At 40.8% G+C, this 60,976-nt stretch overlaps 2 protein-coding genes across 2 annotated transcripts; both read left to right on the plus strand.

Moving 5' to 3' along the window:
• Nucleotides 1-1,501: 1,501 nt before the first annotated feature.
• Nucleotides 1,502-44,668, plus strand: LOC111219378 (neuron navigator 1-like). Its single transcript, XM_022742024.1, has 30 exons — nucleotides 1,502-2,135; nucleotides 7,308-7,410; nucleotides 10,096-10,455; nucleotides 25,563-25,713; nucleotides 26,799-27,099; nucleotides 28,365-29,124; nucleotides 29,684-30,100; nucleotides 30,968-31,009; nucleotides 31,106-31,266; nucleotides 31,832-32,005; nucleotides 32,461-32,513; nucleotides 32,936-32,959; nucleotides 33,498-33,575; nucleotides 35,506-35,589; nucleotides 35,998-36,109; nucleotides 36,202-36,323; nucleotides 37,068-37,076; nucleotides 37,584-37,759; nucleotides 38,051-38,207; nucleotides 38,574-38,772; nucleotides 39,081-39,178; nucleotides 39,268-39,363; nucleotides 39,854-40,022; nucleotides 41,367-41,602; nucleotides 41,704-41,858; nucleotides 41,998-42,069; nucleotides 42,801-42,997; nucleotides 43,115-43,233; nucleotides 43,373-43,570; nucleotides 43,698-44,668. The coding sequence occupies exons 1-30, from the start codon at nucleotides 1,502-1,504 to the stop codon at nucleotides 43,779-43,781; spliced, it is 5,541 nt and encodes a 1,846-aa protein (XP_022597745.1). The 3' UTR covers nucleotides 43,782-44,668.
• A 3,156-nt stretch (nucleotides 44,669-47,824) lies between these two features.
• Nucleotides 47,825-57,127, plus strand: LOC111219466 (myosin-binding protein H-like). The gene is made up of 12 exons (XM_022742152.1): nucleotides 47,825-48,086; nucleotides 49,655-49,789; nucleotides 50,509-50,676; nucleotides 53,650-53,738; nucleotides 53,843-54,038; nucleotides 54,123-54,262; nucleotides 54,391-54,550; nucleotides 54,806-54,942; nucleotides 55,754-55,940; nucleotides 56,089-56,142; nucleotides 56,879-56,910; nucleotides 56,999-57,127. The coding sequence occupies exons 1-10, from the start codon at nucleotides 47,825-47,827 to the stop codon at nucleotides 56,118-56,120; spliced, it is 1,506 nt and encodes a 501-aa protein (XP_022597873.1). The 3' UTR covers nucleotides 56,121-56,142; nucleotides 56,879-56,910; nucleotides 56,999-57,127.
• Nucleotides 57,128-60,976: the final 3,849 nt, after the last annotated feature.

Here is a 60,976-nt window from a genome sequence, read left to right on the forward strand (position 1 = left end):
AATGTTCATGTTTCTTTGGCAGCTGTGTTTGCGCAGAGCGCTGAGGTCTGGTGCAGATGACATGCAGGCGATGAGAGAGGGTGGTTTCCATGGAGCAGCGCTGCATGTGAGCGATGCAGACCCTCCTCAATCCTCCTGAGACACGGCTGTGTGGAATATCTTAAAAAGATGATTACGCTCGTATGTCAGCAAAAGACCCTGCGCAAAAACGTTGCGACTGGATTCTCAATTTAACGCAGTCACGTGTGTGTGTGTGTGTGTGTATGTGCATGTGTATATGTCTTACACTGACTTGAAGATATATTTCCAAAGTGTGGTTTTGGGTGTGTTACTTGCTTACACTGGCACATCTTGTCGCTCGCTCAGTCTGCTGGAGAGTGAAGTCACCCATTTGGCCCGTGCACTTTTTTGTATCTTTAGCCAAGTTTTCTCTCTGTTTTTTTAAAGCAGTGGACAAGAAACTTCCCAATCATTTTCATTATTTCATCACTTTTCATTAACATCATTATATACATAACCCTACATGGAATCATAGTTGATATTATATGACAAAAATACAGTTATCCGTTTATAGCAGGACAACACACTGCTGATGTTGTAGCGTATGATTTATCCAGCTGTAAATCTGGAATTGATATCGTAAGGAAGCTCAGACAGGATCAAGAGATAATCTGGATGCTCCAGTGGTTGCAGTGACAGTGACAATAATTCATGCTATGGTCTGTAATTACATATCTAAATGTATATCCATTCACACATTAATAACCCTTCCACTAACATCACAAATCATGCATCATGTTGAGTGTATTGAACAGGGAACACTGGAGGTGAGGGAGGGGGAGGGGAAGAACAAAGGAATCAGAGGAGATGGTGGGAAAACATGGTGTGTTAGAGGAGAATGGTGCCTGGTTTTAAAAAGCCACAGATGATCGTCTCTCATCGCCCTCTTGCATTTCACATATTCTGCTGAGACACAGCAGAGCATCTCTAAAAGAAGGTAAAATGAGGGAAGGAGGAGGGAGGATGGGAGGGAAGTCGGAGGCGAGGGAGAGGCAGCAGAAAGCAGGGGGAGGAGGGAGCGTTGTTGCGTCTGCCGCCGCTGTCATTCTGCTGCTGCGCGGTTCAGCGGCAGGAGGGTGTGCGGAAGGGAGGAGAGTGGAAAAAACGGAGGAAAGGAGGACGGGAGGGAAGGAGAGAAAGGGAGCGCCTGGGCAGCACTGCAACAGCTGCAGCTGCAGCAGCCTGTTAGGACGAAAGAGGGAAGAAAGAGAAGGCTGCAGGATTGCCTTAAAGGAAGCATTTTATATGGGCTATTTTTTTTTTTTGCTCACAGGGAGAAGGGTTTGAGTAAGGAAGCCTGATTTCTCCCTGCTGATGTTTTTCTATATGGTCTCATGCAGGGGGCATGCTTGGAAATAGTGTGAGAGGCAGAGGAGATTTGAAAATGGAAAGGACGGATAGCACAAAGGCATACGGCCAAGCAGATGGCAAAGGAGTTGGTATGGCAGCTAAGAGGGCAAAGTCTGGAGTGCCCCAGAGCACGCAGCGGGGTGAACTGAAGGTTTACCGGGCGGGTAGCTCGGAGGGCAGGCTACCAGTGCCCTCCAATCTCCGCAAGCAGAGGTCTATGACAAACCTGGCTGTACTCACTGATGCTGAGAAGAAGTTGCATCTTTATGAGCCAAAGTGGTGTGATGACATGGCCAAGCCCGGGGCAGGGCAGACCAAGATGGGCAAGCCAAAGACGGCAGGAGGCGGCACCGGTGCCGGAGGAGGTGCCCCTCTCTCTCGAAACCTGTCCAAATCTGAGCATTCGCTGTTCCAGGGCAAACCCAAGCCCTTCAGCCCTCTGGCTGCTCCTTCTGCCCTGAGCAAGCAGAGCCGTATACCCCGTGGTCCTTACGCTGAGGTGAAGCCCCTGAGCAAAGCACCTGAGGATGGAAAGTCCGATGACGAGATCCTCTCCAGCAAAGCAAAGGCCAACGCTAAGAAACAGGGAGCTGGGGCTGGAGGGGAGTCCGGTTCCAAGGGCCAGGTGGAGGAAGGGGGAGACAAGCCCTTCCTGAAGGTGGATCCGGAGCTGGTGGTGACAGTGCTGGGCGACCTGGAGCAGCTACTCTTCAGTCAGATGTTAGGTGAGTACAGCACAGCAGTCTTGATACCTCTACCACCCCAGGGCCCTCTACAGTACGTTTGGCCACCATGTGCTACAAACCAAATGCCCCGCTTGTACGATTTCTCAGTGCCTCTCAAAGTCAGCATCACGCCCCCTTTGATACAGCCACTACACGGCACCTGCTCGCTGCTGCAGACCCACATTTCCCTGGAATGGATTTTATGCAGCTCGCTGACTGAGGGAGGGAAAAAAAAAAAAAAAAAACAGGAAGACGTCCTCATGGTGCTTGCAAAGCATGCTTTTCCTCTCATTATTTCATTGAATGCTATCCCAGCTTGGCGTTTCCACAGAAAGCTCAATAGTTAGTTGAATACCAAAGCTATAACGATGCTCTATTGTTCTTATTCCTCCAGCATGTCACTCAGGTGTCTGAGGCTTGGTGGCATTGATTATGTTAAACGTGCTCGCTTCCTATCATAACATAACCATCTAATTGCATGAAAAAGGCCTGAGGGGATGGAGATTATTACCAGCAGACTGATCTCCTTTCTAAAGCTCTCGTTTGCTGCAACATGTGCCGATGCACTCGAGGGGTCCGTCCGCTGCCTCCGTGCATGCTTCTAAAAACAAGAGATGGGGAAGACGGCATGCCATATTGAATTCATTTCAGGCAGACACACATTTAGCCACCTCCCAGCTCCATTCATCTGTAGAGCTCTGACAGATGGTTTACACCCTGTGTACTACAACGGTGCAAATGGCAGAGAAAATGGCTTTCCCTCTGGAGGTGGTAGGTCAGGTTTATCAGTAGGAAGGACTTCTATGAATAAACAGGGTGTTGATCAATAATGATATGATCCTGATGACTGCATCCTTTTTTGTATGTTTTGTTATTTTCTTTGTGCCTCTGTGTTAATTACAGGTGCAGCGTGTATCTAATTATGATCTGTGTTTTGTCTTTGGCAACTTTTAAATTCAGTGCTACCCACAGGATGCATTAAGCCTCAAGCCCAGCTTTCTTCTCAGATTTACCTGCAAAGTGCAACCTGCTGTTATTTTATATGTTCAATCTTAGTTTAAAAAAGAAAGGAAAAAAAAAAAGAATCTTTCAGGCTATTTAGATAACAACTGGGTTGGAGACTTATTCTTTGTAATACTAAAAACGAAGGGGTTAAATTGCAGACATCTTGCCCCTGGTCTCTGATGACACCCTCACAGAAGGTTTATAAATTAAAAAAACTGCAATATTAGAGTGCAAAATAAAAGCTAATTTACTGACACTTTGCGTTCATTCGCATTCCTAATATCCCGCTACTAGTTAACAAACATGGTGCAAGCATGTCATATACCAACAAGCATTTCATGTACAAATTCAATAATTCATTATTCCATTATTCATCAGGAGAGCATGTTCCCTGTTGCATCTTAACGAACACGTCTGTGGTGATTTGATCTGTTATCCATGCCTCATTAGCCTGTATGGATGTCTATCACTCATGTTCGTCACACTTAAAGCCTAGTATGAACTGTAAGCAATGCAGCATGCTGTGGATAGCAGCATGGCATCACAGGGTATATTTTGTGTGACTGAGTGTGGAACCACAACCAAACATTTCTAAGAACCCTGCAGATTTCTGCACCACACCCACCTTTGCTTTATCAACCTAATTGCATAAAATTTGCAGCAGAATGCCTCGGGCTGATACATCCTTTCTGCTCAATACATCGCATTGTCCTCCATGATGTTTCCAAATCAATTCAAAGTCATTATTTCTCAAAAAGGGGGTTTATCATCTTAATGAATAATGTATCATCATTTAAGATGATAATCCCATGTGGGCCTGTGACGCAAGTCAAGTGCTTTGTGCCCATGAAAGGAAGAACAGCCACCAAAAATGGAAAGATGGGAAACAATCGCAGCACTGATTATTGATATTCATATAGATGGAGGAAAATATCTTTAATTATTGTAATATTGATGTTATGTATTCAGGACAGCAGTATCTGAATACTCCTTTCTGCATGTTAGACTGGACCTTTTACCCCATGTCCTTACTGTACATGTACAGTACAGAGGACATGATTGTTACTTTAAATAGCTCTTTTCATTCATAGTCTGCAGTATATTTAAGGCCTGATTAATGCTTAATGCTGTGCTCTACTTCTGCAGTATATCTCATTATGAGCTCACTGAAAGGATGCTTTTATTTCTGAACATAGGTCTCTTTGTTTACCATTATGACATCAAGAATGGTCAACTTTGTTAAAAGACTCATTTATTAAACTCTCCATGTAAGTTTGTGCACCATGGCTTTCATACAACACGAGACTGTTGGATATACTGCAATAGCACTAAATGAAAGGAGACATAAATCTCAAATCACTTGCCTTTTTTTTTTTTTTTTAAATGATGAATTTACTATGACGAATATATCCCAGGTCATTAGGACGATAGATTCATATCCACAGAGAAAGCAGAAGATCAGAGTAGTACAGACAGCAGTAGCTACTCATGGAAGAGCTCTTCTCTAAACAACAACGAAATGAGAAAACCTCATTTCATCCTAATTGTGTATGATCTGTCATGCAAGATGTCCACAAGCGTAGCAATGGTCTACAGCTATGTAGACTCACACTGGAGAAGGTACAGGGTACCTTTTCAAGCCCAAAATATCAGTCAAGTCATTTTTGATGATGTATTATTTAAATATCAGAGATAAAATGGCAGACAGCCTGTGTTTTGAATTGTTAATTTCTCTCTGTCTGCCTCTTACACAATTTAGAAGTTGTGGGGATGATTGAATGGGAGTGTGTATTTTTGAAAACAACTGGGGGTGGTATCTGAAGCAAATCTACAGCAAAGCTGCTACATAACCCTGCTGTGATTCTTGGGCCAGAGAGCTGTTGGTTTTCTCTTCATTAAGAGCTAAAACTTTCAAATTTATTTAAAGGCTGATCATGTTAAATAATGAGTGATGGCTATTCACGGTGAGGGTTGTATGAGAAGTGCTGAATGTGCCCTTTTTTTTTATTCAAGCCAACAAGTTATTTTCCCATCGGCATTCACTCACAGTGACCACTCACCTGGCATTGTGAGAAACTCTGAAAAGCTCTTGGTCCATTTGAACTACAAGAAAAGCACCCTCTTCTTGTTTGGTGCCAAAGTAACAAGTTTTTTTTTTTCAGAAAAGTGACTCAGTGAAACGAACTTCAAAATGAACTGCTTATAAGGACTATTGGTTTTCCCATGATCATCATGTTTGTTTATAGGAAATTAGGCTAATGTCTCGATTTAACTGGTGCAGCATCAAGGACCTTTAATGTGGATTTAGTAGTGTTTCTAGGGTTAATTACTGAGGGCCTCTAACAATGTTTTAGAATCCCTTTTGCCACACTGTAATCTGCCTCTGCTCCATTTCAATATAGAGCACTTCCTGTGGTGTTGCATCATTCATAAGACTTTAGTGATTCAGATCTGCTTCAGTATTCTGTCCGAGTTTTCCCTCTCTGTACTGTAGGCATCACTGCAATGCAGGGTGCCAGAGGACCATCATTCACTGCATGGGAACACAGTGAATTTTGAATACAGTATATACTCAGAACAGATGTGATTCACGTGTGGGCTCTGTGTCCAGGATTCCTGATTGAGGATATTCCCAGAAATGAGCATTAAATTAGCAGCATCACAGGATGCTGCAAGAATGTGATGATGTGATGAAAGATTTATTCTTAGACCCACTCTTCTTTACTCTTCGCCAAATATCCAGTCTTGGAATACAAATGATGGTCGTGGGGACTATAGCATTATTAAACTTTTTTATGGTGATGTTAAGGTTAGCGAAAGAGTTTTGGTTTACTCTTTTTAAAAAAAAAAAGAAAAAGAAGTCCATGGTGACTTGAAACATGAGACAGAATGAGTGTACTTTATTAACATTTAACTGAAACCACAATCTTTTACTTTTCTGTGAACATGACTCATGCAGCGATTGTGTTCACCACCATAACAGAACTGGAAAAGAAATGTGGACTGTATAAACGTCATTTCTAGGAGACGGGGGGAGGTCACCAGTCTATAAACCAACTGTACAGACTCAGAATTCAAGAAAAGGAAGGATATTGATAATCTAACATTAGAACCAGATTCACGTCACATGTTGCATATTTATTGTTGTGTCCAAAACCATCATGTACTATCTATGTTCTGCTAATAATCCCACAATGCAATACTTAACATTTTATAGATGCAAACAGTCACGTGACATTTGTCAGTTATGATGCAAAATGATAGTGTGATCTTTAATCTTCCTGCTGGTATGGTTTTAAATGTGTAAATTGTGTATGTATGTTGTGTGTGAAAATTCACACCTTATAGACACCTGGCTGAATCAGTTCAACATCCAGTTATGATAACGCCACATTGTTTGACGTATGGTCCCCTGATGTCCTCGCCTCTTCTCCAGACTTTCCAGTCATTTCTCTCCCCACGGGATTTTGTCTAAACACGCCACAGTGGAAAACATCATCGCCTCTCCTTGTGTTTTTGAAACATTGAGGCTTCTGTCACTTGCTACAGCTAACACAACAACACTCTTAATTGTTCTGCGCTATTGATTTGACATGGTCATGACCCACTGTCTCGACACTTTACATTGCACGCAGCTTGATCTAAATAAGCTGATCTGAGGTGAAGTGCTTTTGGCTGCAGTTCAGCATATTGTTGGCTTCACGACTTCCGCTGAATGACTCTGAGAAAACACTCTACAGATCAGAAAACAGAAACTCTGGATAGAAAAAAAAACTCAGTGCCTTGAAAGAGATCCTGGTGTGGCACAAATGTCAGAATACATCCCCCTGGTGGGCGCTCTAAGTAACAGGCAACCTATCACATTTTCAGGATGTACCATGTCACTCCAGAGGGGGTACAGCTGGCGTTACCATGGTGAAGCAGCTCATGGAGTGAAATTTGTCTGCCTAATGATGTGAACATGCTTTGGCTGCGTGTTTACTAGGAAGACACCTGTCACATAAGTCCAGGAACAAATAATACGATTAAGGACATGCGTTAGTGTGTGTGACCTCTCTTAAAACACACTCACACACAGGCGCAACAGTGAAACAGCAGCTTGTATCTGAGTTTTACTTTGACTCTGTGAATGTTTTATAAACTTTTTTCTGCATGACTGACCCACAGACCCCGAGTCTCAGAGGAAACGGACTGTGCAGAATGTCCTTGACCTCCGCCAGAATTTGGAGGACACCATGTCAAGTCTGCGGGGCTCCCAGCTCAGCCATAGGTAAGTGTCCTCTATTAGCATTTTAGAATTTTGTATTGTTTCATAATGATGTCTCCTTTTCCACTGGCTAATGTCTTATATGAACAGAAGACAGCGCATTGTAAAATCATAGGATAAAATCATAAGACAAATTCTGTCCATGGTTTAATCTGAAAGGAAACACACTGTTATGTGAACTAGCTTGCTGGATCGATACATAACACAATCATGTATAAACAGTTGTGCTGTGGCCACTTGGAGAGTTGCCACCTGGTGAACATCTGGCTTCCATCCTTCTTAAATAGCCCGTCTCTTTTTCTTGGTCATGACTTCATTCTAGGCATCTCTCTGTTTGGCTCTCACAGGCAAAAGGCCCAGGCAATAATTTGTTGCAACAACCACAACATAACAAGACACTGGGGGAGAACAGCTCTTTATTTCATTTGGACATTATAGTTGGAATGTAATATCCTGTGTAACAAAAACCCAAAGATAAGGAACAACGACCTGCTTATATCTCTTCTATATTCTCTTATAAACTTCTATTAATGAGTATTTCTATATTAAAACCAAATCAATTATCTCTGTAATTTGAAATAGGCACTCATTGTGATGTTGCATAGGAGCCATATCTGAATCTCTGAAGCTTTTCAACCTCATTTAGCTCACATTTGCAGAATGGTTGTGCATAAGCTCCTCTCATCTGCCCGTAAGGGCAAACAAACATCAGCAAGCAATTTTTCCTAAACTGTAGCTGAAACACCAATAAAATACTTAACTATCAGATGCCCAGAAACACAGCCTCAAATAAATGCTAATATTGTTGTATAATTATGCAGTTGTTTGCTAAAATGTGAATAATAAAACCTTTATAAGCTAGTGATATGGTGGTGGTTATGTGTCTGCCAGCTTGTTTTGTTGTTTTTCTGCCACCTAGTGGCCAGAAATGAATTAAAGCAGCTTTAAATTCTTCTGTTTTACTATGTCTACTAGAGACAATTTTACCATCACATATATTTTGGCATCAGTGTATGTCAAAAATAGTTAGCAAAACATTACAATACAGACATGCCTAAGATATGTTTAAGTTCATTTAGAGAGAGTGTCACCAGAGAGCACTGTCAGTTTAGTTTTTAACTGCTATGTCCTGCTATCCTGCATTATTGGTCACTATAACCAAATGTAAGGGATTCTCACCAAAACTATTTAAATCTTGTCTTGATAATAATAATAATAATAATAATAATAATAATATTCCTTTTTAACTCTCAAATATCGATATGGGTACCAGCCTCAAAAATCCAGCATCTACAAAACAAGTTGTTATATGGACTTCAAGTCACATCATTTTAAGTGATACATGATAGGAGCTGTGAGTAAGTTTTGCTATGGCTACATAGCCACCGTTAGCATTAACAGCTGTTTACTTACTAGTCTTGTTAAGAGCTTCAGTCATTGTTGCATTTACAAGACAAGAGGTTATAATACGCCTACGAGCAGCGCTATTTCTTCAGGGCAGCCTGGACACTGTATCAGAACGTGACAAGATAGTCCGAACCGGGTCGGGACTTGCTGGTTAGTAAAACAAGGCATTGCTTTCCACCACTGGAGAGCTCTTAGTGAGGAAAGGAATGAAGTTTGATGCTGAACTTGTGAAGTTTCTTCTAGACTAGTAAATAAACAGCTGTAAATGCTAACACTGGCTATGTAGCGATAGCAAAATGAACAAATAGCTCCTTTAAATAACTTATATATTGAGGAATAACCAAAAAACAAAAGCGCTTTCAAATTAATTTATAATATCAGTAACAATATGCTTTTCATCCATCAGTCAGCTATCCATTATCTTAACTGTGAAATCTTGTGATTATACATACTTGACATTGACTAGCAATATTAATGAATGGTTGAGAAGAATTCTCACAGTAGTTATCTTGATAGACATTATTTGATCTCTGTTGTCAATGATTCAAATGTCTGTTAAACAACATACAATATCAGTCATTGTCAAAAGTAAAAATTCTCATTTTCAGTACTGGCATATGGCACCACTTAGCCTCCATATTGATAAATTATCCATCAACAATGGATAAAAATATCCCCATGGTCGTAGCCATTGCAATATTTATTTGGGTGAGCTGGTTCATCTAGTTATGTAATCAGCAGACACAGACGCTCGCAGCCATTTGGAGGACATTTCTAACACTGACCCACTTACAGCGGGTGAATAGGAATAGGAGTGAATAGGAAAACTATGATATACACTATAACGAGTAATGGTAAGAGGTGTATTGCCATTTGCGGCATTTCTTGGGTGTGGTCATGTGAAGCAAAGCTCCTTGGCAGGAGAATGATATTGTCTGCTGGTGAGTGTAAATATATATTACTCCAAGAGATAGATGCCATGTTAAGACAGAGATATCGGGTCATTCTCCTCTTTGCCTTTGGGTTGGGATGCCACATTTCTAGCTTTAGTCCCTGAAGACAATACAGTGCCACAGTGTATATGGCTCAGTAGTAACTCAATGCCACTGTAGGTTTCTTTTAAGGACTTCTGACAGAGAAAGAAAGATGTTTTGCTTCCTTCTTTGGTCTCATCCTTTGCAATATTGTTGATATAATGATTTTGTGAGTAATTCTAGACTGTAAATGGCTCAAATATATAAAGGTAACACACACTGACCCTTTCCCCATGTGTCTCTCCAGCTGTCTGGAAAGCAGTAATGTGGGCTATGACAGTGATGAGACCAACGCTCGCAGCATTTCTAGCCTCTCCAACCGCTCTTCACCTCTGTCCTGGCGCCACGGCCAGTCCAGCCCCCGTCTTCAGGCAGGTGACGCCCCATCTGCAACAGGCGGAGGATACCAGGGGAGTAAGACTGGCTCCCAGTATACCGCCCATACGATGCCAGCTCGCTGCTCCAGCCGCATCAGCAGCACGTCTCGCATTGAGCTCATCGAAGGGTTGGATGTGGATGACACCGATCTCAAGTCTGGTTACCTGAGTGACAGTGACCTTCTAGGAAAGAGCCTGCCGGATGACGATGACGACAACCTGGCTAACGGGTAAGAGTATCTGAAGACGTGCATTGCTTTGAACCTCTTGTTACCATGACAACATGAACCAATTAGTGACTGCAGCGACTGGATGCTGGTTTGTCCTTTGGGCCTCTACCTTATGACTTTGAAAAGGTCAGCTAGGAGATGTTGTCGAATTGCATTTGACTCCCAGGAATCAGGAAGCTGGTAGGCCTTCAGCTGTAATTGCTAGACATTGTTCCACGCCACATTTCACTATCTAATTGGGTTGCATAGACCATATACATTTTATCTTTCAACTGCAGTGCCAAAAACTTCTATGAGGGAAACTTTAAATGCCGACACGGTGGGTTTTTGCTGTGTGTTGATATCTGATGTTTTGCACTTGGCAGACCTATCAAAGAGCTTTCATCAGCAGCCTGTGCAGACACACTGTCTTTCTTTCTCAAAGTGCTCATGACATTGTCAGAGGCTGTTTTTGCTGACTCTGAGAGAGCGCTTTCTCAAGTTTTTTTACTGAGGACAAAACTCATCAGATATCGCTTTGGTTACACAATAAATGCTCTGGAATAAATTGCGCATGGTCTAAATGTTGTGAAGACTCAACAGGTACAGAGGCAACAAATAGTTTAAATCACACAATGTGACAATGCTTTCCTTGTTAACAGGAATGCCACATCTTACAATTACTCTACCTTTCTGTTTTTTTCTTCCTACTCTTTGCCTTCACCCTTGCTGTCCTCCTCTTACATCCTTTGTGTGTCTTTATCTAATTTCTTCTCTCAAGTTGACAACTGACAGTTAGAGTCAGAGAGAGACGGAGAGAGAGGGAGAAAGAATCCAGGACAGTTCTCTTGTGTGGTTGAGCAGCTTTATCGCTGTTGCACATGCAGTGGGATTTAAGCTCAATCTCTGGAGCGCTCGCTAGGCCCTGCATGCCAGGTCACGTTCTTACTACAGAGTGCAATGAGGAGAAGAAAGACATGACACATTTTAGATGAGTAGAAATTAGAGCAAAGAAGGAAAAGTGTAAAATTAACTGGGTCCGTTTAAATGAAGGGCTGTAAAATTTGGAGCTGAGGTGAATCAGGATGGCATGATACGACTGATAGTGAGAATGATAAAAACAAAACAAACAAAAAAACCAAGACGAGACATTCTATTAAATAAAAATGGATGACTAGCTCCATGTGAAAAGGTTTAGCATTTTGGGAGGAGAGAGGTGAAAAAGATCAGACAGCAGAATCCTGATAAGGTCAGGATTAAAAGGAGATTATGTCATATGGGTCCATTCCTCAGTAACATCCATGCACTCAAAATCCACTTAAATCTGACGTGTATTTTGCCCTGTCCTTTGCTGAACCGGCTCTGCTGTGGTGATTCAAATTTATGCGAGAGGTGAACTTGGGGGACTCGCCCCTGCTTATAACACCACGGGCACCAAAAATGCTAACTGTTTTTACATAACTGCTGTTTAGAAATGCCTCATCATGCTCAGTGTTTGGGCCCCCAATGTCAGCAGTCCCCAGAGATGCTTTCAAGGTGACTGTGAAAACAGCCTGATGAGTCCAACTGATCCCAACAGTAGATTATTACCATTTACACCAAGAGGATTATGGGCTTGTTTGCATACATGCTATGGAAATGTCTCTTTCTGTGGGTTATCTCGAGAGTCATAATAGGCTGGATGCCAAAATGCACCAAGATATGTATTCGCTTTGACCTTGAATAGGTTGCGTGCTTGTACTTGGAGGATATAACTGATTTCTTTGCTTTGCTGGTCTGTAGTTGCATTAGTCTCAGTGGAAACTATCCCTGATTCTCCTGCAGGAATACTGTATATCAAGAGTTAATCCTGCCCCCCTCATAAAGATACCAGCAGCCTTTGGTGTAGTTGACTAGCTAATCTAATTTTTGAAGCAGGCTCCACAGCACATGCTCTGATTTTCTTCTTATAGTATCCTCTTGCAAATTCTGTGATACATTTGTATTTGTACTGTACACCCCCTGTCACACACTCACAGTTCACCTCATTGAGAACCATGAGCTACCAGCTCTTGAAAATAGATCAGGCTCCTCCTGCGTAACCATGGAAACCATCTTGAAATAGACTGTAAGGAGAGGTGCAATTTGTGCTCGCTTTTACTAAAGCCAGTTTAACATTGCCGTACATTTGACTGATTTTGAATTAGCCTTAATATAATTTACTTTATCTGAATTGTAGAGTTTAAATTATAATGCTTGGATAATGTATAACCAATGTACATAATGCTTCAAACAATCCGGAAAGAGACATGTGAAATAATAAGACAAAAGACATGTTGTTGCTCAACCCTTTTTATATGAGACTGTATAATAAGGGAGCAAAATGGAACTGCAGCACATCACTGGATATCTAATGGATATTGATTAACCCACACCAGACAGCACTGGCTAGCTAAGGCTAAATGTATACACGCTGACAGTAATCACTGCTTCTGGGTGTCCGCCTCATCAATAATCTGGTACCAAATACATGCCAATCTCCTCATGGACTCCCATCTTTCAACCAGAGAGGAATAGTGACATCGCAAACAGTGACACACAGCTTCATGTTAATCTGCTTTGTCCCAGTTAAAGAAAAAATTATTCTGATGCTGTTTTATTAATCATTAATATATCCTTCCTGTTTGTTCCGAGGAAATAGGGAGTATTCATCTGTTGGCAGTTGCTATCATTGCAAATATTACTGTATGTCATCTCACAATAAACCATAAAGACCGACAATACCTGCTTAAACCTGCATTATCTGTTTTTGACCACCAGAGGATAGAAGAACTCAGAAAAAAAAAAAGCTGACATACACACAGCCCTGACATACTGAATAATGCCTTCTAAAGTTGTTGTTGCCTTCGCCATGGACGTTATGTTTTCACCCGTGTCTGTTTATTTGTCAGCAGGATTACGCAAAAAGTACCAATTTGCACCGAACATGGTGAAGGGACGAGCCGTTGACCAGGGAAGAACCCATAGAATTTTGGGGCAGATCCGGATCGTTTACTATGAATTTGAATTTTTCTCTCCTAAGTCTGGTGTATGTTGTTTGACTTTAGCCTGGTGGAGGTCTGCGCTCTCTGAGTGCCCTTCTATTTGACATTGGGTCACAGAGGCAGTGATTTAACTTTGTGGTAATGAGTGAGAGTGAGACTGTACTTTGTGATGTTGTTGTACTGGATCGCATTATTAGATCTCGTAACGGCTGATGTTTTTACAGTGGCTGCTATTTTTATGGTCAATCAGTGCATTGTCCAACTTGCAGTTGCTGATGTGGAAATATAGAGGAACTATTTACTTTTAGTCACAACTGAAATTGCCATACTTACGTCCAGTGTAATATTACAATTATTCATAATTTCCCATCTCCCTCAGTAGACTCTGTGTCTGCTTGAAATATTAGTTGCATTTAATAAAACAAGCTCATGCTCATTTCACTGAATATTTTTGAGACCACCGTACAGTGAGTGAGTGTTTCATGTCTCAGAGGAATGTTGAGACGGCTTCTTATTTAACCTTGACCACTTCTCACCACGTCCAAAGTCATAACTGTTTCCTGTGGTTACATTCTTCACACCATACTGGCAAAGTTTAACTATCACTCATATGATATCACCCCACTGCGAGCCATATTTAAAACACTGGTTTATGAGTAGAGCAGTAATCACATTATATTATTGGTGGTATGGCTGTGTTTTCCATGTCTGGCATATATATTATGACTCCTAATCAGCATTCAGTGTCATTTCAGCGGTGTTCAGTCAATTATGGCTGATGTTTTACAGGCACTCAAATATAGTATATGTAAGCAGTTTGGTTTAGGTTCACTTTTCATGTCTAATGCAGATGTTCACCGGGAGAATGACTTGTTTTTTCCATAATGTCATTTAGTTGATGGGACGAACCCAAGCCTAATGTTTGTAACAGAACACAAGAATTTCACAGGAAGCCTGAACATGATTATTGACAGATTTATGTATTGTCTTGGCAGATTAACAGTTTTGAAAACCTTAAATTGGAAGGTCTCAATGAAAAAAGGCAAATGTCTTTCAGCATTTGGTTTGTATCCAAACTCTTTGGCTGACTGAGGAGGGAAGCAGCGAAAGGCACTTGGCTACAATAATGAGCTATTGATGAGTACAATGCTTCATAGAAAGCTGAAGCCCTGCCTTACTTTCAGGCTAGCTCTTGTTGCACGAAATGTTTTCTTTTTTTCTTTCATGAATCTCTCTTAAAACACGAAACATAGAATACTAAGTTAGTTTTACACCGCACCTGAGCATCAGAATAATTCATCGTGTGTCAGCTTTTAATAAATCCACATTGGCAGTTAGGTTTGACTGATATTGTTTTTGAAGTTCACTTGTAATTTAAAGCACGAGATTTATAGAATTGCTCAGTTTACTTAATTCCCCTTCAGTCCCAGTCATGGTCTGTTGCTCTAGCCCAGCTTAGACCTACTGCTGCTGATACAGTTATACCTCGACTTAAACCTGGATTAAGTGATTGTTTTTTGTTTTTTTTACCCTTTGGGGCAGCACAACAAGCTGTTAGGTTTGGTTTCCACTAACTCTTTCACTAATATCTTGCTCATTTAACAGTTAAAAGCTCCACTATTTTTACCAACTAGTCACTAACTTAGAGCATAGAGTGGCTTCATCAGAGCTTTTTTTCCACTGACAACAGCTGCTTCACATTACACATAATGGTTTGATCCATCTTTAATAAAATAATATTGATTAGAGCAGCTTTAATTTTATGCCAAATGAAGAGGGTCGATATCACTGTCAAGCCTAATAATAATATAACACGTGAGCTGTAGAGAACAGGAATTTTAGACAAGAATGGACAGGGAAGTACATTTACCTAATTTGGCGTGTCATGCAAGATTTAAATATAGACTATACTATAGATATGATATAGAATATATTTTACCAGACACAGATCTGTTTTGGATAAATATCACAGAAGAATTAGATAGTTTTATTGTTCACATGTTACTTGTCTGGAAAATTTATTAGATCTCATAATGGCACCATATGCTGTTCATAGCCTCACACGTTACACAGAACAAAGCACAGTTTCATCATAGCCCATGCATACAGATTACACATTGTGGAAAAAGACATGGTGCAGGTTGAGACAAAATGACTGGATTATTATCCTACACTGTTGTCCTGTACTCCTGTGTATGCGAGCATGTGGACATCTGGGGATCTGGACTGCACTAGCTTGTGTTTCTGTGTAGCAGCATGCAGGCAGCAATGCAGAGCAGAGAAAGGAGACTGGTTCAGCAGCATCACACCTCTGATCATGCGGCAACATGGCTCGGGATGTGCTACCATGGCAACCGTCTTCCACTGACCCACTGATGGGCTGCCTTGTGTGTCAGTGTGATAGCTTCTGAACGGATGTACGTGTGGAGGATGTGCATCTCTTGCTGCTGGTTTGTTTGAGATGAAGAGAAGAAAGAAAAAAAAAAAAAAGAGAGAGAAACATAGACAGAGAAATGAGAGTCGGACAGAGGGACAAAGATGGGGTAGACAGACTGACAGTGAGAGAGGCTGGTGTGAAGACGTCATGCTAACCACTTAATTAGATTGTTTTGTAATTGATACTGTGGGGGGAATGTGTCTGCATACAAAGCTATTGTTTTTATTTCCATTTATATATTGATATTTCCAGGACTTACAGTAGCACTGGTTTCTGGTTTTATTTAATTCAAGCAGTCTGGTATGGAAAACTGTATGATTGACCCAAAAAGAAAAGGAATGTTTAATTCCTTTGATAGTGAAAACATACAGATGCATATTACAGAGGAAATTATATATCATTTTCCACTCACACATGCACCGAATGCATTTCATTGCTCTCTTTTCCTACATCACTGTATACTGTAGCTAAGCTGTTGGCTTAGTTTGCTCCTCTGGCAATGTCATTTCCATGGTAACCATAATAAAGCTTTGCCCATGTAGTGAGTGGATCTGTTAAAGGCTTGGCATGTACAGTATGAAAGTGAGTGTAATTTTCTAAATATTGGAATACTTTACAGCCTCACTCGTGGAAACTATGTGTATCGACAAACACATTCTGTAATGCACAAAGGGTTTGCTGCAGTCATCTGATCCTGGATCTGTGCCCCTGGCAGTCTGCATTCAATTTCCCTTTCCTGCCCATGTTAGACCTCTCTATAGTCACTGAGTGCTTCCCTGACTATTGAAGCCTCACACGTTTTCTGACCTACTTAAACCCATCTGCACAAAAATTGGGCTTTGGCCTCTCTGGTCTGGTCTTCCACAGGCGCTGCTGGGATTACAGTTTCGTGAGACCACCTCTTGGGGTCAGTCCTTTATGGGCTACGGCTCAGTAAGAAGGGATGTGGTTTTCCTGCCTCTGAATACTACACACACCCACAAGACGGAGACCCACAAATCATCCTCAAATATTTCTTTCAAGCTGAGTTAATTTGTCATTTGCATATGTTTCAAAGTGGTTGAAGAAGGAACAACAATATAAAGCTTTTCCAGCAGACCCAGTCATGAGTTACTGTTACACAGACACACAGTGCACATAGACCTCCAAAGTCAGCAGTTCAAACACATCTGGGGTCAATATGGAGCTCTCATTCCCCAACAAGGGTCAGTAAAGTACTGGATCTAGAGGGCCCTCACCACTGCTCACCCCCTCAACACCAAACCCGCCTCCACCTTCACCAGCATCCTCAGCCACGTGAATAATGGACCATTACAGCAGCACCCCAGGGTGTATGAATCATCCCTGTATCATGTCTGCGTGTGGTCGTCTGGGTGTGCAGTTTGGATTCCACCAGTATAATACTCAGCCCCAGGTGGAAAATATGATACATCACAGTTTTTTCACAATATTATGTTTAAAAATGTAAATCATATGGTACCTGTTAACACATATGTTAACTAGTAACAACATGTCACGATGTTTATCAGAGTTGGTACAGAAATATCAGATTATCTGCTTAAAGTATGGCTAAAGAGGTCTGTTTTTTCAGTTTAGTTCATAATATATTGCTTTATGTTAAATTTGGCTCTACGTCACCTCTGTGTTGATACTGAAGCTGCATTACTCAGATAGCAAGGAGTTTAAGTTCAATTTTTAAGTGCTGTATCAATCAAGTTGGTATGAATTTGTCTTAGTGGAGCTGAGATAAAAACAGAGCACAGGAAAGTGTCATGAAACAACACAACATATTAATTCAAGACCAGCACTATGTTCCAGACTATCAGGCTGTAAATGTGGCACCGCTTGAGACTGTTGGTTTCAGGATGAAGTGTGCATAAGCTGTATCGTGGGCTACATCTGTGGAGAGGGAAGGGGGGGGAGTTTCCTGTATGAGGTCGATGGAGACTGTACATTCATTTTTCCAGTCCAATAATCTGACGACAGGACCCTTTTCCGGGGCTTTGCGGAGATGGGGTGGCCGGCTACTGTCCCAGACACAGGCACTGATGCATCTCAGACCCATTTACTACCCTGATTTAACACTGCTCTGTGATGACGGCAGCCCAATCCAATTTGCCTAGCTATGGTCAAGGTCTGTACAGTAAAATTAGGCACCGGGAAGATCAGAGATGTGCTGATGCAAAGCTCCGCTGGATTTTTCATCTGTAGTCCTTTTGAATGAATGAAATTGAAACAGACATAAATCACTGAACACTGTTTTTCTTGTGATGCTGGCTTTCAGAAATGATTTCCCGCACTGTGCCACTGAATCAAATGAAGACTGACTGTTCTTACTGAGCATCCAAGGGTTGAAAATCCAGTGAAGTCCTATTTTTTTCCCCTAAATGCCAAGTGGTGCCTCCCTTAATACAGTTGCATGCACACTGAACTGTAGCCATAGGAGGCCCAGCTTTAACACAGTGTGCCTCCTGCTGGAAATCTAATGTCATGACACCACATAGAAACAGCAACGTAGTTCAGATCCAGATTCACTGTATAATTTTAATTTCCTTTAAGATTTATAGAGGTTTTATATTTGAATACAGTTTTACCTGCTGAGAATACTTGTTTTATGACTTATCATGAAGCCATCTAAAAACTATTGTGGCTGGAAGATGCATTACTTAGCCCAAAGTATGCAGACCCTTATCCATATACTTTTGCATACTTCTGATATTTGGCTGTTTTAGTCTAGCCCCCTCAGATCCAATCAAGGGGAATTTTTATGCCACAGTACATTTTAGAAAATACTGCGCCCACACGTTGGTGGCAGCAATTTGGGGAAGGCTCTTTTCTTTTTCAACACGACAATGCCCCCCATACATGCACAAAGCCATATCCCAGTTTGGTGTTGAAGACTTGACTGGCATGAATTGCAGAAATGACATTTGAAAGAGCCAGAGCTTATTGTCCAACATCAGAGTCTGACCTCACTAATGATCTTGTGGCTGAATGGGAGCAAATCCCTGCAGCCGGGTTCCAAAATCCACTGGAAAGCTTTTCTGAAAGGAGTGGAGGTTTTTATGAAGCTGCATATAAATATCCGTCATTCTGAAGGAGATTTTCAACAATCAAACATGGGCCTCATGGTTTGTGTGTCCACATTAATTTGGCTTGATGGTATATTTGATAGTTTTTAAAAATTTTCATCCTAGCTTTTTGCTCAGTGTAGAAAAATGACTCCCGTCATGGCCACTTGTTGGTGTTTCAGCTGTAATGTAATTTACTACCAAGTAGCTGCCAATTTGCACTAAATATTTATAATATATTAACAAAGATCTTTGGAGAACTTGAGATTTCTTGTCTCTGTCCTTTATTCCCTTCAGTATATTTTTAAATAAATCTTTGGACTTGCTTATTGTAGGACAATTTACTGCAGCAGAGGGAGACAGCAGCATCGATGTATCAAAGGCCACAACAGTAAAGGTCAAATCATGAAAATGGTTTCCTGTCTGGTAACCTCAGTAAAAACAAGTGAAGGTCCTCGTGGTGCAATAACTTCTCACAGATGGGCTGAATCTCTGTTTTTACAGTTTGTAAATACCCAAGCCCGGTGGTGGCAACATCACTGAATGACCTAAGCAGACGTTTAAAGGATGTTTCTGACACAAACCATTTGGTTATCAGTGTAGGACAGCTGTTACTATACAGCGCAAACATGACTTCAAGCCCTTTTCGATGACAGTGTGTTTAGCAGCTCTGTGGCCTGGCTGAGATAAACAGGAGACATGAGCAACACAGTTCCTTTTTTTTTTTTTTTTTTTTTTTACTGTAAACAATTTATTTCAGTCGCCATTCTAGAAGACATGAGCATCCAAGTTTATGTTGTGCTATTAGAAAATGAAGCTTTAAAGTAACCAACAGGTATTTAAACAGAATGTTTTATGTGGTTTGTGAGCAAAACAGGCAGAGAGGTGAAGCTCCTTTTCAGATGCTGATCAGAGTGAGGATTTTAAAAAATAGAGGCAGACACAACAAGCTGCTATCAACTAGCATCTCACTCTGTGAAAGAGATTGTCTGCGTGTCTGGTACACACACTGACAGCAAAACAGTTGTTTAATTTTTACAAAAAGTAAAACCGCAGTCACCAAAAATTCCAGTTAAGCTGACTCTGTATTTATATTACAAAATGTGGCTGGATGTGGAAAAACAGAGAGCCTCAAAACTGTAATACATCATAGGGGTCAATAAGTTCTTTTTGTTTGAAATATTAGCTGTCGAAAACACTACAGTGTGTTTGGTTTTTTTTTAGCATCTTTACTTTTTCTGCTTTGCAATGGATCTCCTCTAACATGAAAGGTGGATAGGTTCATGCTGTTTTATGTACAGTCCCTTGTTACTACATTTTGAATCAAAGTAATTCCAGCTAGACTCAAAGTGAACTGATTTTAACTGAAGAAGCGGACTGGGTGTGGGACCTCTGTGGCTTTACCTCCTGGAGTGGTTAGTTTACAGAACGGGGGATCTGGTGAGATCATCACCGTGAGACTGTTCCACGGCTAATGAGAAGGGGAGGGAGGTTTTCCAAGGCTGTTCATGCCTCACTGGAGGTGCTCGTGTCATCTGTGGGTTTGTGGTTGCACTCGCAGTGATTCAGCCTTTACCTTAAACTGAGTTTTTCCAGCTTGGCCGCAGAAGGTAATGAATGAAGATGGAACACAATTTATTTTTAGGGACATCAATCATGTCATCATCTCCTAAATGTAAAGGGAAGTCTGATGATAGAAAGGTCTATTTATATGGGCTAAAAATTCTTTGTCCTGTTGTATGTAAGTTTAAAACCGTGACAATGACAAAAAAGTGCTCATTCTTAACGCTCACTTGAGAAATGGCTAAAAACTAATTTAATTGCTTAACAGCATTTGTTCAGTTTAAGGTGGACCTAACAATGTTTACACTAGATTCAGTGAATATTGAGTCTGATACAAGACTTTGAAACAAATTCCTAGCAAGATGGCCCTAATACCCTTTAATATCTGCCAAGTTCTTATGGCTAAACTGGAAACTACTCAGCAGACATGGAGCAACATTGGCTTCCCATTGGAATATTGCATTGTAAATTAGGCTAATTAATTTATAAGCAGTTGTCATTCATCATTTTTACACAATTATGGAACTTAATATTTTTCTTAAATTGCTTCATCTAGTGTGGAAAAGTCATAGGAGCCCATCTCACTAAATCCAGCCTCACGCCGATCCTCCACCGTACCAGGTCAAGTGACAGCTACTGCTAAGTAGCTGCCACTATACAGTGTATACTGTAGTATAAAATACACTACACTGGCCTACTATATGTAATACATATTTAAAACATAGTGCTCCTTCTCTTACATGTAGCTTAAAGGAGTACTCCAACAATTTAGTATTCATCTTCCATAAAGTTGGGAGATTCACAAGAGACATTATGAAGAGAACATCGGAGTCAAATTGGAAGCAGCAGAAGCCTATGTATTGACTTGGGTTCCAAAAATGTTGGATCCTACAATTCTCAATATCCAACTCAAAATAGCATCTTTCATTAGACCCTCCCTACCTCTTGAATGCATGCGTGTTTACCTATGGTCTTTACACCACACCTTCAGTTTGTAATGCAGGCTTTCAGATAAATTTTGTACACCAAGGCAAGTTAACCCTTATGACAACATCAGAGACATTTTTTTGTTAAAACTGGAAAGCTTCCCCCAGATCCACAAAACACATTATAGCCTACCCATTTTTACACAGGCTGAGTAGTACTTCTCTTGAGAAGTAAAAAAATGGTAGAGTGCCCCTTTAATTGGCCATCTTGCCTTCCGTTTTATTGAAATCCAACTCACTAGGTAACTAGGGGGGGAAACTGTGTTAGCCTCATTTTTTTTTTCCTCGTGTATTAGCAGAATCCCCTACTCTTCTATTAAAAAAATATTTCGTCTGTTGTAAGATAAAAACTAAAACCTAAAACCACCTTCTTGGTTTTCCTAACATAACCCGTTAATTATCTTTAAAAGAAACTCATGGTTACCTCTGTGGTCCCTATGCTAATACATAAGGGGCTAATGCTTGTGTAGAAAGTTCTTTAGCTAACATTGATAAGTAAACAGTTCGATAAAAGAAAATATTACTTAATACTTTTTTTTTTTACTCAGTATTTATAACTTATTTTTGTACTTTTTTGTAGGCTAATTATCTATGCAAAGTCAACTGAAACAAAAATCTGTTTCATTAACCGCTGCCGAGTAATGAGATTACTTTGAGGTTACCATGGATACCTTCGGTTCGACAGCCGTTGGCCCCATCTCACAGAGGAATATGGGGGTCTCTCTCCGGTCTCGTCATCCCTCTTCTTTTTTTTTCTCTCTCTTTTTTTGGGAGAGGGGGGGGTGTTGCCTGTCCAGTGACCGACTGCTTCTTTCTGCTCGCTGAATGGGAGAAAAAGGGGTCTTTGCTTGCGGAAGATATGAATTTAAATCTCAGCACACAGAGAATTAAAGGAAGTTGTGCTTACCGAAAACTGTAAAACGGTCACAGATGAGCGGTCGTGTTCTAATCGGGAAGGTGCCTTCTCTGCAGTCGGCGCCAAGAGCTAAAAGGACTTTACTTTTTACGCCAAGGTAATAATGACATTTCACCACTGCTTTCTCTTAAACACACCGGACAACGTTTTCGACATCTTTATAGCTGTGTTGAATTCTGTTGATACGCTACAGCGGCTTTCTTTATTTGCCCTCTAACTATAATTTATCCAACGATAATGGCTGTTCCTTTTATGGGGACTGTGGACTAATAGATTTATTCGCAGGCTTTAAATCATTGTTAAGATGACTTGGCTTTTGACTAACGTTACAGTATGGTAACATTAGCCGATAAACTACTCGTGTAGAAGATTAATTAAGGCTGTTTTGACTACATTTTCGGTGCTTAGATATTGACATTATACTGTAGTACTACCATGATACAGTTGTCCAGTAAATACATATGTTTAGTAGATATATGTTTTTTGAGCTACAGCAATTTTACACGTGTGAATTATGTTGACATGAGGTTGAATATAGTCATGAAGAAATGTGCTGGAGATTTATATGTTGACATTGATTTGGCTCTATAAATTATAACATCTGTGGTAACACTTTTTATTCTTGGAGGACACTGCAGTGCTGCTACCACAGCTATCTGTATAATAGAGGGTGTCTTCACCGCTCACTCAGCCATAGGCATGCAGTTCCAGGAGCCTTGTCTTTTCTGTCCTTGATGCAGAAAATATTGACAGTGCCAGATCTGAACTGCAAGATGCATTCGTCTTGTGGGCACAGTGCATTATTTCATGTGATTTTATAAAGGATAAAGCCAACTCTTTTTTTTTTTTTTTTTTAAAAAGAGCATGTGTGAGAAACTTAAACTTCTCCTCTTTCTATGTAAAATGTTATGTGTGCTTGCTTTTCTTGCTTTGCCTGTCTTTGCAGTGGCTTCCACCAATGTTGCAGATCTTGCCATAGTGGCAGCCAGCATTTGTGTTTGTCCACATGTGTGTGTGTGTGTGTGTGTGTGTGTGTTTGATTTTAGTGATGCTGTTAGATCCCAGTCCAAGTCTGGACAGTGATTGCAATGTCCCCAACCTGCTCCACCCCACCAATCATCCTTGATTCTTCTTAAATCAAAACATTTTCACTGCAACCCAACTCAAATAATAGCATGGACACACAAATCAGAGAGATGTTGGAGCTGTGCCACAGAAAACAAAAAGTTAATTGCCACCCTATGGTTGAAGTATGCACTTTGCTGGTGTACAACTCCCACCCTCTCCCTGTCTGGATTTCATCCCTGAGAGCAGACAGTTTGGCTTGTAATATTAACAGCCCACAGGCCCTCCTGCCTCTTCTTAGGCTGACATCCCTTTGGGGTTATTCATGGCCCCTCTGTTGCTCCTGACAGAGGTGGTATTGTTCAAACACACCACGAACATCTGCGCTCAATGTAAATCAAAATTATTCTCATTATTGATGGTATGTGAAAAGGTAAAAAAAAACAAAAAAACATTTAAAATTCTCAAATCAAACATTTATCTCAGGTTTTTCCTTTCTCGTGTCAAACTTTGCCTCTGAGGTCACGTCTCTGTGGCCACAAATCCTCACTAAAATGTTGAATTTTATGTGTCAGAATGCTCAAAACCAGTACAAAGTGTCAGGGAAAGCTTCATCTCTGTTTTACAACTGCAACTACAACTCAACTTCAGCCATGTGATTAAATCCAATTCTGAATGTGTATGGGCCATTTTTGTCTCCCTGTATTTTTCTATGCAATTCCATGTTCCCTGCCTCTGCTAATTGCAGACTGCAGACCCACAAAGAGCATTTTCAGCTCAGTGGGGAAAGCAAAAGAAAGGGAAAAGAACTGATTCAGCTCAGGCAGTGACTCAGCTTTTAAAAGGTCTTATTAATTTACCTTTTCCACTGTGCCACATTTTCGTGCGCCAACACAAATTTGATTACCACCTGTGGTTGCCAGAAGAAATGACGGGGAACGTAATTGTACAAAATCCGAGCTGGACTTGCATTTAGCTCTCTGGAGATATAATTTTTAAGTTCAACAAGGCATTATTGCTCTTCGAAAGCACATAAAAATATTTCACTCTTCAATTTTAAACTCCCCTTGGACTCTGAACTGTTTTATCCTTCGGTGATGTTTTGGTTGACTGAGAGGCTACACTTCTGTTGAACTCCACACAGTGATCTGCATTTTAAATGTATTCAAATATGAATGCATCCAGAGATCTGATGTCCAGTGAGTAGTTTCCATCCCTGCCTTCCTTGCGTAAGGGGCCACTCTGGCAGCATCTGTTTCAGGGCGATGCAGGACGTCATTGTCGGGCGGAGGGAAGGGTCAGGAAGGGTTTAGGAGCCTGTCACTCTGATTTCACTGCTTCTTTAGAGTTTAGAGCATATGAGACTGCATTCTAAACCCTGAGCAGTCACTTGACATACTTTTTTATTCAGCATGATTTATCAGCATATTCTGTAAAGTTCCTCTTGAAGCTACAGTTAAAGATTGCAGTATGTTGGCCTTTGTTTAAAAGCTGCTAGCTTTGCCATCATAGGGATTTATTAAATTGCAATTAAGCTTATATCTTTATATCTTAAAATTAAAATTGAGGAAGAATGTTCCAAACAAACGTTGATTATATGAAAAGTCAAGAACATTTTGATGACGTCTTGCTCTTATAATGCAGCACGTTATAGGTTGAAACAGGATATTAGACAAATGGTCATAAGTTCAAAAATACTTTTTTTTTTTTTTTCAATCTTGAGCTTTGGAACTGTTATGATGCAGGCAATTGACTAATACTTGAAAAACTCATACTTTATTTCACTAAAACAGAAATATCCACTTCTTAGGGTTTGTTCACCATATGGCCTGGAGCTCTGATGTATTAGTTGAATCGAATCAAAGCAGCTGTAGCCATGTTGGAATTACCTGCTTGTTTGAGCATGTGGCCACCTCCAGAGAGAACTTACTGCAGACAGATGGGTATATCACTGTTGCAACCAGCTTTTTCTTCCTTCCTAGATTTCTGCAGCTTTACCTACTGTACATTCATATTGTTTTCATTTATTTGCACGTTTGCTAAATCGTCATCCATGTATCGTTTCAGTTGGGATGAGAGCAGCTCCATTAGCAGTGGGCTCAGCGACGGTGACGGCGATGGCTCGGATAACCTCAGCTCAGAGGAGTTCAACGTCAGCTCCTCTCTGAACTCCCTCCCGAGCACACCCCTGGGATCCAGACGCAACTCTTCGGTAATGGTGAGCTGACAGTCTGTGATACAGCGTGTGATAATGTTTTGCTTTCCTTTGGTCTTGTTTTGTTTGTAAAAGCAGTGCTAAAGATCACAGATGAGGCCTTCACTTGAAGCACTTTCAGTGCTTCATCCTATGATTTACATTGTATTGTGTCTAAAATGTGAGCCCTTCTGCTTTGAGAAGGGCCACAAAAAGACACCACAGACCTCGCCTCTGTCATTAAACTGAGACTAAAGAGAAGAGTGCAAACCCTCCACTGCAAATACACTGAAAATCGACTTTTCATTGAAGCAGGAGACATCTTGTGTCCAATAGTAAAAGAAAAACATGTTCATATATTATGGATTTTTCAATTAGGGAGATGAAGTAGATGTAATTATAGAATTTTTTACTAGGTGATTGAACTTTCTTTGTGGAAAAACTATATCAGACACAATTTGTTATTCCAAGCAGAGTATGTATTAACACGTCTGGAGGGGATCGTTAAATTTGATCAAACTTGTTTTGTGTTCACTTTTGGAGATGTGGTGGTGGTGGGTCCTACTGTTCTCCCAGGTTAACGTTTTTTACTTAATCATAGAGATAGTGCTTACTTGCAGAATGCTCACCAGGAAGAAATGAACATTAGAGGTACTCAATGAGCCATCTGTCGCTCTGTATCACATTCATAGCCTGCCAAGAAGCAGCATGTCCAGTTTTGTCCTCAGTCCTACCTCCTCAATGCACCACATGATTTTTCTATTATAGTGGAGCTGTCTTTTTTATCCACTGCACAGTGAAACATTCAAAAATATAAGCTCAAGTTTAACTCTATTGTTTTCTTTTTCATTCTTTTAACATATTGATTTACCTCTGAAAGTGTTAAACCCATTAACAGTTTTATTTTCCCATTTTATGTTTTCCTTTCTTGCTCTTCCTCTGTGGTTTTCTTTAATCAGCTCAGGGTATATCATTCTATCTCTCACTCCTTCCCACTGGAATGCAGCTTAGATGAAACAAAGATTACAGAGAACAGTCAATTCCACAGATAACACAGACCATGTCTGATGGTTCCCCACACTGCGCCCCTTCCCTTCCTCTCTCTGCAGCTCCGCACTGATGCAGAGAAGCGCTCCCTGGTGGAAAGCGGACTGTCTTGGTATAGCGAGGATGGCAAAGCCAGCCACAAGCTCGACAGCAGCAGCTATGACACAGGGAGTCTCAAGACAGAGGCCCCAAGCAAGTGGAGAAAGAAGCCTCCGAGCCTCAGTGAAGATCCAGCGGGTAAAGGTGAACTAAGGAAGCCACAAAGTTTGGGTCAACCAGGGAGTTTCAAGAAGGGCCGTAATCCTCCTGTCGGTGTGACCTCTCCCATCACCCATACCTCCCAGAGCGTGCTCAAAGTTGCAGGTGGGATCTGATAGCAAATATTCCCTTTCCGTCTATATGTCTTTCCCTTTGTTTGTCTTTTTCTCTGCTATTCCTCTCCTATAGGAATTTGGTGGATCACTGCCATTGTCAACTAAGAAATCTATGTCATCCATTATCTCTTTGTATACTGAATCCAAATGTAAAAACAGAGTCTGTTTATAGAGCAGCCAAGGCGGATATCTGCTTGGTGTCAAGATGAATACAGACACGTACCCCTCAGCGTAAGCCAGGTTTTGATTTGTAGCACAGCACAGTATACTTATGAAAAAATGCACCATGAAATCCATTTCATTGAAAAAAAAAAAAAATCTCAGTTTAAAGCCCAAAGCCATGTTTCTTCTATTATCTCAGGAAAAAGCCTGTTACTGTACATGTCTGCAGAGACGCTGTGTCTGCCATCTGCAGCAACCAAATTTATTTCTATGTCCTTTAAGCCCCAACAAAACATGCCATGATTAAATAATAGGTTAAAATTGAGTTCCAATACCAACATTTCTTGGACTTTCATTTTCAACTTCATTTCAGCTTTAAAAATAATTGATTAAAATTACTTCTGATTATATGTAGGTTGGCTGCAGTTTAAAGGGAAAAGCATTCACCTAACTGATGCAGAATAACTTAAGAGTCAGATGTGTTGTATTTGCTTTTATGAATGTACTATAATTATAATTTTACTTTTAGCCTTGAAAAGAAATCATAATTTACCCTTTTACCCTTATCTTTTAATGTATCCTTCAATCTTCACATAGTTGCATCACTTTAATGATCCATTCAGATAAGAGTTTGATTTTATCACTTGGATATTTCTTATGGTATAGTAAATTTAATTTTGCATAAAGCCCTTTAAAGTCAGTCTGTTGGTGAGTCACACTTGATGTCATGAGCACATAAAAACTCTAAGCAAATACAGATGTTTCTTGCTTATATTTTTAGCTCAGCTGTAAAGGCTGGAATGATATGTATGTTTTCCTTTATGTGATGCTGTCTAGTTAGAGAGAAATGATGGGGTTGGTGTCAGTTTTGTGAGCCCAGATTTACTGGGTTTACTGGTTCACCAACTCATCCAACTCATCCATCCATTCAATGTTTTTTTTGAGTAGCTTACTCAACAGGGTGATAGTAACTACTGGCCAAACCAAGCAGCCCAAACATTGCTGCTCCTCATCATTACTTTCAATTGTGAATAGAATTGCCTTAATGTTATTATATAACTATACAGTATTGTTCTTTCCTTGTTTATGCAGCACCTAAAAGCGAGAGGCCATTGGACAAATCCAAGATTTCCATTAAAACTGCTGGTCTACAACGGTCTCGTTCTGACGCCGGCAGGGATCATCATGGAGAACACCGCAAGCCCCCATCAGGTTTAGTTAAACCCACTGCTGGAGCCTCCTTTGGGTACAAGAAACCACCAACAGCCACTGGTACCGCCACCGTTATGACAGCAGGGGGCGCCACCATCTCCAGTGGCTCTGCTACTGTGGGGAAAACCCCCAAGTCATCTGGCATCCCAGTGAAGCCTGTGGGAGGAGGAACACCCTCGGGTCGAAAGAACAGTTTTGATGCCAGCAGTGAGCAGAGCTTCCTGGGGCCAAATGCCCGAAACAGCATTCAGTACCGCAGCCTGCCTCGACCCGCCAAATCAAGCACGCTCAGTGTGATTGGTCGCCCTGCAACTCGGCCTGTCAGCGGTACCATTGACCCCGGTCTGTTGAGTTTGAAACCTGTGCCCATGGCCTCCGCAGGCCCCAGGGTTAAAGAGCCTAGTAGCTGCGGCAGTAAAATGGCTTCTCGAACCAGCACAGGCCCAGTTAATCAGACAGACAGGGAGAAGGAGAAGGAGAGAGCCAAGGCCAAGGCTGTGGGTGCTGACATAGACTGTGGCTCTTTGAAAGGAGACGAGACTCAATCTGAGTCAACAGGAGAGTCTGTTGTGAAACTTCACGGCCTGAGACGGACCAGCAGCAGCAAATACCCTGAACTGTCATCACCCACCACACCAAGGTCTCTCATTTAAACAGCACTTTTGAGAGGTGTTTCACCTAAATCACAAAAAGCACATTTTCTCACTGAGGTCTCCTGGTATCTTGCCACGTGGGTAGTTTTATTGTATATTCCCAGAATTTCTTCTGCCATGCCAGGGCAAGGGATTGGAATGCAATTTTAGTTGTGGTGCCCACAGGATTGAAAAATTACATCTAAAAAATTCAACAGCAATATCTTTTCCCTGAAACAGTGTCCCAGTTACTCTAAATAATCCAGAGCGCTCACTGTCAGTAGTTTCTCCTGGAACAATTTTCTACCAAAGAAATGGCAACACTGTTTAAATTGATGTTGCTGTTGAATTTTAGAGGCAGACATCTTAGAGACATCTTAGGGACAGCTGTTTCAAACCTTGTCAAATACAACCACAGCTCTCTGTCTGGGTATACAGCAGCAGAAGAAAGTTAGAAAATGTGTTTTTTTTTTTTAAAGTTTGGGTGAAAGACTCTTTGTTTGATTACTTTGTTTTGCACATCATTTCTCTGTTTTTGACCTCTTATTTCCTCTGCCTGATTCCTAGGATGCTGAACACTAAGTCTCTGGGTCGTCCACCCAGCCTGGCTCACCTGGACAAGGTCAACTCGAACAGCCTTGACTCCTGTGTGACCATCCAGGACCTCCCGCCCAAAGTCCCCCCATACTCCAAGCTTCAGGACTTGGCCGGTTCTCACACAGCTACACGCCTCACCCCCAGCCCAGCGCCCGTCCTCCACATCGATTCCCCCAGCTCCTACACCAGTGAAAGCTTGAGCCTGAGCAGCTCACCACTGCTCTATCCCAAACTGTCCGGCATGCACCGCAGCATGGAGTCCCTGCCCCTCCAGATGAGCATACCCTCCAGTGCGAGGTTTGTCACAACTGAGACGCATGACAAAGAGGAGAGGGGTACGGGAACCTGGGGGGCCGGTAGCAGAACATCCCTCAACCTTGCAGATAGGCAAGTCTCAGAAGTACTTAACGTCCATTGTGTCAAACGTGTTTTCATTTTCCTTGTCATTAGTGTATGATGTTGTTTGCCTCTGAAAAGAAAAATTATTGTGAGGAAATTACAGTTTTGGCGGATGCTTGTCATATGAGGTGAGATCACAAATAAGCACATCATTTCTTAATTACAAAGCAAATAATTAGGCCACTTTCATTGTGGTAGTTTCATCTGATTTGTTATAATCAACTCTTTATCTCCCCAATCCTTCACTGGACAGAAAAGAGAAACTAAATTAAAAGAAAGAAAGAAAAAAGAAAAGCACACACGTTGGATTCTTCATCCACATAACAATGAATCAAAAGTTTAAATAGAAAGAAAAAAATAGTTATTTCAAAACTGCTCTTCTATCGTCTCATGAACCAACCAATATTGGTTGAAGCAGCTGCATTTATCTTAGCAGCGGACAGTGTGTGAAATATTATGTCCAGTTGAGTCAGTATTTCAACACTGGGCTATAAGTTTTCTTGGCAGCTGCCTGTCCTGCAAATGGAAAGCCTGAGCTGTCATTTAGAAGATGAAGGGTTGGATCCACTGGAAAATTTCTGTTTGTAAAAGTGGAGATGGACCGAAATATTTCCTGCCAAAGGAATGTACTTTTAGGCAAACCCACGCCATGTGTATGAATGTGGCCAGTTTGCCATATGGGCTGCATGTACAAAAAGCACTGCAAGATAAATCCATTAGATGTCTTACCAGTTATGCAGGTCTTATGTCAAAACCTAAAATGCGTAAAACTTTGAGAAACATACTATTTTTATTAAAATGATCAACAATGACAGTTTGTTTCTGTTAATAATGTTTTTATTCTCTTCTTTACAGCTTGCAAACAGACAGAAATACCTTGCCGAAGAAAGGCTTAGAGTATGTCAAAACAATTATCCCCCAAGCATCTATTTAAAATCTCACTCTGTCATGTATCGTCTTTGTTCAAAGTTAAAATGACCTCTCTTCTCTCAGACGCTATGGCTCAAGCCTGTCAGAGAGTGAAGGAAGCAAACCGGGAAGACGCCACTCCCACACCATAGTCAGCATGACAGAGAGCGACAGCCCCCCTCAGCTGCCTTCTCCCACCCGCCTGCTTCACCCCTCCTCTGGCAAGGCTCCTCTCACCAACGTGGGTGAGTCTGCCTGTTCAGTTTGGCTGCCAAGTTCTAAAAACACTCTCTGTTTGAACTCTGAATTAATGAGACTTGAGTTGCTTGATAAGCCGTCCATCTTATCGTAGATTATTATTGAGGACAGGGATACTGAGTTGACACTGAGAGGAAAGTCCAGCTAAGTTTTTACAGTTAAGAAATATTGACACAACTTGTCAATAAGAGATTCTGTCATATCTAAGTGGTCGAGTGGTGGCCAAATAGTAGAGTATTAGACAGATTTAACCATATGAATATGATTATCCTATATCTGCGCTCATATGGACTTGAGTTCAAGTCTGAAATATGCAGGAGATGGAGGCAATAGGGGGTCAAGTCAGACTATATTTATCTCTTTGACTGTTGTGGAACCACAGTGTTGCCTTTCACTGAGTCATCAGAATAAGGGTGCTATACCTAGGTGTAGGCCTACGCTGTGTGTGTATGTGTGTGTGTGTGCGCGTGTGTGTGTTTTTCTGCAGCTCTGCATCCTACAGTTTTATCTGTGCCACTCAATAGATTACCGAACGTCTCTCTTTTGTGATAGTTGCCCCAATTTCCAGTGGCACTCCGAGGATATCACGCTCTAACAGCATAGGTCCCCCTAGTGACTCAGCCTGCGATCTCTATGGATCCTCCCCCCTGGGCAGCAGTATGTCCCTGGCTGATCGGCCAAAAAGCATGATGCGGTCTGGGTCTTTCCGTGAACCCGGGGACGATGGTGAGCCTACTCAATTGGCCTCCCTGCAGGGGAGTCGCCCAATTGAAACAAAGCTGTGTGCTCATACTGTTAAACAAAATGTCAGAATGAATGGAGTATTTGTGCATCCATTTTAGATTAATAGGGAGTTACTCAAAGATTTAAAAAGCACTATCTGTGATCCAAATGTAAACAAAACAAGAAACCACCCACCAATAACTTAAACCTGCTTTCACTGTCAGAGAATGGGTAGGCTATATAAACTATAAAATATAATTACATGGCTGAGTCAGAGATATCCTGTTGTCTTGGAGGTTGTCAGTCATGAAAACTATTTAAAGTTTGCACCACTTCAGTCATTTATTTGTGACAGAAGATCAGAGAATAGCAGGAACTGCAGGCAAAGCTAAATTACTTATAAACATATCATTTTTCACTCTTTCAAGATACTGATGTCCACCTTGCCTTTCTTGCAGTGCATGGCTCTGTACTGTCTTTGGCGTCCAACGCTTCATCCAACTATTCCTCGGTAAGTGGATACAACCATTTTATATTAAGTAAATACTTAATGTTACTTTTGATGGAGTTTAGTGCTTTGTGTCTTCAATTTAAATACGCTGTCGTCTTCAAAAAGTGATCATGTAGACTTTCACTGCATAGAATAATATTAAATTTCTCCATTACAGCCAATGCAGGCAAATTGCCTTAATAATAATGATTGATGTATATTTTTTATTAAATGAAATTAACTTCTCCAGTTTCTCTCAATGATCTGGTAATGCACTGAATAGGTTTTTGGTAGCTATTTCAGACTTTTTTTTTTATTTCACAGTTGTCATCAAACTTCAGTAATGTCCCTTTTACTGTGGATACGTAATTTTGGTGACTAAAGTTAATCCTCTGCCCCATCCCTCTGTATTGTTTATTTGCTTTTTACCATGCCTTCAATAGAATGAGGAGAGGATACAAGGAGAGGTAAGGCCAACGAGCCGTAACTCTTCAGCTCACACTGTGCTTTCAGTCTGCGTCATCTGTCAGTCATTTCCTGTCAAAACGGGTCCATTCATCAGATGGTGTTATCAGCGCTCAATAAGTCTGCGATCTCAGGAGCTCATAACTCAGTTCATTCTGTTTTATCTCTAATATTCTTTGTCCTTTAGCACCACCTGCTAACATTTAATGAAAACATTTTCAGACCTCATAAAATTCTCAGTGCATGAAAAGAGTGGAGAAAATCCACTGTCATCCCACGGTTATAACATTTCCTATTGGTTTGGAATGTATTCACCTTGTTTGTGAATAATATCAGTTTCTGTTGTGGAGCAGTACCTTTCATATTTTGTTGTGTGCATATTTGTTTTTTGTTATTTTTTTCATCTATCAAACACAACGACATATTCAACTGTTGCAATATCATTTTAAAAAACTGTATTCATGTATCGATCACTTCTGTATGTATCTGTATATTATGATGCCTCATACTGCTCAGACTTACGTTGCAATTTGTTCGCAGCAAATCCGCAAGTTGAGGCGTGAACTGGAAAACTCCCAGGAAAAGGTTGCCAACTTGACTATGCAACTTTCTGCTAATGTATGTATGATTTTTTTTGTTTTTTTTTCTTTTCATAAACTAATTTGTTAATGACTTGGATGCATGACAGATCTTTTATCAGAATGTTCAATCAATCCAAAATGTAAATTATATCCTTTTAAGTGAGTGTTTAACGGGTGTATCTTGTATCTGCCCTGCATTTTTGTGAGAGTGAGATATGGGGGAAAATTGCAAAATGAAGATCACATGAGTTGACTTTAGATACTGATGCTATTAGCTACTGATACCTCTTGCTTATGCCCAATATACAGTGAGTAAGGGCAACCCATAACAAAACATTCAGGATTCACCACCTTACCCAACACTCGGGTGTCACAGCAAACATGACATGTCTCCAGTTCGCTTGCTGCTACTCACATCCATCCACTTTTACTAAAATCTTTCAGCCTTGTTATCTTGGTGATGATAATGACATTATTTAACCTTAAACCTTAATACTCACTTTTAACTCTTTACCTAACAAATTTCCCACCTCTGCTTTTTCTAACTTTCTCACTGTGCGGCACATTTTACTCACTTGCCTTGCTAAACCATCAACTAACCTGGATGTTTTGCACATATGAAGTGACTGTATGACTGTATGTTTTTATGAGACGTTTTTTTATCACACCCCTAATGCTCCTGTCCCTTTCTCTTACACTCGTGGCTGTATTGACCGCTGGACTCGCTGCTGCCACCTGCTTGCCTCCCGCTGACCCGCACCTCTGGATGCTGGGTGTAGCAGCTAGGCCAGGTTTGTTGGACTGTTGCTTCCAGAGCGCTCTCTGTCGCTTCCTCATGATTCTGAGTGGACGTCAAGCTGACGACTTGCTGTCTCACATCTCTGTTGGGCTTTTTGTGTGGCACAGTCGACCCTCAACACCTACCTTGTAGCATGTGACTAGGGCTACAGCTAATGATTATTTTTATCCAAAAATCTATCGACTGTTTTGTAATTTATTTATTCACCTTGTAAAATGTCAGAACGCAGTCAAAATACTTTCTAATCATTTCTCAGATCCCAATGTGACGTCTTCAAATTTTTTGTTTTGTTCGATCAGCAATCAGTAACAATGACTATTCCTGATCATTTCCTTAAATTTGAAGGGTTAGTTTTGGAAGTAAGTTAATAGAGACAAGAGAGAAATGCAGTCTTGATACAAGCAAACTGTAAGATAAGGACTTACCGGTGATGTAACACGCTTTAAAGGAGCCAAAATGCAGGTCTGCTGCTCTTAGGAAAAACTGAACAGGTGACTGAATTTTAATTAAGTATTTATGACTGTTACAACCCCCACAAAGGGTCGTTTTTTGTGTGACCCCAAAGAAATACCAAAGCAAAGTATCAACGTAAAGGATTGAAGAACAGAATGACAGGCTGTCTGGATTTCTCAAAAAGAAGGGAAGACAGTCAGGCCAACCACGCAACAGGCATGTATGTTGGACCCGAGTGCTTTCTCTATACTACCAAACCAAAGGAAAACGCTGAAGAGAAATAAAGCCACAAAAACAGGGCTAAACATAATTCCTTGACGAATACAATATGATGCGCCGGCGATGGATTTTAGAAGACACTGTAACACTCCGTCATCAGCAGGATTGGTGTAAGCCTAAAGGTCAAACATGCAACATGAGGTTGACGAGGTTTGTCGCCCAGTGCCACGCCGCTGCCCTCCTTCATCACCATTACCCTAACGTCCTCTTTCATCTCTGACATCATCCACAGCTGTCCGCCACTCCATCCCCTCCCTCTTTTCCCAGCAGACGGAGAAAGCCATTTGCTTGATGTGCTGTGAGCGTGTGAGACTGCAGACCAATTTGATTCAGCTGGTGACTCATACCTGTCTGCTGTCCCCTCCCCCCCCCCTCCCCCCACTGTCTGTCTTTCTCTCTCTCTGCCTCCTTCTACCACTGTGTCCGTCTCTTAAAGGCTAATCTGGTAGCAGCATTTGAGCAGAGCCTGGCACTGATGACTGCACGCCTGCAGACCCTGTCCGTCTCCTCGGACCAAAAGGTATCTTGGTGATATATGATGCTAATAAATGTTGTACCACCTGTGACAGTTTCCTCGTAGGTATGTGAGGAAAAATGAGGAAAAAAAGTTCATCACATCTGAAGACATACTTGAATGAATACTTGATGATGATGACAAACTATTAGTCTGATCATTATTCAGCTCCTTTACTGCATATTAGATCCTGTCAGTGAAAGAAGTTACCAGGTGACATAGCTGCTCTGGAAATGAGATGTGGGTCAAAGGTTTGCATGATGGGATTTCCATGTTGTCATCAGCCACTCAACGCAACCTGTCATCCTCATTGAAAGCAGATAGACATTCCACAATCCTCGGATCAGAAGAATCTTGGTTCAGTTACCAGTCTGCAAGCTAACATGAATACCTGTTAATGTTTCACCTCTTCAGGACTCTGAGCTCACTGAGCTGAAGGAGACCATCGAGGTTCTGAAATCCAAAAACACAGAGGCCCAAGAAATCATTCAGGGGGCTCTCAGTAATCCAGACATCACACCCAAAGGTACATGATATGCTAAGGATGAAGAGTATGACTGTTGAACAAAACAAACAGATGGAAAGTTTCAATTTGCTCTCTTCTCTCCTGGTTGTCAGAGCTGCTGATCAACCGGCAGAACTCCTCAGAAAGCATCTCCAGCCTCACCAGCACTACCAGCCACTCAAGCATGGGTAGTCTTAAAGAGCAAGAGGCCAAGAAGAAGAAGAAAAAGAGCTGGGTGAGGACTCACAGGCAGACATACACTGATTAGTGGTGGTCAGCAATACTGTTAGGCGTATCAGATTTTTATCAGACATTTTGCAAATTTGTTTGAAGTTATTTTGGAGCACCAGAGGATTGAGGTTTACCACATCAGGAGTCAGCAAACCGATCCACAAAAAATCCACACATATGCTAGCCCAAATAAATTGAAAGAACAATTTGCAGTGGTTCATGAATCAGATTTTTCCTCCAGATCAGCAGAGAAAGTGATGAAAGTTACAAAACCACTTTTGTATAACTCTGCTTGTTAGGTTGGATATGTTTTAGATGTTTTATCAACAGCAAATGAACCAAACTGAAATCAAATCTAGTGACTGTCTTGATTAGCACTAGATTATTATAAGATTCAAAGTTTGTATGTGTCACATGGTCGCACAATACATACAGTGAAATGCATGGTGACATATTAGGCTGGGATTTAATAACTGATGAAGAAAAAGAAATATAAAGGATAAAAATAAGAAATGGAAAATCATAAATTAATATAAGTTAAGTATTAAAAGGATTCCTTTCTATTGGCCTAGCATGTGGGTGGCATTGAGCTATCATCAGTTTTTGTTGCAAGTTGTATTCAGTCAACTGCTGTCCTAGTTTGTGCCCCTGCATGTGTACATGCATGATTCTCCTCCTATCTCGTTCCACATCTGTTATTAAGTATGACTCTGGTCTCTCCCTCATGCTGCCCTGCTTTTTATTTTAGGTCTTTGAGGTGAGTGACGTTGCTACAGTAAATAAACCCCCTCCCCTTCTCCAGCCTGCATGCACTTTATGAGTCATACTTGTGAAACGCTTGGAAACTTTCTGTCATCCGTGTCTTTTTAAACTTGATTCACCGAATTACTTAGTACCATGTACTGATCATATTAAAATGTAAAATGAAATTATGGAATCATGGTTTTATGTATTGATATAATCTGCAAGCCATTTAACTGTAGACATCAAATGGCTCAATGAAGAAACTCTACACTGAGACAGTTTCTCATTTTATTCACGCATTTCATGTATGTATGCTGTGAGCATTATTGACTGATATGTTTTTAAATAATTATATCAATTTTAATTCCTGAAAGTTCAATATCACACCAAGTTATAGTTGGACATTTAGGCCCAGTGTGTTGCCACTAAAATATATAAAGTTAACAGGAAACAACTGTTGTAGTAGTTGTTGTTTTCACATATGTCCTTCTTGTCCGTCTCATATTTCTTCTCTAAACAGTTACGCAGCTCCTTCAACAAGGCTTTTAGTAAGAAGGGCTCCAAGTCAGGCCCATACGCTGACATCGAGGAGATTTCCACCCCAGAATCCTCTGCACCTTCCTCCCCCAAGGTCCACCATGACGGTGATAATCCTCCATCAACGATGAAATCCTCAACCTCTGCATCATCATCCGGGTAAACCTCTACCTACAATGATCTTTTAAACTGACACAACAGTTAAATACCAAAGTAAGTACTTAGAATTTCACTTCAACAGATAAATAAATTAGATGTTACTGTCAGTTATAGATGTAAAAGTAGATAGGTACTTTATGCTTTCTGTAAACATATGTTACTGCCTCTGTTTATTTGTTGAACGTGAACAAGGAAGAAAAGACTTGAAAATGAGGTTTTTTGCCGTCAGTCTGCTGATCCTTGCTACCTTCAGTTCTAAGATGTAATCTTATTTGAACTGAATGTGTCCAGACTCTGTGAAGGAGGTGATGGGGGGGATGAGAAGGTTGTAACAGAGCTGCGCTCAGAGCTGTGGGAGAAGGAAAGAAAACTGACAGACATCCGCCTGGAAGCTCTAAGCTCCGCCCATCAGCTGGAGCAGCTGCAGGAGGCCATGAACAGCATGCAGGTATGTGTGATATGTTCCTTTTCATTATTTCTAGTTTATTACTTTTCTCATAAAAAAAAGAAAAGTTATGGTGATATCTGTGTACAGATATTTGGAGAAGCTATTTTTTTTTCTTTTTTATAAAAATGCAACTGCATCTCTAAATTTTCTCACTTTAATGTGTGAAAAGCCACTTTAGTTGCACGCCAAGGTTCACCAAACAATTTATTAGTAGTATTAGTATTAGTAATGTGGGTTGTCCTTTTTTTATTGTTTCCAAAAATGTGATCTTATGATAGTTAATGTGTAAAACTCTATATTTCCTTCATTGCTAATATTCTTTTCAGTCGACAGAAAATTATTGCTATGTTACTATGTTTTGTGTAGAGGACAGTGGAAAACCTGAAGGCTGAGAACGACCAGCTGAAGACAGGTGGTCTGTCCCCCTGTCCATCTCCTGGGCCCTCCAGCTCTGCCTCCCAGTCCTCAGGTCTCACGGCTCTGGGAAGTTCATCACCTCGACAGTCAGTAGCCATGCAAATGCCCAAGAGCTACAGCAGAGGGATGAGTGAGGGGGGCACCTCAGGTACAGTTCAGTGCCTGAAAATGCAACGTTTTTACCATTGATAGACATGGGGCACAGCACTTAGATTAAATGGTATTTACAAACACAGGACAAAAGGAAAATGTGTGTAATGTCGATATTTAGAGTTTCTATCTTCTGCATGTGCTCATATTACAGCAAAAAAAAAAGTCATAGTGTTGTATTTTCACCATTTTTCTAATAACAATTATTAATCTTCATTTAGGCTATGAAAATCAAAAAAGGATTTTTTATTTTCTTTATTTTCTTTTCTTCCTTTTCTATCCTCTCTGTTGTTGACTCCTCGGTAGATGTCCACTCTGCAGATTCTCTCAGCCTTTCCTCACAGAGAGATGATCACCGTGTCAGGGTGGTGATTTGTGTCGCAGATTTACACGTCTTCAAAGATGTAAGTAGGTTGTTTGTCTTCAGACTAATTACTTACAGACCAATTACGAGCATCGTAGTAAATCTCTGTGTTGCACTTCTTATCAACAGGAGGTTAAACAGCAGGATTTCTTTGTGGGCACTGTCAGGGTGAATGGCAGGATGGACTGGACTATGCTGGACTCAGCGGTCAGCCAGGCTTTCAAGGTGAGATGCCTTCATCTGACAGCTTGGTTCAGTGTGGTCTGAACTGAATGTACAGTTTGTATTAAGCATGTTCACGTTTGTGATTCAGCTGTCACATTAAATTTAGCATGTTGTTACTTCTGAGGGTTTGAACTATTGCACAGTGGTGAAGGCTGAGATACAGGAATAGCATACTTCCACTGAAGTAATGTTTTGATTTGAAATAGACAAACATAGTAAAAGAGGTATTTAAATTTACAGTCTGAAAGGTAATTTAACAAGGTTGTCCAGGTCTTTCTAGAAGGGAATTGCTGGGTTCTTTTTTTTTGTTACGGTATCAAATAAAGACGAAAGGGCCCATGAGCAGGAGCTTGTAACAGATCATATTTACTTTCAACTTTGACATGTATCTAAGTCAGTTCTGAAACATCACAAGGGGCAGCTGGGATCATTTTGTGTCATTTTGTATGCTTTCTGTCCTCAAACACAAATTCGATCCTTTTCCTTCCAGGTGTACATAGCCAAAGTGGATCCCACCTCCAGTCTGGGCCTGTCTACAGACTCCATCTACAGTTACAGTATGGGCCACATAAAGAGAGTGCTGGGAGGAGAGGCTCCTGAGACCCAGCCCTCCCGCTGCATGTCCCGAGGCCCCAGCAGCATCACTGTGTCTCTGAAAGGTGTGTGAAGACACGCAACATGTACAATGATACTTCCAAAGTACATTTATCCTTTAGAAAATGTATTTATGATCTCATTGGATTAAACTGAACATATGTTTTAAACAGACAGTTGAATTCAGCACTGTTAACATAATTTTAAAAAAAGGCTTTTTATACTCAATCAGAAATTTGGGCTAGTGAGGAAAACTTATTTATGCAAGCACTCAAATGTTTGTCGTCTTTCTGCGGCAGAGCCTAGCGGAGTCAGTCCAGCTTACATTTTCAGTGTCAGCTCTCAATTATGAAATCATTAATCTTTCGATAAAAAGCTGCATCCACACAGATCAATTTTGATGGTTTCTTTTGTCAGTCAGAACTTTTGCATCAGCTGTGTTGTGCAGTGTTTATTTGAAGATCCATGTCAGCTGAGTGCAAATCCTCATGTCTGTCTGCTTATCAGGGCGACTGCATGTGGCCCTGTCTGTCTGTATGTCAGAGAGACATACAGCAGACTTTTTTTTCCCTTAACAACTCCTCCTTACGTCCCACATGTGTTCAGTTACATTGAGCTGTGAACTGTCCTCAAATGACCCTGTGGCAGCTGATGAACTCACTAATTCAACAACATTAAAATATGGTTTTCTGAAAATAGATTTTTCTTAGTTATTTTACATGAATTTGGTTATATTATGCATTCACTCCAAACATTAACACTACAAGTGCAAGTATATATGTGGATAATATACAATATATTTCAATAACAGCAGTGTTTTGGTTTGCGAGTAGCACATATGTGAAGCCCATTAATGACTCTCAAGCAGAGCTGTGATCAGTGAGGAGCGTTGAGATTCTGGTTTGGTAGTCGACACTGCGCCTTTGCATGCAGGAATGCAAGGAGTGACGTGCTAGGAGAGCTGGGAAAGCAGCGGCAGTCCAGACAGAGTTCTAGGTAACATGAGCCCAGCGTAGCCAGGCCCAGCTGGTCGACCAGCCTCAGACACATGGGCCCCATAGATGTTAAGGTGGAACATTACACTCCTGCAGGCCGGTGGAGGGTGCTCAGACTCACTACAGTTGACGCAAAGTTATTTTCAGACCAAAATGCTTGAGCTCCATGTTGCTTACGAAGGACATGGGAGGTGATATAAAACCATTTTTTTCCACAACATCTTCTTGCCCCAGTCCTTCCTGTTTGTAATGAATATTCTTTCTGGGATACATATTAACATAATTCTTAACAAGTATTTGAATATCAAGTATCAAAACTGCACTTCATTACCAATTCAAATATGTCCTGTGAATTTGCAGGTAGTCATCAACTTCGCTGTTTATTGATTCTCACTTTTCCCTCACTATGTCCAGGTTTGAAGGAGAAGTGTGTGGACAGCCTGGTATTTGAAACTCTCATTCCCAAACCCATGATGCAACACTACATCAGTCTGCTACTCAAACACCGCCGTCTCATCCAGTCTGGACCGAGCGGGACGGGTAAGACCTACCTCGCTTCCCGGCTGGCTGAGTACCTGGTGGACCGCAGCGCCCGCGAGGTCACTGAAGGCATCGTGGTCACTTTCAACATGCACCGCCAGTCGTGCAAGGTGACAGAAACTGATGAACCCGAACAACAGTGGCTTATTTGGTGTAATGTTGTCAGCTTCCTGTTGTCATCCTCTGTCCCCCTCTCTCTTTCTCTCCCCAGGATCTGCAGCTTTATCTTTCCAACTTGGCCAATCAAATAGATCGAGAAACCAGCACATCAGAAATACCACTGGTAGTCATTCTGGACGATATTCACGATCCTGCTTCCATCAGTGAACTCGTCAATGGTGCTCTCACCTGCAAATATCACAAATGGTAATCTCCACATATGGAAAATGGCTGGAAAAATATTCATATAAATATTAATATAACATTATTGTTATATTAATAGTAATTATTGATATAATCAAACAAACGTATATGTGTATAAGATGTGTACAATTCTTCATTTCAGTCCTTACATTATTGGAACAAGCAATCAGCCAGTGAAGATGACTGCGAACAACGGCCTGCACCTCAGCTTTAGGTTGGTTGGAGAAACACTCCTCTACTTTTGTACTTGCGTGTTATGGTCTGTGGATGAATTCCTTCTGAGTATGTTGAGATTAGGTTTGAAGCTCGCTGTAGAATAAACCAGTCAATACAATAAAAGCGTCTGTTAGCAAGTCAATGATAAAGTGTGAGTTAATGTGTTGCTAGTGTTTGATTTAATAAAGTTCGATTTCAGTCAGTGCTGTGAGGACTAATAATGACTTTACTTTGTTATGTTTGAGACTCGGTGAACAAAAATATTTAATAATGTAACTACAATAACAACAGAAATAAACTTTTCACTGTAACTCATACCTTTTGAAAAGAGAAATCTTCTATGTTGTGCTACTAAAGGATTTGACAAGATTTTGTTAAGTTATACAGAACGTCACAGATTGCATTGGAAATATTTGGTTGAATGCTACTGTCTCACTGATGAAGGGAGAGGATACAGCTATGTGAAATGGAACAAGATTTAAATAAAAACCTGTTTTGATAATAAATGAATATTTCTGATATTGATCATCTCATTTGGTTTTCACTGTCAAAATATGGCAGGTGCTATATATAGAGCACAGTCCAGTTTTCCACCAGTCCCTCCCTACGGCTACAGCTTGAATCTAATGTTGATGTAGATAAGAGGGATAAAGGACTAGCCGGCTGATGTACACATCCATTTGTCTGTATTGTGATGTGATTTTTTGCTTGTGCCTTTCATTTTCTTAGGATGGTGACCTTCTCCAACAATGTGGAACCAGCCAATGGCTTCCTGGTGCGTTATTTGCACAGGAAGCTGATGGAGTCGGAGGACGAGAAGAACCTGACCAACGAAGACCTGATCAAGGTGTTAGACTGGGTGCCCAAACTCTGGTATCACCTTCACACCTTCCTGGAGAAGCATAGCACATCAGACTTCCTCATTGGTATGAAACTCTCTAGACAGGTCAAAACCCTAGGGCTGCGGAAAGCTTTTTTTATTTTGTGGGGAGTATTGACTCTGTGTGTCCTCATGGTACTTTCTTCCTCCCTTGTGTCCTCAGGCCCATGCTTTTTCCTGTCATGTCCAGTCACAGTAGACGAGTTTCGATCATGGTTCATTGATCTTTGGAACCACTCTATTATTCCATACCTGCAAGAGGGAGCCAAGGATGGCATCAAGGTGAGAAACGACACGTAGCAAATCGGGAAAGCTATCTCCAGCTTGCAGTAGATTCCTCCTCAGGAAGTGTTGTTGGCTTCGCTTTCACAGGAGATGTTACGCTCTAATTTTACTGTTGTGGTATGTTGTGACACTTAAGGTCCACGGCCAGAAGGCGGTATGGGAGGACCCAGTAGAGTGGGTGAGGGGCACCCTGCCTTGGCCGTCTGCCCAGCAGGACCAGGCAAAGCTCTTCCACCTTCCTCCCCCCAGTATTGGCTCCAGCAGCCCCAGTCAGCCCTGTGAGGAGAGGCCTCACAAGGAGACTCCACCCAGCTCTATGGAATCTGATCCACTGGTTAGTATTTTACACATTTCATGATATTTTTTGTGTTTTCTCAGAATTATAAGCTTTGTTGTTTAATTAAAACCGGAATGGGTCTTTAGGATTTCTGATTTTTGGCTTCTTCTCTTCTTTGTTGTAGATGGCAATGCTTTTGAAACTTCAAGAGGCTGCCAATTACATTGAATCCCCAGACAAAGAAGACCCTAGCCTGCCTAAACTTTGAACACAAAGCCTACACTTTAACACTTAGCACTTCAAATTTTATTTTTCCCTCCACTGTACTGAGACAGTGCACGTTCAGGAACAAATGAACCCTCAGAAATGGTTGTAAGGTGATTTAAACCGTCATTTCCACCGTAAGTTAAAAGTGTAACTGGGTCATTACAAATCATTTTAATACATACAGTATTTTCAAAAACTGTTCACAAGTATTGGATGAAAAGCTATATTCCATTACATTCCTATGTATTTGACTGGATGACATTCATTTGAGTTCAGATCCCTTTACCCCCATGTTGTCCCTCAGTGCTCTTAGATCGGTGCTAATAGATCTATGGAGCTCATTTTCTCAGCACTTAGACTTCAGGTGATTCCTGCAACAGCACATACAGTCCATCCCGTGTTGTGCTGAAGTGCTTCATGGGATATGGGGTGCTTGTCAGCAGGAGCTATTCTCAATTAATGGTGACTCATTTTGGAAAAGAGTATGACAGCATGACAGATGCTACTGTTTTTTGCAAAGTTCTTTGGTACATATCGACTGTATAAGTCTCTGAAGGCCAAATCTTATACATATGCAATCCTGAACTTTACAACCCGAGCAGGTGAAACAGATAAAAATGCCTTAAGAACAAAGACGTCAAAATCACCTCAACTTCAACAGAGTGCACTGGTGCTTTCATCAACATCATCCCAGCTAAGACAGTCAGAAATCAGTCATTTTTTCAGCTTTATAAATAATTTATTTCAATTAATCATCTTTATTTTTCAGAACAATAATTATACAACAGTGTAGGATCAAATTGCAGTGCTAATTTTCACATATTTGTACATCTACTTTTATGGTTTATAAGTTTGAAAATGAAACTTGCTGTCATACTCTTTTTTGCATACAACAAAACGTATTTATTAGGGATGTGAGTTCATTAATTTGTCGTACCATTTTTCCCAAGCACTTAATTTAGTTTTATTAACTGCTTAATGTAAAACAAGCAGTATCACCAATGTTGCTATATATAAATATATATAAATATATATATCTATATATATATCTATATATAGATATATATATAGATATATATATATCAGGTATTAGATACTTAATACACAGGGATAATATAACATAACAAACACCCTCTGACTAAACAGATTGAGATGATGCTATTTGAATCCAATTCAGATTTCTTTGTCGATACAGTTTATCCAGGAAAGATTATGTGTCAAATCTTTCCCCCCATGTTTAGAATAGTTACTGTATATATTATGTACATACAATCAGGCTACATCACAGTTATTTTATCTACATTAGTTGGTGCAAATATCTAATATACTGAACCAAATACTGTACTTTAGTCATGCATATTGACTGTCAAGTAAAGGGTTTAAGTTTAAACAATGAACATATAGAAAACACTTATAAAACAACCATATAACAGTATCAATCATCTAGTAGGTGCTTTTTAAGGAAGCCTTATCACAAAGCTCCACTGCAAAACACTTCTAACAATGGCTGAGTAGAGTGACTTTAAAGCTACCTATGCCCATTTCATTTGCAACAGTTCCTGCACTCCACAAACTGAGTTACAAATCTGCTTGTCATCCTCATTTAGGTGCGTATAGTGCTCTTTAACAGTGTCCCAAACTTGTAGTGTTGAATAAAGATTATGTAGACGTTCGGGATAGGTTAGCAAAGAGTTTTGTGTCATAGATCAGTCGAACGCTAAAGAAATGTGAAATTGATCTGGGAGATGATTTCTGGTATATTTAAGACGTGTTGTTGACCAAGTGTTGAAGACATTACGTAGAGGCAGTGAAGTCATGTGACACATTGTGTGGTGTACGCCCATGTTGATGTCGTACGGTATTCATATTTGAGAACATTTTGGGTACACGACAAAGAAACCAACAAATTATGAAGAGTAAAAAATGGGAGATTAAAAGACTTTATAAGGTACTTTGTGTAGATTTTTGTAAAGAGCCCTAATGGAGTAAAAGACAGATAAAGCTTATGGTTGTGCAAGTGGTGTCGAAATAATTCATCTGTTCATCCCACACTGTGTCATTGTTTAGGAGCTCAGACTAAACCTCACATGTACGTAAACCCTGTAAATGAATGTCAGACCACTTTTATGACAGCTTAACGCGAAAGTTGAACATTTTAAATGGTGTCTGAGCTGCCCATTGCTTCATTATTGCACTGTTTGCATAAGGCTGATAACGAAACTTCAAGCTTATCCGTAGCTCTGATTGGTCGCCTGCAAACAAAAAAAAAAAAGAATGAATTAAATACATTACAGAGGAAAAGATGCCAAATGGTTGGTGAGTCTCACCCTGGCCATATGCCGTTTGAGAATCGTTTCCGTTATTGTAAATATTTCAGATATTAGACAGTATTACCGAATCCCACCATGATCTGTTTCTGCAGGTTAACAAAAGCCATCAGCTCGAGCTTCTCATCTCATTCACTGGTTGTTGTGCCTGTTGCTCTGTAGTACTGTAGCTGTGATTTGTGTTTGCTTACTAGTGTATCAGGACTATGCAGCAACTTCTACTGGTGTTGGCGATCAGCAAATGTCTGAACTTCACGAGCAAACGCGGTGTGTTTTCATCTGGTCTGTCTTTGAGTTCTTAATTCGGACCAAACTGCACCACAGGATAAAAGTGGAAGTTTGCCTGAGCAGGTGATACTGAGCCTTAAAGAGAGGAGGATTTGTTTGGCGTTGCATTGAAGACAGGGTTCATGGTTGTAGTTCAAGAAATTCAGCTATTTGGAAGCTGTTTCATGTGTTTTGTCCTTATGAATGGCAAGAAAAGTAACGCAACTGGATTTGTGAATGGTCAAATGACGATAAACAATTAAAGATGATTAAGAATCAAATTATGAGACTGAAATAGTTGGCAAGAATCAGCTCTTCACTGTTTGCATAGTTGATTTTAAGTAGAAATAAAGCAGATAATAGGATAAATCGGAATATCTTAGGCCAATACAGGTTGCTGAATAGTCATATTTTTGCAAAGCTTGTTGTGGACTAAACTAAGATTTCAAAAAAAAAAATGTTATGCGATATCTAATGTCACTGACGTGCAAATGTTAAGGGTTTCTAAGTGTTGTAAATGCATGTAAACTTGCTGTGTGATGAGGAAAAAATGTTAACATTGATGTATTGTTTAGGAAAATCATTCTAGATAATGTTTTCCTTTTTAATACTCAGATATTTGATATTTCTTTTTTTTCTAAAGAATCCTTTGTAAAACTTAATTTCTCTATTTTGTACAGGACATCATTGTAAAGATTGTAAATAGGTCAGCATTCTGGATGCGGCAACAATCATTGAGGAGGGAAAAAAATGATTGAGGGAAAGGTATATTTCTTCAGAGTTGGGTCCAATACATGGATAAGGCATGCTTCTGAAAGCTTTCATCCACCTATCACTGTTTGTTGGAATCAATAAAATACATGTTATATTTATTCTGGCTCCTTGTGTGTCAATTTGACAGTGTTGACCCTATTAATAGAACTGCATCAGTCCTCTAGTAGTGCATAGGCCTTAAATAATCATGAATCATATCAATTTTATATTGAATTTGCCACATTTACAGTACTCAGTGCTTAATGGAAACTTCACTAAAAAAGAACAGCTAAGAAAATAATCCTTGTATTAGCCTGAATTAATATTATAATTATAACATAGTTATTAAATGTGTTTAAAATCCAGCAATGTTTGAGTAAAGCAGTAAAGACCAATTGAAAGCAAACTTACTATTGTATTTTATATATATGTTCTCATCTTTATATATTTCTATTTATTCAGGCCATATTTTATATAATAAAAGAGGTAATGATGTGCAATGAATGTTGATGAGTGAGACACATAGACATAGCGGTCTGAGTCATACATGGTGCCCAGTATCTGTTACATGTAATTCACGGTGGGCGGTGCTTGAACCTGCCCAGCTCTATATAACCCTTCCGCCCCCACAGGAACGATGGCATTGGATACAGTGTTAAGGACTTAACCGCGTTGGGAATTAGCTGCAACCTCCATCATGCCGTCCAAGCCTGCCCCAATCAAGAAGGCGGCTAAGAAAGAACCAGCCAAGAAGGAGGAGGAGAAGGCCCCTGAGCCCGCTCCCGAACCGGCCCCAGAGGTGGCTCCCGAACCCGCTCCTGCCGAGGCTGCCCCCGCCGAGGCCGCTCCTGCCGAGGGCGCCCCAGCCCCCGCTGAGGGCGAGGCTGCACCTGCCGAGGATGCCGCTGCTGCCCCGCCAGCTGAGGAGCCCAAAGCCCCCACCCCTCCACCCCCAGATGGTAGGCGCAGCGGCGTGTGAGCCTTGAGTTGCCGTCGGTCATACAAGCGTACACCCCACCTCTATTTTCTTAGTCTAGTCGCGGTGGGTGAACGCTGGATACTTTGTTCAACACTTTCCGAAGCCTAAGTAGTCGGTTCAGTTCATGTTAAGCACGCGGTAACCTTTACGCACGTGCGCTTGTGCGCGCTCATTGTGAAGGTGCTGTGGGTAAGAAGATCTAGCCATGTAGACAAAACGGAAACTGCATGGTCACTTACTGCACACTCCACCTGCTTGGACTCTTACAGCTTTTAACTGCCTCATTTCTAAAAGTCACTTAAAGTCACTGACGCGGTTCAAGGACGCTCTGCCTTCATTGTGCTACTTCAGTGAAAGATCCACGCCTCACAAGCAAACATTAACAAACCCAAATATCTAAATGAGTTGAGAAAAAACGTCACTGATTTGCTGTGCTCACATTACAGAATAATGTATAGCTCATATGAACGACACTTGTTCAACTTTCTTTACAATTCCTAATATTTAACACCATCTTCAGTGAATAGGATTCATTCATTTATGATCTAACATCCTCATCAGCTGCTCCAGTTGATGAAGCTGCTGCTCAGCCACTGTCTCTCTTTTTACCACCTAACTCACTCATTTCTGTTCATTTTAACTTTTGCTTTTTTTGTTGTTGATAGATTTAACCCCCTGTTTTGAAAATAATATGAAATATTTTCAAAATGTTGTATGTATATATATACTCATATCTTCTAACCTCTAATATCAGCGGCTGCACCTGCTGCAGAAGAATCACCAGGTGCCGCCGCTGCTGCCGAGGCCCCAGCTGGTGGTAGGACTCATGAGCCGTGTCAGATCTTATATGAACCAACAAACTCTTAAAAACACTAACTGACTCCTTTATAACACTTTGAACATAGCGTGCAGTCTCAGCACACACATTATCATCTGTTAGAACACGTCTCATCTGCTTAATGCACTAATTATTCATACCTCATATTTAGTAATAGCTGCAGCCACAGAGGAAACTGCTGCTGCTGCTGCTGACTCTGAAGCAACTGCAAAAACAGAACATGTTCCTGTTCTCTTCTCTCTCTTAACTGTGAATATTTGGATTTATCATTGGAAACGAATTGGATGAACAGCCTGTGATCATTGTAAATCATTTGACCTCCCAGTAAAGGAGACAGAGAGCTGTGAAGTAAACATGTAGATTATATTTAATGCTGCTGTATCGCTCTGCTCATCACATGCTGCCAATAATAATGCAAATGCTTATTTAACATTAGCTGAAGCTGGTGAGGCGCCTGCACCAGAAGAGCCTAAAGCACCCACACCTCCACCACCTCCACCCAAAGGTAACCCTTCATTTAAAGGAAAACTTCACTTCAGTGTGACGTGATTCTCCTTTCATCATTTGTTCTTTCGTTATTACAGCGTTACGTTAAAGAACTGCACCATCTTGTGACCTCCAGCTTTGAACCGATTTCTGTATGATTTGGGTGCGTTTCTACCACCTGTCATTGCCAGTTCAATAATTTTATGTTGTCACGGCATCTGCAGAGCCCACAAGCGCTCCTCTGGATATGTTCGTTGAGGACAAGAACGACACCTCAGTTACCATCATCTGGAGCCAGCCAGAGACCGTCGGCCTGTCCGGTCTGGATGGATACACCATTGAAGTCTGCAAGGATGGAAGTAAGCCCTGCTCTGCTTTGGACCAGGTGCACCGCACACTGGCTCGTGCACGGATGGGGTTAGATTATTAATACACTGTGACAAAAATGCCAGCTGACCTTTTTAATTATTTTTCAAAACTTTTATTTCAAAAGCCTATTTTAGGTTTTGATATTAACTATCCTTATACAGTACGACTGCTACGTGTTGAGGTGAATTTTAAATACACCCATATAACATGTTAAATTGCTGTTTTAATGTGGGTCAGCCATATCAGTTGCAGCTGTCCCTGAAGTGTCACTCGCAGAGTTATATCATGAGCTACCTTACTTCTCCCTACAAGGAAAGAGGCATTTCAGGAGCTGCTGTGGTCTCGCTGGAGGTCCTGCTTTTAGACTTACAGCCCTAAGCTAATATCAGCAGCAGTTCAATGTGGGCTTGATTTAGCAGCCAGGGCACGCCGTTTACCCACAGAACAGCAATTTCATCTCTAATACAAGAAATTTATGTCAAATATAGTCATTATTTTCATCACAAAGCTGAAAAGCGAGCAGCGCTTAGTCTCCTAATTTGTTAATTCTCAAGTCTCTTGTGAATCAGAGTAAATTCCTCTCATTCTGCCTGCCGTTTGCACATCCTTCACACTTAAATCACTGTTATTTATCCTTTAATGAAGAGATAAACAACAGCTTTATAAACCCTGCCAGTCTGTCTTCATTATGTATAATTTTCCCATGCAGCTGAGGACTGGAAAGCAGTTAACGAGGCTCTGCAGAAGTCCTGCCGCTACGTTATCAAGAACCAGACCACAGGTGACCGTCTGAAGATCCGTGTGGTGGCTGTGAACGCCGGCGGCCGCAGCCCCCCCGTCACCCTGCCCGAGGCTGTCCTGGTGAAGGAGGTGGCTGGTAAGAAGAAGTGTTCGCAAAGATACATTTTAGCTCAGAACAGAACATATAGTAAAGTGTATTTTCAACAGAATAAATGAACCACTTACTCGGTTGTTCTCTCACTCAATCGCAATAAAATGAAGGATAAGAACAGATGCATCATATAGATGAGTAACCTATCAATATACACAGGAATGAGTGAAAAAAGACTTTGCAAATGAGTTGTTGATAAAAAAAACATAAAAAAGAAGAGGAGCCATAAAATGCAGAAAAGTGAGAACATTTAAAATGCTAAATATGTGCAGTACAGACTTCAAAGCCTTTTGTTCTATATACAACACGAGGCACTGAAACACAAATTAAAAGCTACTAATACTGCATAAAAATGTGTACTGATACACAAATGAGTGACACATCAGGCTCTAAAAGTCATTATTTGGCCATTTTCTCTGAAAAATTCTTTTAAATTTAGCAGCTAAAATGTGGGCGTCAGGCACAACACGAGCCTGGTCTTAACTCCCACATGACGAAAGTTATAATCAAATCCAGACAGGTCTAATTGTAATGTAAAATAGATGTTTTAATTTCTACAGTTCAAGAAGGAAAGAAAACACTTAACAAACTGAGTGATTGAACTTTTTCTGATGATCAGATTAATCCATCTGTAAAATATGTGAAAACAAATATGGGACACACCATTTGACACAGTGTCTGGGCTTAAGCTTTACAGAGCGATTTATTAATGGAATGGGGGGGGGGGGGGTTGTAAAGTGCAGGAGTCAAAGGGAAACAGCTCAGCAATGTTTTCCTTCAGCTGTCCGTGTTCTGTTGGCACATACCTGCAGAGTTAACGGTATAAAACTATGGTCTTCTCACTCATTTCCACTTTGAGTTGAAACGCCGATCCAACCGAGCACAGTGCGATAATTACGCACTTGTTAAGTGGGTGGTTTTACTAATGCTGTACAGCTTACAGTGTTAATCATAGACATTATATGTAGAGTGATTTGTGGTAAAATAATGACTGGACCCCGAGGACTTTAAAAGGAGGAGCTGCGTTACTTTGGCTCACTCACAAATCATCGTTATGCGTAATGGAGAGTCGGACAGGGAACTTGATCCCTGCTGGACTGGCAATATTTCAATAATCGTGTCCATGTTCACCGCTTGTGTTCACCATAGCAGGCGGTCCACATATAGAAAGAACTTGTGAAATGTTTCCGACAAAATGACCACAAAGCTTTGGAAAAATAGCTGGGATGTCCCTGCTATTAACACGGATTTTTCTGTGGAAGGTTTGGCATTGCATTGTGATCCCTGCCAGGATTCATGCTGAGGGGGAAGCGTCAGGCTCCTTTCTGCAAGATCGATGGTGACAAGCAGGTGGGGGGGCGTGGGGGAGTAGAGGGGGTGGAGAGCACATTCCAGTGCGTCCAGTCTCTGAGTAGAGAGGGGGTGGTGGGTGTTGGGGCTGCTGGGTCTTGATCCAACTTCTCAGGTGACACCTAAATCTCATGACACTTCCAGAGATTCACTGTTTATTTTGAAACATGCCACAGACTTTACAGGTACAATGTTCATTAAGCCTAATCCTGTCCACATGAAGTGGTAAGACACTTAACCTGCAGTATGTTTATTCTAATATACAGACGTACTTTATTTCATCCCATTTTCTTTTCCTTTGGCACCAAATCATTTATGTTGCAGTTTATATTAACAGTTTCCTGCTGTTAAATAGCAGGGAAGTAATGTCTATGTTGCTGAACTTATCCATGATTTTAAAGCATTCTGATGCGAGTGGGAGTAACTGAAGCTCCGACTAATGCGTCACGAGGAGAGGCGATATACTACAGGATGTCTGCTTTATTTAGAGACCTGACAAATGTTGCTCTGCTGGACTCAGCAGGTGGTGCTTCTCACCAAATCACTTTTACAAATGAGCCCCGGCAAGATACTTGTGAGGCTTAAATATCACTTGAAACGTCTCGGTGGCTAACTATCCTCATGATTTTAGTGAGTTATTTTTAGCTTGGAGGGAGGTAAAGGTGGGAGCTGGGGTCTGTGAAAGATTTTACATCTAACATACCTTTACTAACTAAGCCACCAAGAGCGGTAATAGCCTGTGATATTCTAATAATAGTTCATATCTATGATTAATTACTTATTTACAGGTTTAAACTAAAATGTCTAGATGTTCCTTTCTGCTATTGCTACATACCTCACGTTAGCATTAACAGCTATTCACTTACCAGTCTAGAAGAAACGTTGTGAGTTCAGCATTAAACTTCATTCCTTAACTTTTCTCCGGTGGTGGAAGGCAACGCCAATGTCAACTCTTTCTGCTGAAATTAGCACACTAACCAGCTAGCCCGTCTCGTCACTTTCCGATAGCGACTCACTGTAGCCTCCGGTCTGCCCTGAAGACGTAGCGCTGCTTAGAGGGCAAATGATAACCTCTTGTCTTGTAAACGAGACGGTGGGCGAATCTGTTGTCAGGCAACAATCACCACCACCGGCTCCCGACAAGAAACCATGTTCATCAGCAGAGAAAACTTACCAATAACCTCTTTAAACAGGGCTCCCCAGTGTCCATAGACTTCCAGTATTATATACGACTCCTCATTTTATTTACCTTCATTATAATGTATAGAAAGCCCTTTGTTGCTGTAACATTAAAACATTAACCAGTTAAAGCACAGACACACCTTGATGGCACCAGTGAAACTTCCCTGACTCAGATGGGCTTAGATCAGCTCAGCATGCTAATCGATTTCCTCAAGATTTGTTGGTCACAAAAGGATCTGAAATCCTTTTGTTTCACTCACACAGATCCCAAAGATCCTGTTCAGGCTGTTTCTGTCCTTCACTGACAGACAGGGGAAGCAGCAGCAGATGAAAGAACATAAAAAAGGCTCTCAGTAAATGATGTGTAAATGCTGACTTACTGTAATAACAATCACTGATTGCTTCAGTCTGTGTTTTTCTCTCTAGACCGCCCCAAGGTTCGCCTGCCTCGTTTCCTCAGGCAGAGATACGTCGCTCACGTCGGAGACAAGATCAACCTGACCATCCCCTTCACAGTAAGCTGAATATGACCGCTTCTTCCTGTGTGTGCACGATGGATAAAACTAGGCTCAACTCTGTAAAACTTATTTGTCTCACCACCCGTCCCTCCTCTCCCAAGGGTAAACCCAAACCTGTGGTCTCCTGGACAAAGAACGGACAGCCTCTGGACACAAAGAGGGTGAACATCCGCAGCACTGAAAGAGACAGCATCCTGTTCATCCGTACGTCTGAGAGAGACGACTCCGGAGTCTATGAGATGTGCGTGAAGGTGGACGACTTTGAAGACAAGGCCTCACTCACCCTTCAAATTGTTGGTGAGCGAAATGTTTATATTGCGTGAGTGAGGAAATTCAAAACTGAAGTGTTTGATACTATAATCAGTGGCTGTTTGCTCACAGAGCTGCCAGGACCTCCTGCCTCTGTGAAGATTGCAGATACCTGGGGCTTTAATGTTGCTCTGGAGTGGACCGTACCCAAGGACAACGGAAACACAGACATCACAGGTTACACAGTGCAGAAGGCCGACAAAAAGACTGGAGTAAGTCGTTTTACAATACAAATGTACATTGATTATTCATAGAAGGATTCCAGTAGATTTATTCATCATGTCTTTGCTGTGTGTGTGTGTGTGTGTGTGTGTGTGTGTGTGTGTGTATGTGTTCACAGGACTGGTTCACTGTGATGGAGCATTACCATAGACTGAATGCCACCATCTCTGACCTCATCATGGGCAACACCTACAAGTTCAGAGTGTTTTCTGAAAACAAGTGCGGAATGAGCGAGGACGCCGCTATTACAAAGGAGGAGGCCAAGATCCTGAAGACAGGTACCTCTGAGCTTTTATTACTACTCAACAGCAGTGAAGTAAACACTGGAGGAATTCATTTATCACTTTATTCATCCCATCTGAAGCTGTTGTCTCATTTGTCTGTCCTTTACTTCCTAATTCTGAGAACTGTTGTGATGTCAGGGGAAGGTTTTCAGGAAATCCCTCATCGGCGAGGCTTAACCGATTGATTTACAGTATATCAGCTAGACTGTGCAGTAGCAGTTGTGTAGTTAATTCTCTTCCTTTGTGCAGGTATTGATTACAAGCCTCCTGATTACCAGGAGCACAACTTCACAGAGGCTCCCAAGTTCACCACCTCCCTGAGTGACAGAGCCACTACTGTCGGCTACAGCACCAAGCTGCTCTGCTCCGTCAGGGGACAACCAAAAGTACAGTAACAACATTTACCTTCTTCTTTCAATTCCAATTTAACCAACAGTACCAGCAAGATATTGTCTCATTTACTTTGGCGGCTAAGACACTAGAACTGTGTAGGTTTAAGGTTCGCTCGGATGATTTTGCATGTTTTAACCCAGTAAGCACAAACACTGCAGAAGGTAGAGGTGCAGTTTAAAAACATATTGGTATGTTTTGAGCGTGCATTCAATGTTTGCTCGATTAGACTGTAACACCAGTGGTACCAACAGGTTAAACCTTTGCCTAGACAACTTTTTAGCAGCTTAGTCATCATAATGCGGTGGTGCCTGGCCGTATTAAGAGTTTTTGTGGGTGGGTGTGTTTGCTCTGAGCTGACAATGCTGATGATCTTCACCTGCCTCTGTTAGCCTGCTGTCTGAGCCTCTCACCTCCTCTTTGGGATCATAACTCCGCCGGGTTGCCAGCAGGACGGTAACATAGATGGTCTTGATGAGAAGGTTAGAGTTTTGACGCAGGGGAGGCGGGGAAGAGGCCATAAGGGTTACAGGTCAGCTGGGAAGCAGGGTCACATGTGTAACATTCCCTGTGGGGCCCCAGGAGGTCCTCACCATGTCAGCGCCATTAAAACTTCCAAACTGGGTGTGTGCTGTGTGTCCACTTCAATCACCAGAGCTCCTCTCGTCAAGTGGCACAAACATAAATAGAAACAACACTTGCGCTTGTTTATTTATGAGATGTTTTAATATAATTACTTGTCTTGGAGGAAAGTGTTTTTTAAAAAATCACATTTTAATCATAATATAAAAATCTGTTTTTCTACAGCCCAAGGTTCAATGGATGAAGAACCAGATGATCATTGGAGACGACCCCAAGTTCAGGCAGATCTGCGTCCAGGGTATCTGCTCTCTGGAGATCCGTAAGCCCGGTAACTTCGACGGAGGTGTGTACTCCTGCAGAGCCAAGAATGATCTCGGAGAAGCAACTGTCAGCTGCAAACTGGAGGTCAAACGTAAGTCAAGATCTTGAATCTGAATCAAGATCTTCCGTCTATTTATGGGTGTAAACATTGTGTTTAGTTGTAGAGTTGTAGCATTTGCTTTACCAATATTTGAGTGCTCACCTTGTGAAAACTAACAACTTGTCTTTCTGTTGAACAGAGCCAGTGGTTGCAGATGCAGATAAGAAATAGGTCAACATTCTCATAATCACAGGTCAGAAATCATCAGGATCGTATATGAATATTGTCCTTGATTGTACTTGATTTTCGCACACAGACTACAAGTCAAAACAAATTAGAATCAACCTTGTTAACCTCAATCAAACCTTATAAACACGGCTGAGTTGTACTCTAGTTGTATTGTTAAATTTTAACTTGCTGTGCAATTTGCAATCACGGTTACTTGTGAAATTAATGTCACAAAAGTGGAACAATTAAACTGGATGTATTGGATATGTTGGTCTATATGGGTCCTGAGGTGACATCTGCCTTCTCCATGACTTACTTTCCATACATGGAGGGCACTAAACTTGGAAAAGGTGGCCTCTGCCACTGAAAGAGTCCAAGAGGTAGCAACCATAAATTAAATCTGTTATGGCTCCTCATGTACTTGGTTAGGAGACTTAATCACATTTCCATGACTCAGCAGTAGCAGCAGCAGCAGCAGCAGCCTCCTTTAGGACACGGAGATATTAGCATTTTATTTGCAGAACACTTAAAAGGTTTTTGAAGCTTTAATCCATGTAATGTTGCATTTTTCTTCAAAATTGAATTACTATATAAGTTATTTCTGATATATATATATTTATAATTTTAAAAATGCAGATATAACTTTGCTCAGTTTTCTTTCTCTCTAAAGTGATTCTCTCTGCCATTTCTGCAAATGCAGTTCTCACTCTTTCTTAACACCTGTTGCTGTTATTTGTTCATCTGTTGCAATCCCAAATTAGGAGCAGACGGAATGAGGCCTTTGCAGCCTAAGGTGCGTGACACTTTTAGCCAATCTAAAACCGGCCTCCACCATGATAAATCAAGAGTTCAAAGTTTAAAGTATTTCTTTATCTCTACAGGAAGGTGCTGGATTCCTGGAAGAACATGTACAGTATATATGGCTGGTGACCACACTACACGAGGGTTGTTGCCTGTGACCTCTTGCCAAGTGTTACCCGATGTTATGATGAACAATTGTTGTCGCTTTGCGTCTTTCCACTACATTATTAAGTCCATATCCATGTCCACAATCAGCTATTTCCCCAACGATACTGTCTATGGTAACTAAATTATCACATGGTCAAACACTATACCTCCCTAGTTTATCATCTTGTCAGTCTAACTAGGTGAATGCCAACAAAATCATAGCATGAATTTACTGTTCCTCATAGGAGATCTACATGTAACATCTACGTGTTTATATCAATAAATAATTTAATTTCTGGTTTTGTTTTTTCAATACAGTGTCTTTTATAAATTGAAATCTGCAGTAGAAATATTGTAAAGGCTTATTCTCAATAATAATAATAATAATAATAAAAAAATACTTTATTTGTAAGAACTTTTCAATATAGATAACAAAGTGCTTCACAAGTTTCTAATAATAAGTGGGTGATACATGATATTTACTTAAGAAATTCTTATCTTCCTTACAATTAATGCCAAATTAAAATTATCTTTTCAAAATAAAAGTTTACCAAGACTTTAAAAAAAAGAGGGAAAACTGCTAAAACACTGCTTTAGAAACTCTTTTTGATAGGTCTATCTGGCCTGAAAGCTTCTGTATCTGCAGAGTGATTTAATTACTTCTGCTACAGTTTTCACTCAGCTGCTGAATGTATGAAGGCCTGTTGGCAGCAGACCAGTGAGAATCTGGAGACAGCAGCACTATTCATTTGGCTCATACGGACCCAAGAGTACATCACAGTATGCCAGGACTTCCATAATAATAATACCACTCTATAATACTGATCTTGTAGCTATTTGGTCTTGGAGTTACTGGCATAGTGATATGGGGCAGGATGCCAGAGATATCCAGGTTACAGAGACACATGGGTTCACACAGAGGCTGACAAATTTAGCTTTGGTGCTCCGTCTCACTCAGGTTATTTTAGGAAGTGGTTCAACTGGCAAAATGTGCTTTTATTTTATACCTTAGAAAGAGGGAAATTGAAATCAGAATTAAAAACGGAAAAAAATAGCAATTAGTAAGTGGAATAATGTCATTATTTCAATTCAAAACAATTGAAAACACCGATGTCTCCCTCCCTCACAGGATCATCCTGGGAGTGTATTAACTGGAAACCAGTGACAGATCTTGTACAAGAAAAGTAGACACCCTCAGTATAACAGAAAGTGTTAAAAGTTTAATGCATATTGAGTAACACAGCTCTGCGGTTTGAGCTAAAAAAAAAAAAAACCCATCATCTGTTTCTTTGAGTGTGGCGTCCTCTAGTGTTACAATGAAGCAATGACATCTGCAGGCTCTCTAAAAATGGGAGGGTAGAAAGAGCCATGCTGCATGTTAACTACATCCGTTAATTGCTGCCTTAAAGTAAGGAAAAAAACACGACTTACACTTAAGTGATCAAGAAAGATCAACACAGTTAACTGCCCGTTTAATTTACAATCCTTTATTACACTCCCTCTCTCTGTCATTTTAAGTTACTTGCACAATTTGCATAGTGCAGCTTTAACCCGTGGGCTAGGAGCCATAATGGGTCTAAGGCCTACTTCTGGTTGGTCCCTGGATGCTGACATGCTGCAATAGGGTCACGGAGCGAGAGACTTCCTGTCTAATTTAGGTCTTGCACCGAAAAGGTTTCAAACCTCCAATGAAAACCAATTTAAAATCACTGATGAATAATGTAAGTGCATATATGAAATATACTAAAATAATGTACCTCATTTGTTTGAATCCTGTAATTCTATTCAATTTCTTACTGTAAATTTGAATGTCAGTATTTGTGAAATCATATGATGTAAACTGCACATACACTGCATGTTCCTAACTAGTCAGTTTGGTGATTGTTAAGGTGAGAGTTTGTCTTTTCTCTTACTCTGTACTTTGATTAATTTGTTATTGTGGGTAGATGGTTGAGAGAGCTGCATTTGGGCCACGATGCCAAATCTGCAGCATATCTTTTAAAGCAGCTATGATTTATATTTTTAAGTGAAAAACGATGCGACACTGTAGTAGTGATGAACCTACAGAGAATCATCATCTGATTCTGCAGCTGCCCTTGGCTTTAAGAAGCTCAAAAACCCACTGTACTCTACCTTTTTAGTTTTAAGGAAAACTGGCTTTTTTTTTATTGGTGCACTTGTTTTCCATCCGCCTCAGAATGAAGTGTAATCACAAAATGTGGTCTGAAACTTTGGTTTATGACCAAATACCTGAAAACTCATTACAACCAGCTTCAGCTGTTTGTGTTTACTGCTAATTAGCAAATGTTAGCATACTATCACGCTAATCCAAGATGGTGAACATGATAAACATTACCTGGTAAACAGCAGAATGTTAGCATTTCCTTTGTGAGCATGATAACATGCAGCATTCACATTAGGCTCAAAGCACTGCTGTGCCTGACGCCCAGCGTCACAGAGCTGCTAGCCTATAGCTGTACTCCTGTAGTTTGTCTTACTTCACTGTTCCATTCTTCATTTTATGCTCGAGGCTCATTAGACTCCCTGGTTCACCTTTATGAAACCAGACCTACACGGCCGCTTCAGGCACATTTTCCACTTCTAATCCCCATGCTGAATTACCTCTGTGCCTCTGTTTCATCTGTTATGATTTATTGCTCTCAAGTCCAGTACAAGGCAATCACAAAATATCCTCTGGCTGAATAATTGGATCCTATCAAAACTTTTCTCTCTGTGACTCCCCCCTTGAGGGGAAATAGAAGCAAATAAGCACAGCAATATGGAAAGTTCATAAAAAGGCAGGGCGCTTTAGTGATGCAGCATCTCTGAGTCATCTGGTGGTGTTGCTTTAATCGTTGGTAATGCACTGAGCACTGGCTGGTTGCTGCTATGTCAAGGGTAACGCCAAAGGCAATGAAATGGTGTGTCCTCCTTGAAGGAAGCCCGGCTGCTCTTTGCTGCAGAGGTTTTGGCAACGTTCCCAGAAGGTTTAATAAGTGTAATGGTGAAACTGGCACTCACACCACTGTCCTGTCATTGCTTTTCATTAACAAATGTTGCCCCGTTAAATCAGTTGGATAGACTGTCTGAACACACTTTTCATTTGCCTCAGACTTGGGCAGTTAAGGTGGTCTGAGGTGGTGAGGCTGTACGATTTAAGGCATTCTTTCTCATGTTTGATTTTTGATTTTTTTTTACCATTTAGGTGCTGCTTTAAAGAGTGTTTGGATCATATAATGTCCTCAAGGTATTCTTAGTCCCTTCTAATCGTCCCTGTGAAAATATTGAAAAATCAATCAAGCTTTGATTTTGTATATTTCATGCTGCTTCACAGTGGCTGGAGTACACAGTGATTCTCACGAACAAGCATGTATTGTATGGATTTCCCTGGAGAGACCTGCAGTGGCAGTGTGATGCAGCTCTCTCCAGCCGTCCACTATACGTGGTCAGGTAGTCTATTGATTTCAGATGGCAGAATGAGACTTCATTAAGTCAATTTAATAAAACTGAGGTGCTGAATTGTTGAGTGGGAAGGAAATTAAAAACAGTAGATACCACCTAAGGACCCAACATGTATGTTTAACTTCTGAGCTGATTACATCTTTTTTTCAACTTATATATCATCTGATGTAAATAATCCTAAAATCCTAAAAAAAAATTGCCATAAAAGGTGTCAAACGTCAAGTTGTTGAACTGACTGGTTTGTCAGCATGTAGTATCATGCTACATTAAATGCTTTGCATGTCCTGCTACAACATACAGCGTGACTTCTGCTTGACTTTTACACTTTTTGTTTAATTAGGTGACTCTATGATCTATGTCTCCTTGATGAGGCAGCAGCAGTGATCTGTGTCCTTCCTGCAGCTCATCCCACCTTCTGCTCTTTTAAATTATTCACTAGTTACATGTTA

This window comes from Seriola dumerili, unplaced genomic scaffold (assembly GCF_002260705.1).
Source record: "Seriola dumerili isolate Sdu_G_001 unplaced genomic scaffold, Sdu_1.0 BDQW01000066.1, whole genome shotgun sequence".
Taxonomy (NCBI): domain Eukaryota; kingdom Metazoa; phylum Chordata; class Actinopteri; order Carangiformes; family Carangidae; genus Seriola; species Seriola dumerili.

What these genes read in the sequence shown, in the direction of transcription:
- LOC111219378 (XM_022742024.1), top strand. Translation starts at nt 1,502, where the DNA reads ATGGCAGCTAAGAGGGCAAAGTCTGGAGTGCCCCAGAGCACGCAGCGG. An exon ending in ATTTACACGTCTTCAAAGAT is followed by an intron (nt 39,179 to 39,267) that starts GTAAGTAGGTTG and finishes TCTTATCAACAG; the next exon opens with GAGGTTAAACAGCAGGATTT. An exon ending in TGCACCGCCAGTCGTGCAAG is followed by an intron (nt 41,603 to 41,703) that starts GTGACAGAAACT and finishes TTCTCTCCCCAG; the next exon opens with GATCTGCAGCTTTATCTTTC.
- LOC111219466 (XM_022742152.1), top strand. Translation starts at nt 47,825, where the DNA reads ATGCCGTCCAAGCCTGCCCCAATCAAGAAGGCGGCTAAGAAAGAACCA. An exon ending in CACCCCTCCACCCCCAGATG is followed by an intron (nt 48,087 to 49,654) that starts GTAGGCGCAGCG and finishes CGGCATCTGCAG; the next exon opens with AGCCCACAAGCGCTCCTCTG. An exon ending in ACTCACCCTTCAAATTGTTG is followed by an intron (nt 54,039 to 54,122) that starts GTGAGCGAAATG and finishes GTTTGCTCACAG; the next exon opens with AGCTGCCAGGACCTCCTGCC.